Source organism: Myripristis murdjan, chromosome 15 (assembly GCF_902150065.1).
Source record: "Myripristis murdjan chromosome 15, fMyrMur1.1, whole genome shotgun sequence".
Taxonomy (NCBI): domain Eukaryota; kingdom Metazoa; phylum Chordata; class Actinopteri; order Holocentriformes; family Holocentridae; genus Myripristis; species Myripristis murdjan.
This window is the reverse complement of record NC_043994.1, coordinates 20,930,370-20,988,693: the sequence shown is the minus strand read 5'-3', so window position 1 is coordinate 20,988,693 and position 58,324 is coordinate 20,930,370. Positions and strand designations below refer to the sequence as shown.

General features: G+C 39.7%; 1 protein-coding gene and 1 long non-coding RNA gene across 2 annotated transcripts; both read right to left on the bottom strand.

Annotated features, from left to right (window-relative positions):
* Positions 1-18,274: 18,274 nt before the first annotated feature.
* On the bottom strand, positions 18,275-19,075 carry LOC115372201 (uncharacterized). Its single transcript, XR_003929432.1, has 3 exons — positions 19,053-19,075; positions 18,922-18,948; positions 18,275-18,329 (listed from the first exon to the last, which is right to left on the bottom strand). It is a non-coding gene; the product is annotated as an uncharacterized LOC115372201 (long non-coding RNA).
* Positions 19,076-20,388: 1,313 nt separating this feature from the next.
* col19a1 (collagen, type XIX, alpha 1) lies at positions 20,389-55,635 on the bottom strand. Its single transcript, XM_030071114.1, has 13 exons — positions 55,548-55,635; positions 52,748-52,822; positions 52,566-52,665; positions 47,324-47,447; positions 46,820-47,095; positions 46,007-46,087; positions 45,372-45,497; positions 43,157-43,219; positions 30,440-30,493; positions 25,140-25,311; positions 22,894-22,903; positions 20,534-20,719; positions 20,389-20,413 (listed from the first exon to the last, which is right to left on the bottom strand). The coding sequence occupies exons 1-13, from the start codon at positions 55,633-55,635 to the stop codon at positions 20,389-20,391; spliced, it is 1,380 nt and encodes a 459-aa protein (XP_029926974.1).
* Between the last annotated feature and the right edge of the window lie 2,689 nt (positions 55,636-58,324).

Here is a 58,324-nt window from a genome sequence, read left to right as displayed (position 1 = left end):
AGCCAAAGTACAGCAAATATTAACCTTAATAATGACACAATGGGACCTGTGTGTGTCTCAGCCACTGTGTGTGTCCCTCTGTTCAGTCCCATGCTGTTTGATGTTCCACACACAGCGTTGGCCAGCTTCTTTTGATCATCTGTGTTAATGAAGCTCTGAGGCTCTCCGGCACTCAGTTTGCACTTGAACGAGCGCTTCCTCGAGTGGAGCCGCGAGAGGAAAATGTCAGATTGCACCGACGTGCAAGACAAGCAGCTTTAAACCGCAAAAAAAAACAACCTTAACTTCAGATAACTGACATATTTCATAGGACTAACCTCATTGAAATATAATTGAGGTCAGTTACCTTTTTGTGGCAGTAGAGGAGCTCTCCCGCAGATGCAAAAGTGTTCACTTGAGCACTTGTGCAAGAGTGTGCTACATGCGCACTCAAAAACAAATCATTTCTGTGTAAAAAGTCCATTTCTTACTAACAAAGATGGCTTTTCAGAGAGGGTGAATGGAGTTTGTTTGCTTTTTTCCCCAATGATAATGAATATGTTGACAATGAATCAGTGCTACATCTGCAAAAAAGATCAGACTGTTTGTTCTAGCCTTAGCCCCTGCTGCCCTTTCTCCCCTGAACTCGATAACAAAAGCAGATTACACAGATAAGTAATTTAGCTAATGAATATTTCATATGCTATTATTCCAAACAGGTGATGAATTATGCAATTTTCTAAATTATTTCTCCACATCTGCCCTTAAAACTCTTTTAACTCTTGAGTGCAAGCTAATTTATGCCCATGTATTTGCATTTTATCATGAAGATAAACACGTGGTAGATCAACCAAGTCAGACCACATGATGATGATTTAAGGTTAACTCCACAGGATCTAACTCAGCCTAAAGTATATGAACACGCTAAACCTACAAGTTAAAAAAAAAAAAAAAAAAAAAAAAAAAAATGTTCATAAGGTGGCATGACTTTGCTTTGAACTTTTTTTTTTTCACATCTGGCAAACTCTTTTGGAAAAGAAGTACTAGAATTTCAAATACACTTACTTCTGTCTTATCTTCTGCTCAATGAGAAACTTTAATTAAAAGAGGGAAAGACTGTAATCATTCAATCTTGGTTTACTGCCTTAATTACTTATACAGCAGTCACTCTGGATTTATATGAACTTAGTTTTGGGTATGAATATATCATGACTAGAAAATTGAGTTTTTTTTTTTTTTTTTTTGCTTTTTTTTTTTTTTTGGCATCTTTCAGATACCATATTCTCCCATAGAGATTTACTCCAATGAGCTCTGGTAATAACTTTCACACTAAAGCAATCTATTAAACAAGTATACCAGGTGACCTTGAGGTTAGACAGGCAAATTTCTGTCCAGACGGCCTCTGGTTAGAATGCCATTGCCAACAAATCTGTTCACAGTGACAAGAAAAAATTGGTCCGGAGGACAGCTGTCATCAGTGTTTACACTCAGTTGACTGTCCCCACCGAAACACCTGTCAGTGACACACCAGGATACGGCCTCTGGAGGACGATACTCCCTCTGCTGGGAGACACTGCCTCTGGACCACTGAGATAACTGAAATGTCAACAACCACCGTAGTGCCCATGAGCACCCGAAGGCTCCAGCAGCAGATGCTCTGCTGCTGATGCTGTGCCACCTCCAGCCTTTAATGTGTGTGTGTGTGTGTGTGTGTTTGTGTATGTGTGTGTGTGTGTGTGTGTGTGTGTGTGTGTGTGTGTGTGTGTGTGTGTGTGTGTGTTTGTGTGTGTGTGTGTGTGTCAAGTGTAAGAGTGTAATAGCTCAGGGTTGCAAGTTGGCTTAAGCTCTGAATTCCATGCTAATGCCCTTTCAAAGATCTGATCAATTCCAAATGCCATGTTTGGACCTTCTAGCCTTTTTGTAAGTATAACTAAAGGGACACTTTGACATTTTGAATGGAACTTTTAATTCATTATTATTCTTTTTTTTTTTTTTTTTATCAAGTAGACATGTTAAAGTATTTTTTTTTTTCTTTTTGGCCATGCTAAACACAGCTTATTAAAAGTCAACACAGGAAGCAACAAGTACATATAATGTAGGCGCAAGCATGAATCAGGAAAGCTTTCTTACAGGAAACATTTGGCGTTTAATTAGTTCATTAATGCAAAAGACTTTCTGTGCTCAAATAATGGGTCACAGGTCCTGCCTGATAGATCAGTTCAAAAAAGTATGTGATCATTAATATTGTGGACTTCATTCATTTAAATGGGAAAAAAAAAACCACAAAAACAATGTAGAATCCATTTCAGAGATTTGAGGGCTATGATTTGAACTAATGCTGTTTAAATCAAATGCTTTTTTTTTTTTTTTTTTTTTTTTACATGTTTGACAATGAACCTGTGTAGGAAAACCAAAGGCAGGATGTTTCAAAAAGTGAAGAAACACATGTGAACTCAGTGCCAGCTGCTTGACTCATGTTACAAAAGGTTTTATAGACTAATAATTGCTCACTGAATGCTATCAGATGACGTCTTCAGAAAGAAAACACTTAACTTATATGGTGGTAAATTATTTTTCAAGCACAACAGCCTTCCCTGATGGATCTATTAGAGTAGCACCTCTAACCCATTGTTTGAGCACAACAAATCTTTTTGCATTCATGAACTAATTAAACACCATATTTTCCCATAACTAAGTTTTTCTGATAAGTAATCTCTGACACAGCACTAATACTTCCTACGAATAATTCTCAACACCCTGAGCCACAGTTGGATGACTTCCCAAACATTATTAGAGATTTTATGCCAGTGAGCACGTAAAAAAGATTTGCACTCAACAGGAATTTTCAGTGTCTGTTGTTGACACCTGCTTTGTTGACAAATTGGTGTTGTGATAGTCAACACAGCGAGCATTCCAATAAAGAGCGTTTTATGGATTAATATTTTCTCAATTCATTGCCAAAACTACTGATTTTCCAAATCACCCTCCCCTCTACTGAAGCCTGCAAGTTTATACAAGGGTTTATTGTGTTTGTGATCTATTTTTTACTGTATTTTTTTCTTTTTCTTTCTTTCTTTCTTTCTTTTTTTTTTTTTTTTTTTTTTTTTTTTTTGGGTGAGGGCAGACACAGAGCCAGAAGAAACAAAAGAGTCAAAGGTGAACTGCAGTCCAAAGCAGTCTCTAGGCAACATGGATGAGCAGAAAAACTTAAAGTGAAGATTTCAACTTCAGCAACCACCACATCAAACAAACAAACAACAGACATTTACTTTCCTTGAAGCACTAAGACCAGAAGACTTGATTTGGTCTTGACTTGGTTTTACTCAAAAGACTGTGGTTTTGGTCTCAGGACCAAAAGAGCAGCATTCAGCAGGACGCACCAGTTGCATGGTTAAATGACTATTATGTGGTGCTATATACAAGCTACCTTTGAACTCAGCAGCCTGCCAAAAAAAAAAAAAAGCCGTTTTAAAGTCATGGCAACGTGATGCTGGGCATAATATGAAAGATCCCAGAATGGCAAACACACACCATTGCTGATGAATCTTTTCTTTTCACTAAGCCAACCTTCACTTTCTCATTTCCTCTTCTGTTTCACAATCTCTTACATTCATCTCTCCCTTTCTTTGTCATTTCTTAATTCTATTACTCCCATCTCATCCCTCTTGCCTCTGTCGCTTTTTTCCCTGTCATCTCTCCTCCTTTCTCCTGTCTCCTGTCACTCGCCCTGTTTCTCTTTCACCCAACTACCAGTGCCTGTTGGATCGCTCTGGCAATCTCTGTTGCTACGCAACGCTCAGTGTCCTATAAATTTGACAACATCCGAGTGCTTGATTATTATTTGAGCGCTGCAGTGTGAAGCCCTCCTTCAGGTCATTGCAGTAGATTAGAGGGAAGAAGAGATAGAGGGAGGCAAGGAAAGAAAGAGGGAAGGATGAGAGGGAAGGAAGGAGGTGAAGAATGATGAAGGGATAGTGGCATGAGAGAGAATGGAAAGAGAGTTTGAGATGGAGACAGGGTGAAAAAAGATCTGGATTCCTGGCTAAAGGAGAGATTGGCTGACAAGGCAAAACACATGTTCACATGTAATTGTCTTTGCCAATGTAACTTTAAAAACCTGCTAATATATAAACAATAGGCAAGGCACTGCATTTACAAGTGATTCAGTAATAGTGACAACAACACTAACACAAGTTGATTACAGCTGAGCAAGGAAGAGGTCGAAAGAGGCTGACGGTGTATTTTAAACTTCTGACTTAATCCACATGGATCTCAGCCTCCTCTGGCTTCAACTCTGGCACGGGCTGTGAAATGCAAAAGGAAAGCACAGACGAGGGACCTGGCTCAGTCCTGCAACACAAGCCCTGCTCTGAGAGCAAAGTCAACAACTACAGTGAAGCACAGCGGAGGCACACGTTTATGATGACTCCATAATCCTTATCCCAAATGTCAACATGTTTTCTGAGAGACATTCCATGTCCGACTCCCCATACCGGCATATCAGTGTGGCATAAAGTGGCAAAGGCAGAACAGGTCGCATTACTAACAATAAAGAAGATAAACCATTTAAAAAAAAAAAAAAAAAAAAAAAAAAACATAATCCACCTGACAAATGCCCCTGTCAAGAGGGGTCAGTAGATAAGCTAGAGAGGAACCAACTGAAATGAACACCACAGGACCCATCTCCTACCTAACACACACACACACACACACACACACGCACACACACATACATGCTCACACACACACATAATATGATGGGAAAAATTCCCCTTCAACAAGCAGCAATACACATTAGTGACTAAATCAATGTTAACTGGTTTTAACATTTTCGGATGCATACACAGTTTTGTCGTATATGAGAGATAAACATCTGTGATCTACGCTCATTCGTCACTATGAAGGCTGGAGGAGCTCTGCAAAGTTACTGTCCCCCTGTTACCTTTTTACAGTGATTCTCTCTTTAGTCACTGTTTCATTCTGAGTTTGCTGTTATTTCTAAAAAAAAAAAAAATCTAACCATGAGATAGTTACAGGAGCTATAGCATGACCACACAGTCACATGTTGGTGGGGTACCGTCCTTGATGTTTATGAGGACACTGTCACCAAGTACACATAACACCACACTCATGTCTTCTCAGTGTCTTTAAAGATTATTTTAACTAACACATGAATTTATAAATTTTAATATTTCCACATACAGTACATATGCCCAATTCCAATGTGCACAACACCAATTAACAACACTGAACAAGTTGATTACAGGCTGGGCGATATCGTTGAATTCATTATTAGCATAATCATAAGGCTTTCTGTATCATGTAATATATGTCAAGACATGGCTCAGATATGCAAAAAACACATGTCAAATAATCAAATTTACATTCATCCCTAATGTTAGGTATGATGTCAAGCAAACCTAAAATTTAACATCATTTTCCCATAATAGCTCATTTTGCCAGTTGTTCAGTGAAGTTAGATAGTTATAACCAATTTAGCCAGCTGAATTGTGTGTCACGATATCCCGAAATCATCAGCTCATCATGGCACGAATCCACTGAAAGACAGTAAATGAGGATGTTGAATTGTTGCCCAGCCCAAGTTGATTACACATTGTTGCACAGAGGCAATCCAGTACATGTGCAAGTGAGAGTGACCAGAATATTTTGGGTTTTTTTGAAAGTACTCTTCAATAACTGGTACGTGTGCCATGTATCCGGGTTACTCTATCATTAATCGTAGACTCGACTGAGGTGACTAATAATTGGCGATGGCGTGAGGTATCGTTGGTCTACGGCGTTTTCTTTCTATGATGGATTTCTTGGCTTATCTTGGGTCTGATGAGGAAGTTGAATGTCTCCAAGGGGAAACCATCTGACATTACCAGTCCAAGTTGGTTGGTGACAATGTTACGTAGATCATGTGAGAGATGACCTTTTCTTGACTGAGGCACTCACATGCCACTCCCACTCTTTCCGCCTGAGCAGAGGCTTGTCTCCCTCAGGGGACATGTGCCCAGGCCACCTGAGCCTTTTGTTTAACTGCAGGATGAGATTTAACTGGAACTGACTGACCGGCTTATGAGCAGCAGCTGTATTTGCATGGTAAACAAATGTGCACAAAACAGTGAAAGTGAGAAGCCGCCGTAATATCCTTATTATGCCAATTAACAATTGACAGAGAGTTTTCTATAGCAAAGAAAAGCCTACATGGTCACTCCCAATGTGTAACATCTACGGTAGCAGGATGCCAGTTCTTCCTCACTCCCCTTGTAACAGCAGACACTGACCATCCAAAATAGTGTACACTCATGAGTGAAGCTACAGCTGGGCAATACAGGCAATAAAATATATTGATGTATTTGACCCAACACCTCAACACTGATACTATGTAGAGATGATTATTGGTGCACTTCAATAAACAATCAGTAGTAATTGTGGATGTGATGACCAAGACGTCTGGACTGTCTAATAAATTCAGAAAATTGCATCATTTTATTGTAATGCAGCCTTTAAAAACAGGAAAAGACAACACTTGCAGTAGCCAAATGATGATATTATGATATCCGAAATTCCATATGTCTAGTCTCATATCACACTATCCGTACAATATCACTTATTCCCCAGTCCTAATATGACTACATAGGCAGAGAAATGCAAACACAAAAAAATATGAAGCCAAAAACATCTCTGCATACTGTATGTGTGCACACAAAAACACATAGGCAGGGAAGAGAGTTTGCCATAGCACAGCCTGCCTGTCACAATATTTATTCTCCAGTGGAAGTGCTTCTGTGTACCCACCCTTGTCCTTCGAGGAATTATAAAAAAAAAGAGGGAGCAGGAGTGACACATTACAATGATCTCCTCAGCCTTCTGGTCAAACTTGGAGTCAAGAAGCTGACCTTTCCTTTAGGAGCACTTTTTAAAACCAAATATAGACAATTATTCAATCTGCCATCAAGAGCTAATTTATTCTGTAATTAATTCTGAAATGTCATCCTTTCCCCATGCAGATGTTTTCTAATTTCTCACTTATGAAATTTGATTTACCTCAAATTTCATTCTGGATTACCTCAAAGACTAGGAAAAAAACTAAGCATATCCACAGGACCTCTAAACACAGTGTTGATTCCTTCAGTGAAAGCTTGTAAACTTTTATTCATGTTTGGCTCAGTTATGTGCGTATATATAAAGTAATGTGAGTGAATATGACCATTAAATATAATCTGGTGTCACCCTTTTCTTAAAAGAGCATTTTTCTTCACAAAATAAGAACCCACAAAACACCATAAATCCATCCTTACATGGTGTGAGGGACTATTTTATCAGAGGAGAAACACTAAAAGGGCAGATTCTCAGCTTCACGTACATTAATAATACTTTCTCACACATATATCAGCCTAGCTGTCTCTGCCCATGAGCTACACAATTCAGAAATATCAGCTTGTGAGAGGAACAAATATTCAATGAATTCACACCAACTATGCAGCCTGAAATGCTGCAGTTGTCAGAATGCTCAGCAAAACCTATTTATATTCCTGTGTCAAATCAGCAATCACATAACTCTCCTGAGGTAAATATCACTTATAAAGCTTTCTTGAGATGTCAAAACTCACACCGCAGAGACCACGACCTCACCTGCTTCTGATTAAAGATCCAATTAAAGACAGACAGTGCAAGCTCCCTACTTCTGACTGTCCTAGCTGGATGCCATCTTAGGACACTGCACAAGCACAGAAAATGCCTGGGCACTGGAGCTTGCAGAGATCCCTTGCACTTGGTAAAAGCCTCAATAAAATAGGATTTGTTCCAGTTGTTTACCGAGGGTTAAGAGGAGCGGCCGGGGCAGGAAGAGAACGGCAAAGCCGACAGCTGCCTGGCAGGGGCTCAAATGCAGCTTAGCATTTTTCACCATTCTGACTGGCACACAATGCTCTCTTTAACTCCCAGCCATCTAAATATTCAGGGACGTATAAAGAGATGGCTGACACTGCAGCCGACTTAAGACACAGCTCAGCTGGCCAAGATTGCACCTATAGTGTCTTGGCTAAAGCTTTCCATGAAGGCTTTCCTCACAGAGACTCAATCATAGACCTCAGTGTGACCAAATAGAGGATCCTCCAAGCGCCACTAGATGGCAAACTAGCTTCATCAAAAATCTTGTGCATGGCAGCAGACAGAGCCAATAAGAAGACTGTAAGCTCTCTCTCAGAGAGGATGGATGTCCTCAATGCATGAATGTATGATGTGTGTTGGGTAACATCCCTAATTAGGCAGTCTGGCAATTAGGCACTGAATACCGTAAAGGAGATTTTTCTGTAGAGGGCTCACGATGCTGAGAGAAAAAGGGAACAGAGGAGAGCAAAAGGCAGTAAGAGAGAGGGAAAGAAAAAATAATTTTCATACTGCATTTATACCTTTCTTCAGCTGCCACACAATACAAAGGGACACAGGTGGCATTACAAGGTTACGCCGTCATAGAATGCACCATATCATTGAGTAAAATAACTATTGTGGAGCTATTTCAGCAAACATCCAAGTCCTCACCACCATAGTCTGCAAGCACTAGAACTGAGGGCAAACACAGGAAACACACAGACACCGACGGTCTGTGGAAACTAAGCCAAAGCAGTCCCATGGGAGGCTCTGAACAGCTCTTTAGCATAGCCACATCTCTACAACGTCTTCAGTCATGAGTTTTAAGAGCTCATTGACTTTAACAACTCTAAGGAGAAGAAATAGGTCTGACGACATTATGTGAATTTGCATTTTTATGTGGGTAAGATAATAAATCTATATTAAACTATGAGCTCAATTCCCACTGATCAGCTAGGTGTCTGTGCTGTGTTTCCATTTGAGCTGGGTGCCGAGTGCGCGTTGGCTCCTTGCTAGGCCAGCCTTGCCTCTAGAATTTTCTCATCTCTTAATGGATGCTGTTATTAGTCTTGGCTCTTAGAAATTTCACAGCCTCATCTGGACTTTTGGTCGCATTACTCATTCAATGCAGATTGCCCACATCCTATGTTTACAGATACTGAGTGTTTCATTAATGCATTATCCAACAAGCGAATGGAGGAGGCTGAAAAAAAAAGCCTACTTTGAATAAACCCTGGTTCATTTTACAGACCAAATATTTGAGGTCAGAGAGAATACACTGTGCAAAGATCCACAGGGCACTCACTCTGTGTAGCCCTCGGCAAGTCTTATGCTTCATATCACTCACCACGCATAACAGATTACACTAAGGTCCCACACAACCATCTGTACAATATCAGGCCACTGTCAATGCACTGCTTGCTGGCATGCCATTAAAGTGGACACAGATGAATGTATCTAAATTGGTTGCGGGCAGGCTGAGAGTGTGGAGAATGAGAATATGGATGGCAAGCTCTAACAGCGTGCTGTAAGTGCTGCAGCCTCCCACTACCACGCCTCTGTGTTCTGCAGTGTTCAGGGCTATGTCTCCTTCCCCACCAGCTTCCTTCCCCCTGCATTCTGAGCTCCCCATGTCCTCCTACCTCCCCCCTGGCTGGTAAAACAGCAGACACAGACACGGCTCACCCAGGGCATGCTTCAAGCCAAGTATCCTGGCTCCAAAATATCCTTTTAGCATGAAGATATTACACACATTCACAAGTATTGTGTCAGACTCTCCCCCCCCCACACTTAAAATTACCCCAAAATGCCACGAGTGCATGTTTGGATATTTCAAGACCATTTGGAGCCAGAGAAATTTCATTCTTTGGACGACTGCGGCTGCTGTCTGGACCCATGTTACCTAGAACAGCATCCCCAAGTCACAGGGTCCGGTCACCTCCTCTCAAGTGACATACCTCAATGAGCCTGGTGAATTCAGTTCAGCTGACCCTATCTGACACATGACATTCTATTAGTGTTGCTGTGACCTGGCGCACACCGATACAACGTTTGAAAATGTTGGAGGGGTATTAGACACAGGCCTGGGGATGCCAAGCCCTGATGAATTCTGACACTGGAGCGGTAGGGCCACATATATTGCTTGCAGTGTCCCTGCTGTGTGGCACAGCCCTGTCCCCTGAGTAAGTGGTGAGGTTATGGATGTGTGAATGAGGGCCGTGGTCTGGCCAACTATAGCACGCCTATCTTATGCTCAGAGGATGTGTTGACCCACATTACCCCTTGTTGAACATCACTGAGCGAGTCAAAAACAGCTTTTCACACAAACACATACACTCATGAGCTTATGCAACCGTGAGTATACACACACACATATGTACACACACACATACACACACCACACACAACAGACACAAATGAGCGAGAATGCAACCATTGAACAGTGTGCAATCAAAACCACGGCTCTCACAATGTCTTGCCCCCTGTATGCATCTCTGTAATTAACAGGCCAATTAATGTGTGTTTATTCTGGACACCCATGGATGTAGCTGTACTGGGGCTCCTTGGGAAAAAACCAGAGTCAGGCAGATAAATCAAAGCTCTGTGCATCTGTCCGCACATGTGCCAAACACTTCCCCCTGTAACCCTCCTCTTTCCCAACTGGGCCCAAATGTGAGACCTTTCCATAGCCAATCAGGTCAAATCTTTGTTTCATCCTTCCTCCCAATGCACTTGACATTGACAAGATTAATTGCCCTGTGCAATGGGCAAATGTGCTACTTCCTGGTAATACAGGTGTCACAAGCACGCCTCTCATGACTTCTTCCATATGAATTTGGACTAGACATAGATATAGGAGTAGCCCATGCCGTTTTGTTGAACAAAGGGTTAACAAATCCTCCCCGTGCTTGTAAAATGGCACAGGGTGTAAATCTTGCCATAAAATCTCAGCTGTGAGCCCTGGTGACCTGTAAATTCTTCTCTTGGTGTTACACTGCCATTGAGCTTCATCGGGTCGGGCTAAAACTGTAACTACAAATCTACATCACGCCACTGTATTTAAACACTGCTTTAAAGACATGGACCATCAATACAGTCACCAACAGTGTTTTACTGGTTGGGCCAGGAAACATACCATTGCAGTTGTTTTACAGCTGCTTTGTGTGTGTGTGTGTGTGTGTGTGTGTGTGTGTGGTGTTATAGGTTATATGGATTCAGACTTTAGAATATAGAGATGTCTACTTTAACATATCATACTGTGCAACCACACAGTATGTGAAAATACCTATACTTCAATCCAATCTGTAATTTGTTTAAATATGACTATTTAAAATTAATCATTCATACATTCATCTTAGTCATGTTGTCATGACTAAGATGACTGATGTTACGGTTTATATTTCTCCAACAGTATAATGCCATTTAAATGGTTGTGATGACACATCCTTGCTAAATCTTGTTAAAAATGGAAGCCTGGGCTGGCAAATTTCTGCTTTCATTTGGTCAGAATTTGTCAATTCTTCAGCTTTAGTATATGCCAGTAGACTGGTGAGTCACACATCAAAGAGGAGGCAAAATCTGACTGAAAGCAGCTCACAAGCACTTTTGAACATTGCAGTGATTACTGCTATCTCAACTGATGCATAATGTTAAAAATATATACCACCAACAGAAATGTAAATCGTATATAGGCCACCTTTACCATAAATTTCGACCTTGCAGGGAAACACACCTATTGTATATTTACTGTCAGTAATGCTGGATTGTCCTTATGCTATATATTGAGCAGGCCAGCAGAGAGCTTTGCTCCAATCAAATAACTGTTATAATTCTATACATGCACTGTATCACCCAAATCAGCTGCAGCCTCCCATGGAGAACTTCTGGCAGGAAGGCTGGTATTCTCACTGGGGACTCGTTACTTAATAATCTCGCCCTGCAGGTGCTCTGGTAGAGGTCAACAGTCTGTTACAGCCGCATCGCTGTTCATGTCTGCTTGCACCTATGGAGCGCAGAAACCACTGCCAAATGTTCCACTCCCGACAAACCAAGCCATAACTCCTTCCCTGTCAATGTCACTGCCTGCTTCGGTCTCTCTGCAGACACACTGTCTGATCCAAATGAACCCGAGCCAAGTCCATTAGCTATAATATGAATATTATATATACTGTGTTGGCTTGATTATCCCAAAACAACATTTGTTCAGTCCTGTGGAGGAGGAGCATCTAAATTCCAGTAACAGCATGCATTTGGTTTTCAGAGCATGGCATATTTTTTAAGCCAAATTAGGTTAAATGACAAAAGCTATTAACTCTGCAATGCGAAAACATAGATTTTGTTTTAAAGTAGATGAATGCTATTGTACCTAATATGACACTAATGCTTTGACCTTACTGCACCTGCATAATGACATACGTTAGAGGGTATCAGTAGGATATTATTGGCGCACTGTTCAAAGGATTCCTCCCTCCACAGTGACACACAAGCATACACATTTGCACATGGTCATGCACACAGAAACAAAGAAACACACACACACACACACACACACACACACATATACCAAAAAACATGTGTCTTGTGCTGAGAGAAAATAACTACCAATTTGGCAAAGAGAGGGACATGAGTGTAATGATCGGATACTTGTTTCCTGGGCTGGGAAGGAAAGATCTGACCAACAGTTTAGGATCCATTGTGCAACCTTTTAGGCATTTGTCAGCAGAGGGGTGAGGGAGGGAGATACTGAAAATAAAAATCATTGTTCTTTTGGTCAAGGGCTTATAGGCAGCTGTCTCGGTCATTCAGCACAGGGTACGCATGGAAAAATGTAAACATTACTATCACTACCCAAAGACAGCAATTACGTCTCTCTTCTTTGGTAATTGGGACCAGTCCATTTGCCAAACAGGCAAGAGAGATGATCTTCTCTGCTGTTTTGTTTTGACAGATTATATCCATGCTGCTGTGTGATGGCCATGCAGCTGCTGTAGACATCAGTTATATTGTTTCAAAATCTGAAAAACTGAAAGGGGTTTCTGTCCTTTAGTGTCTGGACTGGAATTACTGACATGCAGCGCTGTGTAAAGAGAAGGCATCGGTCTCAGACTACATGGTATCACATGATCTGAAGTGCTGACGGTTGATGGACATGATATGACAGCAAGATTTGAGATACGGGCTCATATTCTTCAACAAATAAACATCACTCCTAAGCAGCTGGAGAAGATTGCCTTTACTGAGAAAATGACTTGACAACGAGCACAACTGGACATTTGCACAGTAGTTGTACTCTGGTTTCATCTGGCTTCCTGCATGAGGATCGCATGTCAGAGCGCCCTCATGCCTACACACTGATATCTCCTTATGGTGAAATAAAGGAGGCACCAATATAAGGCTCCATGCGTTCTTGCTCACTATACCCAGCGCCAGAGGTCTCATACATTCATGCCACTTATAAAGGAGCAATTTGTGATTGACATTATATTAAAATAGGTTAACTCCTACAATCAAAAGATCTTTGTGGAAAATCTTACAAGTTTAACAATTTCTCAACTTTTATAATTACTATAATAAGAAATTGAACAATAGTCAGCGGAGCACATAGTTGGGAGTATATAATTAATGTTCTTAGCACATGTACACTGTAATTAGCCACCATGGTGGGTCTAATGCATAATAGGCTGAGAGGGGAACAGGTTCAATATAGGATAAATGACTTGTCAGTAAAATATAAGCCCTACTGTGGCCTAGAGCTCCACTCTACGATGTTTTATCAATAGCCATCCATAATACGGATGGATTCTTTTACCAATACTATTGATGTGGCACATACATTTATTTAGTAAAAAAAAAAAAAAAAAAAAAAAAAAAAAAGGATTCTTCTTGGGTTAAAATCCTACCTCCCAGTGGCTTTTCCCCACCACCAAGTCATGCTGGTGGGCTGCCTAATGCGACTGACGAGCAACAGTCTCCAGGCCTTTTGACCTTTATTGTAACTTTTGTCCTCTGTTATCTGCTTGACATATGAGGCAGGCATCTCATGTGACATAGTGTCATCCACCCACATCCCCTGTTAAGGCACAAGGACAAATATTTCTATGAGAAACAGGAGACATTATAGAAGGGGAGAGATACTGAAGGCAAATGGAAGGCAGTCAATCAAGAGCCGGGATGTCACCTCTTACCTCGTGATATATGCTTTGTGGCATCAACGATTATAGAAAACTATTCAAATTATGTGCAATAAATGAGGAATGCATGTACATCACTGTGCCACAACTGAACACACACCAATCCACAAGATCTGTCAACTGTAGTAACTAGTTCAATCTCATGACCAGAATGAAAGTAATCAGTGAGAGGGTCTATGCTGCATAATTCATTTGCAGAACACATCCGTAGACAGAGCAGTTGCACTGTTGTGCTTCCTCTAGGGCTTGCTGGAGTTTCATCATCTCTTTACTAGCACAGCTATATCTCATAATAACAAACACTATACAGTGCATTTGTCAAAGGTATGCATTTTTCCAAAGCAGCAGAAGACAAAAGGAAGCAGAGTCCTTGACATAGCAGCAGCCATCAGCTTATTAAAATGCATTTCAATTGCTTTGCATTAACATTATTTACATCCTGCAAAATGCATCAAAGACTCAGATGAATTATTTATCAATGGAAAAAAATCAAATCTATGTATGGAGATAATCTATTTATTATGCGACTGTAATGGTCTCAAAACATTTAATTAGAACAAATGCCCAAAATGTAATATAACTTCCATAGCAGACCCTGGGAATCAACATGCTATTTGCCGGTGACTTAAATTTAGCAAGGACTTATTTTTCAATACAGGTACATTTATACAGCTAATAAGGCTTAATATGGTGTTAGGCATGGATTAAAACTCCAAGACCCACCTTGTAATGGGGGATTTCTTAAGGTGATTATTTATTAATCCACGACAACCTACTGACTTGCCCAGGGATGAACCCATGTCTGAACTGCGCCCACTCACAACCCTGTGCCAACTACCAAAGCAGAGTATGCTGGGAAGACTTGGCACAACATGAATAAACCAAGCTTGCCGTGGCGTTCCTGTGTATTTTGGCTTTAAGCGAGCAGCACGCATCAACCAAGCGTAGGTTTTCACTCCTATTTTGAGCTTACATAATGATGTCAATTGGTGCTTTTGCTATGCTTTCTGTCACCAAACCCCACATCACTTTCATGTGCATACAAGATTTTAGCATACCTCATATTCATGGATGGGTATCAGACAGTCATTCCTCTGTGCCACATGTAGTCCCAGTACAGACTTAATAAAAGAATTAATAAAAATAACTCTGCGCTCAAAATCTCAAATTCCCAGGCTGTTCCCTTCGATATGCATGCCTTTCTCCTCCTTGCCCTGTGTAGGGCAACGAGGAGACAAGGCCAGCCTACAATGACAACATAGAGCTTAGCACATAATTACAGGGCCTGATGAATATTTCACTACACCACTGTCAGCAAGGGGGACATATCTTTTTTACTGGTACTACCCATCTTTCTTCCTGATCTCCTGTAGTGTGCTACTGAGTCCCAAAGTCCTACTCTTTGCCTGTGTAAATGCCATCCATAATGGATAAAAGCAAGCAATTCACATTACTATTAATGGCAACGTGTAATGTGGGGGCAATACATTCATATAATTCCAAGTTATGGTTAGACTGGCCGTTACCTCTACTTTGACAAACTGAACCAGTCATCCATCAGGTTAATAAGATAAAATCAAGATTCTATGACACGGGGTCACAGGAGAGGTAGGCTGACTGTCCCTGATATCTTCTTGCATATGTGGCTTTAAGCTTTCAAGATGAATCCCTGCAAATGTCATCCTTTACTTTCTGCCTCTGCTGTCTTCTCCCCAGTACAAAGCCCTCCACATCTCCTTGTAGGTAAATCTGAGTGGCTTACACTGGCTGCATTTTCATCAACAAAAAATTGAAGCAGATCGTGTTCAGTTGGCTGGAATCTGCTGGAAGGCTTGAATGGCTTCCAACACCTGGCTGTGGCATGAAGGTTGTGTCGTGGTCTGCCTGTGCCGGGATATTCTGCATCATTTCCATGGCAGCTTAGGCTCTTAGTGTAACCAGTGAGTTGTAAGCGTGGACAAGAGTTGCTAATTGGGTGAGATTCTCTTGCTGTATCAGCTGGCCAGTAGCAAGCCCCTGATAATGATACATGTCCACCTTCCAAAAATAGGCTGTGAAACTGCATAAACACAGGATGGTCAACAACTTCGGGGCCACATGTGACTGCTAGAGCTAAGAATAAGCAGAAACCTTAGCGCATTAACAGTCACCAGGAAGTCAGCCAGCCATCAAAGACAGGGTATTAATAGAGCAGGACTGTGTCTTCAGCAACCGCTACAGCAGAAAGCTCAAAATGGCCAGTTTAACAAACCTTCCAACACATTCCTAAATGTTTTTTACCCAACATTTCATTCTGTTTCATAGAGCGAACTAGTGTGAGGAACACTATATATGAAATCAAGAAACCACAACAAAAAATGGATAACACGCACTGACTCTTTGCATTTCCTCAAGCCAATTTCGCAGGAAGTAAGAGTTGTCAAGAAAAAAAGTGAGTTCTGGCAAGAAAATGCGCACAATAATTGACATCTTTGACACTCGATTGCTAAGTTCCTCTCCACTTAAGACAGGTTAGGTAAAATGTGACACCTCACTAATGAGGTGGGATGACTATCTGCTCCAGCCTCTGAGCTAACTATTTCTGACCGTGAATACTTGTAATGAAAATGTGTTGTTGGCTGTTGATGCAATCCGTGAAATGCTTCTTTAGAAGCAATATAACAGATGATAGGTCATAAATTGTTAATGCTATTGGAACTAGTTTTGAGTTTAAAATATATTCACACGCAGAAGGGTAGAATGCTTGAGATTCTTGTGTCCAGATGTCTCGGGTATTGTGCATCATCCCAGTTCTTGCTTAATCTGAAAAGAACATTTGCTTGACCTACTTACGGATGCTCGACAGCTCAACTCACTATATATTTTATATTTTGCTACAGCAGAACCAAATGTTTTCATGCTGTTTTGTAACCACACTCTGCAAGAAAAACAGGTATATTCATTCATTTGAGGAGCTTATTCTTGACCGCTGTGACAGAGGCGTAGAGCATGCACAACAAGTCTATCAAGGCCCACCAGGAAGGGAAAGGACACACTCTCCACCTGTCCTTGGAGACTGCCTTTCAGCTGTGTTGTCAGGAAACAACAACATTTTTGCAGTGAGTCACCTTTCAGCTCACCCTAATCTTCAGCAATTACAAACAGCAAAACACTTTTCCAATGTGAATTAAAAGTCAACCTCTTAGCAATGGCCATTAAGAAGTGTCAAACTAAAAGGGGCCATATTACAAAAATCACAACCAATTTGAGGGCCACACAGGCCCTATCTTACGCTAGGCTTTTGACCCAAAGTAGTCATTCTTTTGATCAAATTATGTCCTGAGTATAAATAATTATTCATATACAAGTAGCTTTACAAAATGCAAAAACAAACTGATCAGAGTGGTAAATGACATGAAAAATCCACTGCATCATTCATTTTTTCTCACATATTGTATCTGCAAGCCTACCCTGAATCCTTTTGAATGTCTGAGTTTTATCACATGGAATAATAATTAACCAGATAACTGATATTTTGCTGAAGAGAAATCTACAGTCATGCATGTTCTTACTCAGTCATGCACATCACTGTCGCACAAATCCAACTAGAACTAAAACAAATGTTTACGTGTTAAATCACACGAGTCATTTGGTAAAAACTATGCCAAGTACTGCAAAAGTCAGTCATCGAAATAAGATTATGATGTTTTTTTTTCCTAATGTAGCTTTGTAGTGAAGCTGCGCTGCATGTTAAATATCAGGCACAGTTGCAGTAAAAGCCTGACACTTGAATTCCAATCCCTGAGTTGTTACAGTCAGAGGTGACAAATTTAAAATGTGGTGTAATGTTTCAGTTGATTCAGTCATGGACATTGTTTATGCTGCAGTGTGGCTGGCATTTAAGGTACAGTATAGTCACCCAGTGGGAATTACCATGTGTGCTGCCAGTCATTTTGTGCCTGTGTGTATGTGTGTGTGTGTGTGTGTGTGTGTATGTGTGTGTGTGTGTGTGTGTGTGGGAATGTGTGATCCCTTGACCATGCAGCCCATTTATTAATTGCCATACACCCAGCCTCCCTTTTTCCAAAGACCGCAGTGATCCCTTTGCCATAAAGCGTCATGCTCCCCCACTAACACCGTCCCTCAGCTGCTGTTTGGCTTTCCACCAGACCAGGTCCTCTCAGTCACTACAAGCCTCACAAGCCCTCGCCAGGCCACACAGCTAGTGGACTGCATCTGTTTACTCACCCTTTTGCCCTCTTTGCCTGGTTCCCCTGGTTGACCTGGTATCCCAGCCGATCCCTAGGGAGGCAGACATGCACCACAGTGAATGAGACGCTCGATTCACGGGCATTTGGCAATGTAGAACGAGTTTACAGCTTGCTTTGTGTTACAGTTGATGCAGACAGATGTTTATGCCACATGTTCTCAGTATACCAGAGGATAACTAGTGGGCTTATTTGTAGAGATGGGAAACAACATGTCTACTCACTTAAATTTACACAAATAGGTTTTGTGCTGCACTCTGTGTGGCTGTGGTTTGCAGCCTCGGTCATGAACAGGTTTTAGGTGAAAAATTGATTAAACTGAAATTCACAAGGACTTCTCTACCATCCTCTTAATAGGCAATTAGCAACTTTAGATGATCAGAACTTCATTCCATTATTCTATAAAGTGTCTTGATAATGACCTATTAGCAAGTTGTTTAATCAGGCTGTGTACTGAGTCATGACTTTGGTTTGGTTTGTGTAAGGATACGTTTATGGTATTTCACTAATGCCTTGTTCAGCTCACATTGGCTGTACTTGAGGACACAGACAACTATAAAAAAAAAAAAAAAAAAAAATTCTACTGATCTATTATAGTTTGATTAAACAACTGTTTAATTGGTTACCTTTTCTCCTCTGTCACCAGGGATACCCTGAATGTGGAAAAAAAAACACATATTTACATGAATATTTATGAAAGAAAAGCATAAACTCAAGTATAAGGTATGATCATTTTTAAGGTAATTAAATGAAGAACCTTATCTCCTTTGAGACAGTCTTTCTCAACCTAAAAAACAAAGAAAAAAAAATAAATTCATATATAATAAACCAAACCATATTGGATAGTTATAAGACAAGACAAGAAAACATGGGCATGAGGTAATTATCCTTGGCTCTGATGACCTTTGGGCATGGTTATTACAACTCCCCGAGACACCATGCTGGCTGCCGTCAAGACAGGGCAGACAGAGTCAGCCATCCACCGAGCCACAGAATGGACATAAGGCCACAGCCAACCTCTCAGATTTCAGATACGGACCAAATAATTGGTGTCCTCTTTCTATTGGCATCCAAAAGTCAAACGCTGTTGACTTTTCTTGGAAGCAGCCGCAGAAATAGACATTCATAACATATGTGGTTAATGCGAGTCAGAGATCTCATGCAAAGTTAAAAAACAAACAAAAAAAAAAGTCAGATATTTAACAAGAAGGCCGGTAGCCTTGAGATATTTGCAGCAGTATCTATAAAAAAATGACTGACAGCTCTGACCTGCGACACCCTAAATAAAATAGGCCTCAATCTCTCAGTGGTGTTTTAGCTAATAAATCAATTCTTCATGTACAGTGCTGTACCATCCTGCTGGCTTGTAAGCACAGAGTTTTGACCTTGGGTTACATGCATAACAATGCAGTTCCACTTGCAGTAAATCCACACTACTTAAGCAATTGCTTCCACACTTTCTACTGTATGTTCACAGTCAAAGTTGACTGGCGTTATGTGAAAACATTTGTGGAAACAAAAATCATGTTTCGCCAGTCAGGAAAAGATGTCTGGTATTTTGCTTGTCCTTATAAATGTAAAATTAGCATGAGTGAATGGCTAATGGATGGTGGCAGTGTTCCATGGGTATAGTAAGCACTTCAGTGACATAAAAGGGGCAGGCCAGAAGCGGTGGGACACTCTTTGTATCACTCCACTGCTGATGAAAACAGGCAGGCTATCCCCTCATGATGCGCAGATAATTAGCTAACCACCCACAGTATACTTTTAATCTCCACTACCTGTCAACTCCCCTGCTACAGTGCAATCAAAATACAGCACATGTAGGTGTCATTGTGTGTATGCGTGCATTCATTATATGTGTTGAATGAGCATGCAAGTGTCTTTGTATGCATGTATCTGTTCAGGCTGGCATATGTACCTCCAATTTGTGTTGTGTGCAAGTGTGTGCATGGGAATGTGTAGAGTACCTGTCTAAGTTCTCCCTTGCCTGGATTTATGTTGACATGACCACAGGAAAAGCAACAACTACAGCTAGCCCAATTATAAGATCGAACTGCATAAACCCTGGTGTATTTCTAAATGCAAGAAGTCTACTGGGACATAAACCTGGACTCTCTGGAAGTGCGAAAAGGGAGACAGGGGGAAGAGGGAATTGGGAGACGGAAACTGAGCTGTCTTTTCTGAGTAACCCACAAACTGTGTGTTTCACCCAAGTAGGATACAGCCCGCCACTACCTGTCAACCTCCACCCCATCCCAGGACTTGAAGCCCCATTCTTCTCTGCCTGGCTGCTCATCCTCATCCTTCTTGGCCCAAGTGGGGCTGCCTATTGAGCCCTGTCTATCTGCTCTCTGCTTGACCCATTCCCAAGTGATGGTAATGTGACACAAAGACTGTTCACCTGAGTGCTTCACTTTCCATCTGTATGGGCCAGATGTTTTCACACTGTATATAGCACCCACAAAGCCAAAAGGCTGTGATATTTACAAAGTCCATTCCAGCCATTTCAGGTTGCACCCACATCAGTACATCTCAACCTTTCCACTCTTTTTGAATGCTCTTTCCTGTAGGCACAGTATGTAAATACAATGTGCTGACATTAATTCAACAGTGTGTACTTACGGTCAGACCTGGGGCACCAGGCAGACCCATATCACCCTGTGAAGGAATAAGTTATAAATAGTGAGAACTTCCAAAACTAAACAATCACATCGTAAGCGCAGTGTATGAAGCAGAGTTTAGCTGAAGCTAATCCATGCAATGTATTTTAGACGGTTGAGCATCTCGACCAAAGGGCATTCGGCGTGACTTAAGGTGATAAAAAATTAGATTCAACATGCACTACATTAATATTTCAATATACACACTGTTCTACCCCAAGCCCATAAAGCTTAAAGCTTATAGTAGGCCATTAGATGATGTTTATGTCATGAAAGGAAGCTTGTATGATGACTTTGAATGTGTCAGACAACAGGCAGGTGGGCTAGTGCTATTAAGTGTGACAGGCCTTAAAATAAACACAGCCGTGCAATAGCATGTAAAAGCTTTGTAGCATTAACAATGGACAGGTATGATAACACTGTCTGGTGACTGTGACATACAGTCAGTCATGAAACGTCATATATGGAAAGAAGCAGATGTCTTCTGACACCGGCATCACCAAGTATAAACAACGATCTCACATGAGTTTTATTGCCTCACTTGTCTTTTGTCTTTTCTGATAAAACTCATACGAACTCATATAGCACTCTCTGACTTTTTCAAGATCTTTCCGCTGTTTCACTGCATTCACAACAGCACTTTATAGAGGACTAAATGAGTTGAGAATCACTGGACTTTACAATTGGCAATACCCTGCTATCTGATGTAGATGAAAGAAAAGAGAGATGCTTGTAGTTCATATCCATTTTGTTGTCTAAATGAATGTCACAGCTAAAATATGCCTGCTATGGGATATTCAGGGACTCATTACTTTATGCCTCCAAATCTGCCTCCCTCTGTCAGTTTCAATACAAACAAACGTTCTCTCCACCCCCACCCCCACCTCCCATCCGGAAAATAGGATGAAATACCCTGTGATTCTCTGTTGTCTTCACAGAAACACACAGACCTCATTATAACTTCAAGGCTGGCAGACAGTGCATTGCACCTACAATTATGCAGTGAGTTCTACCAAAAGACAACAACAAAAAAGCCCAATAACGGAGGAAAAATAAAAGAGAGCAGGAGATATGGCAACTAATTACAGGAAAACATTTCATCTCATACATGGCAAATAATCCCACTGTGGGATGAAAAGGAAAGAAAACTTAAAAAAGACCAATATTTCCTGCATTGCAAGAAGAGTTAATCTAATTCATTTCAGTGAACAGACTATAAAGGGACTGCAGATAAGAACAAGGTTTTGCATCAAACTTCCTTTGAAGTGCTGGCTTTTTTTTTTTTAGGATGTCTTAAAAATCCCAGGCTTATCAAACCAGTCTAGCCTAACAGACATAGCCACGTAACCTCTGGATTCCAAATTTTAACAAATCTTAATCTTCGTACAATTATAAATATTACACTCTAAGTGAAACGTCCCTGTCAGCAGTTCCAACACCAGAATGTGTTTAGCATGCCATCCACACTCTTAGTCGTGGCTTTAATCCGATAAAAATTGTTTGGAGAGACCTTAAGCAAGATAAAAGGATTTTGTCGGGTGTGTCCGTTACAAGTAACAGTCATCTCAATGAAAATACAAATAATCTGCAGATAGCAAATGGCATGAGGATGGAAACTTAATGTGACAGCACTGTCATCGCCAGTGGTCAGTGAGTAAGATCTTGCTTATCGCTTAAAAGTTAATGACAGCAGTAACAGTCTTCTTTAGTTGACCATGTTTGGAGCAGCAATTAGACCAACACTTCAAACAGATGGGCAAACAGGTTACTGAGTCTGGGATCACAGCTCATGCAAGTCAGGTAGATTCCCTGTAGTGAGGTTATCTATTCCCATAAAAAAAGGAAAACAACGTGATCTTGTGCACTCAATATGTTAGGGAGTGTCACTCACTTTGTCTCCTTTGGGGCCAAGTGGACCAATAGGCCCTGGATCACCTTTCAAACCCTGAGAATGACAATTATACAACACATTACCTCCTGAAGTTTTATTTATTTTCAGTCCAAATTATGTGGATTTGTAAACTGCTGAAATGATATAATCTCCCAATGTGTATAATGTCATTCAGTTGTCACCAGACGGTGTCCAATGCAGTCAGTAGACCAGCATCTAATGCAGGCGTCAGATTCTCATACCTGTCACTACCAGTCGATGTGGATAAAACAAACACCGGTGATTGCCAGACAAGATAAATCATGACACAATACTCTGCTGGAGCTAGATAGACAATCAGCTGATTACACTGTGTCTACCTAAAACTACCATGCCTCTCCATTCCCCCTCATCATACTCAGTTTCAGCAAGGACTGTGATTGTCATTGCCTCCGAGCCGGGAGAGGTGTACTTCGGGGTGGGATTGAACTGTGCATGCTTGGGGCAAAGTCAAGCCTCTCGGTGGTGAAATGTGAAAGAGGAGGGACAGCTGAGATAAAGACTGGGGATAAATGACTACACCACTGATAGCTGATGAATGAGGCTTGACACATATTGACAGGCTAAATTTGCAGCATGCCTTGTTGCGAGTGACACATTTGGGCCAGCAGCAACAACTCTTTGAAATAGGTTAGGGGGGGGAAAAAGGAAAGATGGGGAGTGTGGACGGTCGCAAAATGGCTCCGAAATACAATAATTTGTCATGGTTATATATAGAGTTAAAAAGGCTATTAATAGTGAATTATCTGCAGAGGATGATTACCTACCCTTATCACATTAAGACTGGCTGCACCAGAGGCGTGACTAATTCATTCCCTATTCTCTGCAAGACTCCTCTGCAACATTACCATTGAGAAAACACACTGGCCATGGCAACGCTGCTGCTGAACAAATACTGTATGGCCACATGCTAATGCAGCGCATGTAGTTTGTCTTTTGAGTTGCAGCGCTCGGTGTCACACGACTTTATCAGGTTGTATCACATTAGGTGGACCTTGTTCCCTTGAACTCTGTCAATAATAGGGCTGCAGAGTCACTGCTGCACATGAGAGCCAAATTCTTTATTTAAATCGACAGCCAAACCACTTTGCTGGGGCAATCTGACACATGGGGTTTCAAAGGGAAATTTCCTTCTGAGTTATATTCCCAGAGCAATGCCAAAAATGAAGGAGCATCAGATGCATCAGAGGACCTCATCAGAGAAGTTTCATCGAATAACAAGGACACAAACAACTTCAGGTTCTGACTACTATAGCAGCCTATTACATTCGTCTTGAAAAAAAAAAAAAAAAAATTCCAGGGTTTCTTGCAGTAATGGGATTTTTTTTTTAAGAAAAAGGAGAAAAGGGTCTTGCAATATCAACATGTTTTCTTGTTATTGTGATGTTTTCTAGTCATTATGTGATCTGTCTTTGCTATTTTGAGAAAATATCACTGGGTTGAAGTTGGTTTTTGATTCATAGCTTCTTATTTGTGAGGCAAGAGAAAATTAAAGGGTACATTTATATCCCTTTCCAACCTTAGGATTCAAGGATTCAAGGAACTTTATTGTCATACCAGTTCACACTTACATGCTAGTGGTACGAAATTAGCACTCAGGTCCCGGTATAAGCCAAAAAAACCCCCCCCCAAAAAAAGACCAGAAAAGAAGTGTAAATATAAGTGTAAATATAAAATATAAGATATATAACAGTATATAAATATATATGTATAGGTATAAACAGTATATATAAACAGTATGTGTGGGTATAAACAGTATGTAAACTATAAACAGTATATGTAAGTAAAGGTAAACAGCATATGTAAATGTAAATAAAAATATAAATAGTATATCTATAAGTATAAACAGCCTATATATAAGTAAGTAGTATATATATAATAAATAATAAATATAATATATATAAGCAGTAAATATAAAAATATAGAGAAAAATATAAACAGCCTATGTAAATATAGACAGTATATGTATATATATATAAATATGTATATATAATATAGACAGTGTAATATAGAATGGACCAAGCCACAGAACCTGATGCCCGGGACTGGGATTCATGGAACTGTTGGACTTGGTCAGTGCAGAATTAGCTTAGTGCTAAACACGCATGTTAGTAATATTGCACTTATGGTGGAAAGTGATTTGTGCAGGAGAGGGAGAGAGAGAGAGAGATGGGAGACTACAGAGCATGGCTCGAGTTCAACAGTCTGACAGCTGCAGGGAAGAAGCTGTTTCTGAGCCTGGTGGTCTTACTCTGTATGCTCCTCAGCCGCCTGCCTGAGGGGAGGGGCTGAAACAGACTGTGAGCGGGATGGGAGGAGTCCTTCAAGATGCGGAGGGCCCTCCCCCTGCATCGTGAGGTGTAGAGGTCCGAGGTGGTAGGAAGGCTGCTCCCCACAGTCCTCTGTGCAGCCTTCACCACCCTCTGCAGTATATGTCCATACAAGCATTTTCACTTAAGCTATGTGGAATGACAAATGTGAACATAATCCAGTCAGCCTGCTACATATCAATAACTACGATATGAAGTCACCATAATCTTACCAGTGTTTTCAGTCCACACTTCTGTAATTACTTGGGCTATTGTTATACAGATTTATAACAGGACATCTGTCAAGTTTGTGGCCAAAAAAAAAAAAAAAAAAAAAGATTTAACCATGGATTTGATGTCACAAATCTGCAATTACAAGCACAGCAATGTGGCATCACTGTGACAGTGTTGATGGACATAAGTGTTAATGGGTAAGTAAGTACCCAGGTTTTCAGCTCTCCAGAATAGTCTGAAATCTGTTTTGGGCCCAGCCCAAGTTTATTTCTGTGGAGAGTAGACGTCTCCTTTGACACAATGTGTTGGTAAGAGCTGCCGTTTGCCAGGCTCAAATATATTTAACTTTTGAAAAGCCTCCATCAGTATGCCAAGAGGAACTGTTTTTTTTCCCTGATTTGAGATAGAAAACCTTCGCGGGCCAGGCTGGAACAAATTCTCTCTAGCAGTGCTTGAGACTCCCTTTATGGGACATCTGTCATATTGGTGGTCCAAAATGATTTAGGCCTCAATGTGATGTCACAAACCTGCAACCAAGGGCACAACAGATTGGTATTATTTCAACATGACACAGTGCTGGAAATTTTTCACATATTAGACCACTATTTTTGTGTCAATGTCCTTTAGGCCAGGCTATAAACATTTTTTTTTTTTTTTTTTTTTTTTTAATATGAGCTTGTAGTGGTAAATCAGTTGTATCAGCTGCCCAAAATAATTTAACCCACAGAATTCTGACCTGAAAACACCAATAATGTCATGGTGACAAACATCACCCATGTCAGTAATTGATATATAACGGAATTATATTGAAATGTTATACTGTAGCTTCCATGAAAAATACTTGTATCAACATGTTTTCCCTTCTAACGTTTCTCTTAATTCACGCACAAGAGGCTGTAAATTGGACACCAACATCCACTTTGTGATGATTTTCTCTCAACAAGAAAAGATCACATAAATATGAGAAAATATCTAATAACAATTAGGAGACAATCATGTTGTTATTGTGAGAAAGCCTGGTAAATTTGTTTCCCAGATAAAGACAGAGAGGTAGACTGTTGAGGAGAGTATTGTTTGCTTTCTGAAGGCTTAATTCGTAATTGCAGTGTGGTACCCCACTGAAACAATCTTGCTCTACTACTGGCTTTGTTTATATGGGATTTATTGGTGAAAACTGTTTTTTTTTTGGTTTTTTTTTCACTCCTAAATTTACTGCCAGAATTATGATTGGCTAAACCTAAGAAGAAAAAGTCACGTAATTTGCTATATTGGTTCCAAATGTGCAAATGCAGCTCACAGCAAGTATCAAGAAACAAGAGAAAGCAACAAATTTATGAAGTGACAACGCTCAAGGGAGAAAACTGAGTGCAATGATTTCTAAATGCACTTTTTTTTTGCAAGTGTTTATCCTTAAACAGAGCGTAACAAGTCACTGCATGTTGTTAGGCACCAGTATAACAACCTGTAGTGCTTCCACATATGTTTGGCTTTTATTCACCGGAATGTGGTGATTACATTTCACACTTTATAACAAAGGGTTCAAGGCCAGGAAATAAACAGAAAACACACATAAATGACTACATTTGGTAAACTCATAAAATAAATAAATAAATAAATAACTGCATAAAAACATGAGTGACAGTCAAGTATCATAAGGCTGTAGGGAAGACGTGATCTCTTAATGAGTTATATGTTTTTGATAGAAAAAAGGGCAAAGCAATTATACCCCAGTTTCCAAAGTGCTAAAAGTAGAATCAACTTTTTATGCAGCTAAAGCTTTACACACTATTGTTTTTATACATACAAACTAATACTAGTGTTTATTTCTAGTTTACTATATCACTATGGCAGTGACTGCTTTAATTCTTTAATTTAGGATATTTTAACTTACATGATTGCAATTTACCTTCAGTAGAACTTGACCCCCAGACTCCCCAGACTAGTGGTTTGGATTTAAGTCTTACAAAAAAAAAAAAAAAAAAAAAAAAAAAAAAAAAACGCAAGTAGCCTAGGAAATTCTCCAATGACCAAGGCTGATTCTAAATGACGTTGCTTCTTTCCAGTAAAGTGACGCTATTTGTCCTGAAGATTAAACATCACATACTCTTAACTGTACTCTGTCTAGGCCTACTGCATAGTAAAGCTGGTACTTTGGAAATGATCAGTGTTACTTTTTTTTAACTTGTCAAAAAGGGCCTCAGCATGAGTTTGCATTCTGTAAAAAAAAAAAAAAAAAAAGCCTTATTTTTGCCTTATTATTTTGAAAGACTTAAACAAATATTTATTAGTAAAACCAAGATATTGCAGGGTTTGTACAAGGGCCACATGCTGTAAAACAAACAAACAAACAAACAAAAAAAACTGTTTCTCTTTCCTGGTGTTACCTGCCCCGTCCATGCATCTTGTCAGCGGGTGATGTTGTGCCAGAGCAGCTTTTCAACCTCTATTCCTCTCCTCTCTCCTGGTCTCCACTTACAGTATGTACAATAGACTTTGAGGACAGTACATCCGGTGGACAGATCAATAATATTGACTTTTCCAATCAACAAAGGTTTGAGTATATAGTCGCAAAAATAAATGTTTGCATCAGTCACAGTGTGGTAATGCAGGAACGCAATTATTGATATTTACTTCAAATGAAACATGTATTCATTACTATGCCATCAGAAAACAATGATGCAAACCACTTGGCCGCGGCAGAGAGGAGATCTAAAGTGTGCTGGTAGCATGCCAACATTCACACATGCCGTAACTACGAACAACTTCAGAGCTCACTGTCTACAGCGGGATGCTTACAAAGACTTGTCCACTAATGCAAGAGAGGTGTTTTCAAAATGTAAACAGATCGATGGCACCAGCGCAATCATCCGATACAGCAATGACCACTGGGAGTTTATGCTGACGCCTGGTAAATTAAGTGTTGCTGTGGTTGTAAATATTTCTTCAATCTCTGAAATTACTTATAAGTGAAACAGTTTAACTGGTTTCCATTAAACCAGCTAGCCTCGAAATATCAAATAGAATAACCATCCAAACATATATAATACAAATCCAACTCTGACTACAGCTGTAGTCTTATGTGGGAGGATTCTTTGTACAATGAGGGAAAAAATTTTTACAGCAAATACTGATCCTTCCCTCATTATTGCTCATGCAATTGTTCTCTGCTAATGTTTTGTAGCATTAACAATACATGTGTTTCTAAATGTATTTAAAGGGGTGAAGTCATCTACTTCCTATAAAGTATTAATGAAGTATTTAAAAAACTATTTAAAAAAAACTCAACAAACTGACCAACAAATAGTATAAAGCATAGCGGCCGTTTAAAATCCGAGCAGAATGGAGCTGTATGAATGAAAGTTTTAAAACTGCAGCAATTACCACAAATGTAAAGTCCACTGGAACTACAAAAGAGGTTCATAAAACCTTAACGGTTGAATATAGTTCTTCCCAAACTAGGCTTTGGTGAGTTATTCTGCGCGCAAGTCGATATGTGAAATGGCCTGAAAATTGCCTTTGTATCAACTGAGATTTTGATCTAAACATTCAACTGACCAACGCTAAAATATTCTGTTGTGATGTATGTTGATGATCTTCGGGAAGGTCCCCTCCCCTCTCGAGCTGGAGGCGTCTAATGACCCCTTTAGGGAGAGAGTGAAATTTTTCTTTTTTACCACCCTACTGTCTACAGCATAGCCTAGTTAAGATGCTGCACTTCTGTCTCCTACTAATGTGCTCAGCCTCAGCCCACAGGCCCTATCCAGTGCACAGTGACACGCAGGGGCTGGATATATTGTTAGGCTTTGTTGCATTTATGGGGTGGGATGGGGGGGGGGGGGGGGGGGGGGATGGGGGGGGGGGGGGGGGGGGGGGGGGGGGGGGCTGGGAATAGGCTTGTGCCGGCTATGTGGCTGTCACTCCTGCAGCATGAGGTCAGAACGCTGTGGGGAGCTGTGTACCCTCGCCTGCTAATTACACACACCACTGTGTCTCGTCACTCCTATAGTGGCGGGGCCACAAGACAATCTGGCAACTCCCCAGTACAAGACAACCAAAACAAGCAAATAAACAAAGCCAGAGAGGCAGGGATGTACAAATGCAGCCTAATTATGTTTACTTATGCCTTTTACTATCCGGAACAGCTGCTGGGCAATGCCCTTGTCTGACAAGAGGCAGCGTGAATGCAAGGAGGAGGTTTTGGCTGCACCATAAACTGGGTTTACCCATACAAGAGTGGCTAAATTAAATGTTTAAAAAAGTTACAGTTATGTATTCAGAAAATTCTGCTAGGAAAATGTTGATACACTGAATGGCAGGTTGTTAAAGCTCCGTGGAACAGGATCTCCAAGTAACACAGATATCTTGAGTGCCGGCCTACAAATGCCGGGGAGGTTACAGCGGGAAATGCCTTTTGTGACTTTCCATTTGCTCAGCGATAAACTGCCGTACAGTATACAGTGTGGTGCATGACTGATTGCACTGACAGATCATTGGAAAATATGGGTTTTAAACACATTTTTTAACTCTACATAAATATATATCATATAGACTTAACTGATAAAAACAGGGAGATTCTTGGAGGATATCAAGATGGGCTGTCACAGACCCTCTTATACAGAAGATATCATGTTCTTTCAGCACAGCCTGATCCTTTTTATATGACACTTTCCTCTGCTGCTGAACATCATGTAACCACATGTGTAACTTGGATTACCCTCAAGATAACATGTTGTACACTCCTACTGTCCCATAGGACTTATATCTGCAAATTGATACCACCTCACATGTTCATACATAGAATTCTGTCTTCTCAGGTGTCTACTCGAGCTTTAAATAACACGCAGGCTTTAAAAAAAGATTATGAGCTAATAGCAGGAACGGGAGAGGTCAGGAAAAAAAAACATCTTGCAGTCAAATAAGCCAATAAATAGGCCAGCTGAAATCAGCATGCAAAAATGCATATGCTACTTAACCTTCACTTTGTTTACAATCAAAGATAGTAACCTACGTCTTTTCCTGGTGCTCCATCTTTACCAGGCTCTCCTGGTGCTCCCTTTTCACCCTATGAGGAAACACAAGAGGCATTACAACAGGAATTTACTAATGATTCATTTTAAAGACGTGTTTTGATGGAGAATTACGAGAAACAGGGCAATGTTTAATTTGCAGGCTGAGCACTTTCCCCAAATTGAAACAACTGAGTTGAAATGGAACTGAACCAACTCTGATGTGAAACGCTTGCTGACACACATGATCATATTTCAGGACATAATGAAACAAACAAACAACCAAACAAAAATTGTAAAACAATGCAATTACTTTGCATGCACTGCAGTGTCATCCACCTATATAACCCTGAAAAATCAAACTCTGGCCTAGAATAAGATTCTTGCAGTTCCTTTCAAACCATAGCCAAAAATCTATCTGACAGCTACATTACAGGTCTTGAATATCTGCTGTCTTGGCCTTTTAAATGATTCACCTTTCACTATGATCCAGTACCACTGCACCGTACCATCCCACTTTTCTCAAAAACCCATCAACTAAAACTGCCTTGCAAGTGAATAATTGAGAAACCGGTTAATTGGTTAAGAGCAGTGTTATTCAGTCAGCTGGTTGGATGCAACCCTATGTCAGTAAGTCTGAATGTTATGGGGCATTTGGACAATTGTGGGTAGGTTATATGTTTCACCCAAAATGTTAGTTCATACATTTCCTCCTAAGCCTAATATTAATCTAAATCAACTGCAAGGGTTGCATCAACGGGCCCAATAAAACAGTAGAGAACAGAGTGGAACACAATGATTTATGAACACTCCATTATTGTTTGATCCACACTGTGATTTATAGGCAGGCAGATTGTGTCGGATCTTAGGTTTTCTTGTTTTCACACAGCATTTCAGAAGGATGGGCCTTTGCACAACAAAATATACTGCATCAAATGGAATATAAAGCTAAGAATGAAATATCTAAGAAACCATAGCAATCACCAGGCGTGGGAGTGATGAATTACATTTATTCTAACATTAAATTAATTAAATTAATCAACATTTCATTCTCAGATTTATTTATGATTATAACTTGTTATTAACCAAAAAGTCATCCAGGTACAGCTCTAGTCACTGTTGCTGCCAGTTAGTCTGCTAATCGTATACACACACACACACACACACACACACACACACATATATATATATATATACACACATCAAAAAAAGCCATCAACATATAAATGCGGTTTAACACTGAGTAATGAGCATTTTCTCTATTTATTATCACTGATCATATATTGATGTGAATGTGAGAAATGTAGCCGAGTTTGCAACACAGATCAGTAGCAACACAGCGTGGCCCCTCGCTCCACTGAGGGCAGAGGAAAGCAGGAAGCCCGTCAACAGATCCTCACTCCACTGCTGCCAAGTTGGCAACTTTGCCACCACATTTAGCAGCTTTTAAGGCCCGTCCCTGCAACTTTATTTTTCAAAAGTGACAAGACTAGTGACAAGTCGAGGTATTTTGGGCCATGGAAAAAATGTTAAGGTGTTGATTTCAAATCTGTTTGGAAACACATTAGAACAGACAACACCGATTTGAACTGCAGGCTTGTCTGAGGATCGTGTTGCTTTCCATATGCAGTGTAGTCCCCGTCCCTGCAAAAAGCAGGGTACTGAAACAAATATATTGATATGCAAACTAGTATACAAAGTCATCTGGCGACTTTAAGTGATTTTTTTTTTTGAGCAGACAATAGATTCTCTCTCTGGCAAAGAGTTGCCTCAGTATTTCTAAAGCTAGAACATGGGCTTCCAACTTTCTAGACAGCCAATATTCACTAAATCAATAGAGAAGAAAGAAGAACCACTGACAAGCTCTCTCCCTCTTTCCTCTTGACTGCTGAAGCACCAGCACCAACACAAGAACTCAAATATTAAGGGGCCTTATGAAGACTTATTTAGACTTGTGTTCATTCATGTTCTCCCTTTGTAGTTTGTGTTGATACGGCCACAAATTTGTCAGTCATGTCTCCAGTCAGTTGGTCCAGCTGGTGGTCTGCATCTCTGTCAGATTGCTATGTAAATATACTTGATGGCGTCATTCATATGCAAATTAGCACCTGACATCATCTGGTGACTTTTGGCAACTTTTTGAGCTGCCAATAGCTGCTTTCCTCAGAGAGGAGAGTTGGCACCAGCGTTGTTGGGGGAGATATTTATGCTTCAGCTAATGGTGCTCTGCATGGACCAGGGCAGAAACTGCCAGGTCCACCACATGTTTTCACAAGGTTTCTTTATCTCTGTTTTTCTGTGGCCAACCTGCATTTCACTTGGGGTTTGCTGCCCACTCACAATTAGTTTTGTCCACGGCAACCTTTTGGGAGGGGGTGGAAGAAAATACTGAGGAGGCTTGTGAGAGAAGAAAAGTGAATGGGTATGTAGCAAGAACAGCTTCTGTGCAGTCTCACAGCACATTCACCCATTAATTATCTGCTCTGTGGCTCCCCAGCTGATCAGATCCTTTAATCTCCTCAGTGGTGATGACCATAAATTTCTGCTACCTGGATTGATAGTAAACAATTATCAACTATATATAACCGTACCATACAGAATATTAGAAACATACACAGGAGCACTGCTTATATGTATTCACATTATTAATTACAAATACATGTGTTGTCTTATGATCATCAAAAGATGTAGCACTATATTGCATGTACTATATGTATGATAAAATACATCACTGTATGACAGTCTGTGTAAGGTAGTAGCCTACACAAAGAACCCACAAGGTTGTTTTTTCCACTGGGTGAGGTCACTGAAATTCATTTGTATAAAGCTTTCATGTCCTTTTAGGTTCATTGCCATTTCTTCTTCTTCTTCTTCTTCTTCTTCTTCTTCTTCTTCTTCTTCTTCTTCTTTGCTTTCTTCATTCTATTTTCAACTAACGGATTCTGCTTGAAACTTTCACTCCTAATTTTTTTAAATTTAAAAGATATATGTAACTACCTGGCACTTGCCACTTTTCATGATCCCACAATTAAAGAGAGGCATGATTTAATGATATAATTATTCTTTTCTGTCCTCGCAAGAAAAAACAGGGATGAAAAGTCTGTAAATAATTTACATTGCAGTCCTCGAAGGGGCACACAAATATATATATATATATATATTTTTTATGATTTATGTAAGCAGTTAAAAGAAAAAGTGAAAACTCACCAAATACAACTTTGAACATTGCCTGTATAGGCTAAACCAGGCCCTGTGTCATGGAGAAGCTGTGTGTGTGGCTGGCTGATTACAAAACAGTGTGAACATAGCTATCCAATGAGGATTATTCTTCATCACAAGTACGGATTCTGACACATTTTACTCTGCTGATACTCATGCTCATAAAAAGTACATTATCTGTACCCGATACATGTATTTGGCCCAACCCTAGTTTCGATGATGTCTTGCTTCCGTAATTTGACGCATTTCTGGCTGAAACAGGACACTGTGGCAGGACGTACTGCAATGCTTGAGTTGCCACAAGCTCCTGACTCTTCACAGGGAATACACACGGCCACCGGGACTCAACCACAGTGTTACAGGAAAAGGAGACAAGGTCGTTGTGGGTGAAAAACAAAAAATGCACAGCCCTATTGTGTTGCCCCATGTGTATTACTGGTTTAATGTTTAAGCAGAACTACTGGTGCACCGTGACATGCAGTAACCAGGAGGTAAATAATAAAATTTTTATAAAACGTGAAAAGAAAATGTTTTTTTATAAATGTGTTGGCATGTAATCTTAAATTGGCATATAAGATGAAGAATCACCTAACAATGTAAAAAATGCAATTTTTCCATTTCATTGTGACTTGAACAGATAATTGTGTCATATTAATTAGACATGGAGAAGCTCAACATAGTCTAGGTTTGTTTTGTTTTTTGTTTTTTTGTTTTTTTTTACTGTGAGCATTCAGAATTACCATCGGAGCATAGTGCAGGTCCATAACCTCTGCTGGGAAAGCATATTTATCTGGCAGCTATTTGTCTATTCAGGGGAAAGATGGTAATGTAAAGAGGTTCTTGTATTGAACCACTTTAAACTGATCATATGCTCAACCTACCATCCAGTGGAGTCATGCCACTGAGCAAACAAACACATAAAATAGTGGTTGATTCATCTAACACTTACGATGAATGCATGCTTATTTGCCGCTGGCTACAACAGAGCAAGTAAAACGCTTTGTTCACTTAAACCCAAGCACGATTCACTTCAAATTTAACGTTAAAAATCACTTCTAGCAGTATATATATACATTAGTTTCATCGCTGCATGCAAGCTGTTAGAGCATGCAATATTGCTGGATTGGAAATGGCATAGAAGAGGCTTAAGGTTATAAAATGACTGTGGTTCATCAGTATTCCATGCCTGTGGTACATATAAATTAATTTAACTGCAGAAGGACGTTGCAGGCTAGAACACACTTAGATCCACTTCTGATATGACAGCCACCTGAAAACAGCCACATAGAAAAATCTGCCTCACTCCTCCCCCCCAGGGGATCACACAGATGAACAGAAAATGAATAGCCTATAAGAATTGATTCCCTGACGAAACCAGATCTGGCTGATGTGCAATGTATGGAATATATGTCTGCTGGAGATAGAAGTACTTACCCTCTCCCCATCGATTCCCTTTTGCCCTTCTGATCCAAGTTCCCCCTGCAATGACATGACTGAAAGTTAGGAAGGAGAGACCCTTGAAAAGTTCATACTTATAATTTTTCCCACTTTTACATAAGCCAAACTCGATAAAACAATTCAACACAGCTCTGAAAACACCTTTGCTCTCAGGCACGAGTATTGTAATGAACTCAATGGAAATTGTCTATATTACAAAACATTATCCAGAGAGAAATATCCAACAGGTACTAAAGAGACAAGCAGACGCACAGACACCATTGTGACAACAGAGTGTCCCGCATACCATGTACCGTGGTGGCAGAGCATAAAAAGGAATCCTTTCTAAATGTTAAAATGAAACTGTGCTAAATGTGGTGCAAGAAAGACCTCATAGGAAGAGCTCTTTGTATCAGTCCTTTGTATTGGAGTTATGGTGCAATAAAGTTCCTTCCTGTAAATCCCTAACTTCACAACTCACTCAGCTCCTTTGAACTAAGCTTAGCAAGGAACAATGTACTTGCACAAATACAAAAAAACACATTTGGGAACCAGATACCAAAGTCCCAGCAATATTGCTTGCTTTGCTGGTCTCGCTCCTTCATTTTAAACTCAGCACAGTCCTATAGCATTCAAAAGATTATATGTAGTCAGGGAATAAGCTGTTAGAGGCTTATTTCTACAAATATCTCATCTTAGGGGCTTATTTCCACAAATATCTTACTGATCACTGATTCCTCGCAAGCTTCCCACCCCCTACTTTCCACACACTCTGCCAGAAGTGTGTGAGATATCTTGGAACTTGTTGGCTCAGTTATTACAGTGCTGCAGTAGTGTAACCTATACAGTTTCATGACCTCAGCTGGCCAATAACGCTCCAGCAACCTGCCATATTGTAGGGTACAAGGGCAACCATTTCATTGCTCTTATGATATCGACAGCTGCGGGAAATGGTTGTTCTTACAATGGATACCAAATGAGCCTGAAAAAATAATTGAGACAGATTGTGAAGAAACACATCGCAACTGTGTCTTCTTAACATTACATATATTAGGGTCATAGGTTTGTGCACTGCCCGAGACAGAAATACCTTGTTTCTCACCTACAGAAACATGAATGGCTACAGTAGCACAAACACACACACACACACACACACACACACACACAGACACACACATTACAATACAGTAAACAGATACCAAGAAACATCCTTGAAAAAGCTAAGGAATTGCTGGCGAGAAGGATTGAGATTAGATGTAAAATGGCCAGACATGGAAACAGTGGCATCAATCTCAATACTAATGCTGTTGCTCTTGATATCAACTTTTCATGCGCAGCGTTGTGTAACAAAAAAGTTTCAGCTGGATCCTGAATCCCATCTTGGAGCGCAAAAGTGGACAGAGCTGTGCCATTAAATGTCATGCTATATTCCATGTATCAAGTTTCATAGGCAAATATGTCACCAGGCAGTGATCTTAACATCCTCTCTAGACACAGGCCCAGGATTAGCCCAACCTCCATACCTAGGAATAAAATTATTTGTTGGTGAAGCATAAACTGGAAATGATCTAACACTAATCGCCTGAGTGGAAATGAAATATCTGGTCTCATTAGCCATTTGAATATGTTTTTTTTTTTTTTTTTATCCTAATATTACAAAATATGGAATTATAGTCCCACAGCCACTTATTGCGATTAAATTGCAATTAAATTTTCAGCAGGACACCCTCATTTCAACACTGCATTTTTAGCTGAAATGAAACAAATGTAAAACTTGCCCATGCCTAGTGTCCGTCAGGGTGTTGAACTGCACCTACAGCTTTAAGAGCTTAAAAGAGAACTAAGACCTTCTAATTGCATCGCTTTCAAGCTGTCTGAGTGGCTGACAAGTGGCCTTGGATGTGGCTAGCTGATAGGCAATTTTGTTCTTTCCAAAGAGATGCAAGAGCAAAGATATGATTTCAGCAGTAAGCAGCCCACCTTGTGACCTGGATTTCCTGGAAGCCCGCTCTGCCCTGTGTCTCCCTGTCGAGGACATGACACACAGAACGGTTAGTGAAAGCTCTCTCGTTCACACATTAGTGAATGGCTTTACTGTATGAAGTCCTGTCATTTCAGCCGCCATCTTGGTTCTACAGCTGTTCCGCTGTTTTTCCTGACACAGTGGCCCAGCAGCTGCAGGGCTGGATACTATTTCCCAACAGCTGGAAGGCACAACATTTGATATAAAAAGAAATCTTTTAAATGGCGGGCCGAGACGGGACGGGGCGGGATGGGACAGGACAAGAAAGGAAAAGAAAGCAAAGGTATTGTCAACAGTGTTGCTGACATAACAAGAGAGCAATAATAGATACACTATTCCACAAAATAAACTAATGGACTAGATTTTCCACATTTTCCACTTTTGAACTGGTGCCCTCTTCTGTAGTGGGAATGCCTAATATTTATACAGGGTTTATTTGCACAGCTTCAGTAAGAGGGAAACAGTATGTATCAAACACATGATGTGATAAAAGCACTGGAAAACAATTTTACAGTGGTGTAAAATAATAAGGGAAAATGAGAAGAACTCCGGCTGGAATTATCCATCTGGCTGCTTCCTTTCAGGAGAAAAAGAAACTGTTTCAAGCCGAAGACTGCGCAGTGAATATATTAACAGCATGTCCAGTCTTCCTTTTGTTAACATCGCAGCATTTGATCTGTATAAAATATAAACAGTTCTTCAAAAGGCTGAGTAATTGCTTCCCAAATGACGGGATAATGAGAAAGAGATAAAATGTACTGCTATCATGTGCCCTCAAATTACACTGCATTGATCCATTTGGTGCTATAACTTCACAACTGCAGATGTCAGTCATAAAGAAAAGATAAACCTCACAGAGACCACACTACTATAATCCATATGAGAATGTATATTTTATAGCACCAACACCAATTCAGTCCTCCTCAATTGGAATTTTCTATTCAACCATTTACACAAAAACCTGTTTGAAAAAAGCTAATCATAATTTACCACCACTGAATGTAATGGGAACAATGAAAAGTTTTGACAGCTAATCCAAATTTGGTGTCTGTGAGATAATAAACCACCATGAATAAAATTTATGGAATTGTTCATTTTGGAGCTACAATGGGAGCAAATTGAATTAGAGACAACTAATTGAAAACACAAGCCATAAGTGCAGGAGACAGCTGTAATAGGTGCAAAACAAATTAAGGGTATTGTAAAAGAGAAAGAAGTTTTAATTTCACCATTATGCCTGTTTTTTTTTTTCTTTTTTCTTTCTTTCTTTTTTTTTTTTTTTGCATGTACATGCAGGAGCTGTAAATCTAGTAATACTAGGGTTTATGTGCAAGGCCGTAGAAAATGGATTTCCTTTCAAGTAAGCTGCATTCTTATAACCCACTACTTATCTGTTTAATTTCCTGAGGGACTCTGGATTAATCATAGCAGTTTAATCCCTTTGCAGTGAATTAGAATCCTCCATCCAACTCGCACTGTATTGCGGAATAGTACTTTCTGTTGGAGTAACACACCCAAAGTAATCCCCACACACTTTCCCATGAAGCTTTCTGTGTAGGTCATGATGATTGGCCAACATTTCTCATTATGAGTGTGTTTAAATGCTCTAAATTGCATAGATGCCTTTGATTAATCTCTACAAAGTCAAGTTAAATTGTTAATAAGGAAAGTGTACTGAGCCCTAGTCTGACTAATTTTTTAATCTTATACAGAATAGATTCACGTTAGTAATTGAAAGTCTCATGAGCTCACCTTATTAATAACATTTGCTTTGACTTTGTTACCCCATTTAATGTAATGCAAATCTAGAAGAGTGCACTAGTGTTTGATAGTCACAGGAAGTCCCTTGAGACTTAAGGGATCTATATGAATTTAATATGCTGTTATAGAAGAACAGCATTACCATAATGTACCAGCCAGATTCTTGTGCAACTAGACAGTAAATGAGAAAAAAAGGAATTACGATACATGGTTGTCTGAGAGCATGCCACATGTTTGATGCACTGTACAGATGGCTCAATATCACTTGATTTTCTACAGTGGTTCTTCTTACAAGTAGTGGCACATGAACATCTGCAAAATCCCATAAGACGTGAAAAATATTTTCGCTTAGCAGTTACTGTCAGTTTACTGTCTAAAAAAAAAAAAAACAACAACAAAAAAAACAACATCTTAAAGTACAGGCTGTTCCAGCTTTAAAGTGGAGATGATTCTGTTCCAATTAGTCCTCAAAACTTTTTTTTTAAAGTTTAGATACTGTCAGCGAGTGGTGCACTGCCAGTGTTGACCAAATTTGAAGCATGACATCATATAACTCAGCCCACTCAGCCCACTAAACATGGTGACTTCCTAAATCAGATACATAAATATTACAAAACACTTCAGCCAGTATAGTTGGAGTGACTCTAATGCTGTTGTGCCTGTATGAAGTATTGATTAACCTGTCATTGATTAAAACACTGAATGCTAATTTTTCCACAGATTGTGTATGGTATTTAATGCATTGAGAATCCAAATCATAACCTCTCACATGTCAAATTACTGTCATGTTCTCCAAGCTCCACAATATTGCATTTCATTACACATGCAATGTTTGTTTTAACTGACTCTTTTATCCTGATAATAACCTGAAATTAGAGAATATGCAAACAAAAATTTGGATTTCTTTCCTTTAAGTACCCCATGCCAGGAAGCCAACAGTACTAAAGCCCCAATTCGGAGCTGAGTTTGCTCGCTGAGCACAGCGGTCGTGTGGTGTATTGCAACATCACCAGAGTGAGTTTGTTTACATGTGCCTGGTTGTAAACTGGAGGACAGAAGGGCAGGAGAGCTGTTTCATTGTGATGTCAGGATTGTTACGAGACGGCAAAAGAAAGCCTCGGGAGGGGCGGGAGAGCGCAAAATGCAATCAGCGTAATCATGGAGCTACAGTCAGTGTTACTGTAATCTCCGCCTCCTAATCAATTACAGCAAGCTTTCCTTCATAAATGCCAGATGTGAAAGGAAAAGGTCAGGCAAGTCTAATAAACTGCCTAGAGAAGGTTAACAAATAAAATTAAAACAAACAAATAAACAAATAGACAAACACACAAACAAACAAATAAATAAACAATAGCTGTCTTAGTGGTACTTAAAATGTTGTCTTACTTGTTTCCTTCCTTGCCTCTTCCATTTGAACAAACAAGGCCTGGTGCTGTGTGGAGTGTGTATGGCCACCAAAAGCTTGAGGTTTAGCCTTGAATGTCTACTCCTACATTGCACTTTTTCCTTCAACTTCACTGATTCTGTGCTGAAGCCCATAATAAGATTTGATATGAATTCGTCCGTTCACTAAGTAAACAAAACTGTGCCAAGTATTGATTTGTTGAAGACCTGAAATTAGATTTCAGGCATCAGTGGTGAGCCACTCACTCATAGCACAAGACATGGCTTGATGAAATAATAGAATATTAAAAAATAAATAAATCAAGAATGGCCTATGTGCTTGATAAGGCATGTTCGAATCACCGTCGAGGGGTTAAAGTTGAGTATCATAACACAATAAGAGCCTTGTAGTTTACCATATCAATGCACATTATGCACTTGGTGAACATGCTTGTGTTGTGCACTGGTGAACTTCGCAGATAATAAAATATCTCTTCAGGATGGCTCCTTAGGGCTGCTCTTGGGCTCCAGTTCAGCTCTTAGAGGAGGATTATGTAACCATTTGCAAAAGAATAAAGACACCAAGAGGTTGTCACAGTGTTTGCATTGTGCGTGACCCCCTTTTGTGATGAGCAGCATTGTCTAATGCATTCTTACCCACTGACTACAGTCATATCAATTATGAGAAAGTAATTAATCACCACTACCACGCTCTTCACAAGCGCACACACACACATTATAGCTCGAGAGTTGATCCCTGCTAGGTCAATTAAGAATCATTAGAGTCTAATTACAAAACATTTGGCAATCTGATTAGCGCAATCCGGAGCTGTACACAAGAGTTTTATATTCTTTATTCCTAATTATATTCACTACCTCTTATTGAAAGCAACTTTGAGCTGGCTTCACACATGGGACATTAATTATACAGACAACTATGACTGTTCTAACGAGTAAAGAGTTTGTCACCTCCCTGCTGCAAAAACAACTATAAAGACAACTAAAAGGATAAATATAAGTATATCTATATCAATAGAGATAAAGTACAAGATCAAACTATTGCTTCATACCGTAAAATGTTTTAAGGGTGTTGATTTGGAAATGTGCCGATTCCTGTTGTGGCAGCAATTAGATGTGCAAGCTGCGATTCTGTTGATGTTGTTTAGAAACTTTTAAGATGTTTTGAAGCATTTGTATAATTGATTTTATACTGGAGCTCGATTTGTCATATTCCTAGCTATAACGTCAGACAGCAACCCTAAAATGCCAAGTACGAAAGAACCATAAGGCACAGTTAACCTTGCCGTGAAAAAAAAAAATCAGTATCTGAAGTCTAAATAAATAATGCAGACATATTAGACTTGCTTTGCTCTGTTTATAGGATTAATGGAAAACTGGGAAGCAAGCTCAGTCTGAACATCTAAATTAGGACTTGTATGGCCCTGGTGGAAACAGTATCAAACATAACGCCACTTGGACATTAAGAATAAACTCATTATGTGGACAGTTACAGAAATAGCCCAATTCCCAGCGCCAGTGCCGCTTGGCCCTACCGGTACAATGATTGAATGTTCAGACACAATACATGTAGCTGTTGTGTCTTCCAGGAATTCCAGGGTGATTTTCCAAAAACAAAAACCTAACAGTAGCTCTGAAAATCTTAATCCCAGGGCCACATCACGGTAAATAGGACATTGACCCCGAAAGCCATCTGGTCCTATCAAGCATACATTAACACCACCTGTTCATCCCTATGAATTCCATTCATAACCCACCACGCTCTCCTGGGTGTTTTGGGAATTTTATTTTTTATTTTTTTTCCCAGACAGACTGCTTAAAGGGGGATTCATACCTCAAACATGATTTGTCTGGGGAAAAAGGTAGTTCTCTTTCGAGGCATTTTGATTTTTCTTCTCCTTCTTCTTCTTCTTGTGTGTGTGAGTGTGTGTGCGTGTGTGTGTGTGTGTGTGTGTGTGTGTGTGTGTGTGTGTGTGTGTGTGTGTGTGTGTGTGTGTGTGTGTGTGTGTGTGTGTGTGTGCGTGTGCGTGCGTGTGTGTGTCTTCCTCCAGCAATCCAACACAACACCAACTGTTTTCAGTGACTGGGCAGTTAGCCTGCCTTTCACATCTATTTGAGCCTGTCTATTCAGCTGTCATGGAGAATTGATCCTTTTATTCTTGAACCACACCTACCTCTCTAGTGACTGCAAATGTGTTATTTCTCAATTTACACACCTTGTGGGACTTCAATTCACCTCGTGAAGAAAATAAGGTTGTAACATCCCTGGAGAACCTGCTACTTACTCTGCCATACGGGATAGCCTGTTGGCACAGTGGTAGCATCCTTTTTTCAGGTAACATGATACTCTGCAGGATGCCACAGTATGAACAGCTGTCAGAAAAAATGTACTCCTTTTCTTCTGACAAATGACTTCATGGCAAGGTATGTATTTTGCCTCAAAACTACATGCACCATTTACCCAGAGCAACAAGTCTCCTACTGCGGTCCAGAGAAATGTTTCAAGCACAAAGGAATGGAGACTGCTGCTCACTTCCTGTATCCAGACTGAGCCTGGTGGGCGAGGGACCATAACAATGACTTGATCAGAAATTCCCCTGTGTAATTATAATATTTTTTGGCATAATCGGTGCCTTTTTGGATCCATGATCCATGTTAGTATGACAACCACTGAATACAATTTCTGGACTGGTGGACCAATCTAGGTCAACCAGACAGTGAATCCTCATGAACTTATAGCCTGGTCACAATTTTGTATCTCTAGCTTTCTCTAGAGTCTTGTGAAGTTCCTTTTCACAAAGCACCAACACAAAATGAGTTCACATAGAGTATGTTTAAGAAATAAGAAAAAAAAAAAAAAAGTAAATTTTGCACATACCTTGTCTCCTTTATCCCCCTTTTGTCCTGGCAGTCCAATCACACCCGGAAGACCAGCATCTCCCTACATAGAATCAAACAGTGCAATTGAAATGGAAATTAAATATTTCTTACAAATAGAAAAGAAAATGCATCTTTCCTCTTCAAAAATTCGATCAGAAACACAATCCTCATTGATCTCTTAACTCTTCCTCCGACGGCCCACTTGAATTGCCTGACTGTTACTATTTATTGCGTTATTACCATTTATTGTTATCCGAGTGCACTGTGCAGAATATTGCACTGCGTACAATGTCTGTGCAACCCTGTGTAATTTTATCCTCACAAACACCGTATGTTATTCAGTGACTCACAGTATATCATATGTAATGTATATGTAATTTGACCTTGTCTTAATACACTCAATGTGGTCACTCACTACACTTCCCTTGTAGCTGTGGCATAAGTGTATGATTTAAAGAAAAAAAAAAAAAAAAAAAAAAAAAAAACAGAATGATACTGGCAGTGATAGTCCACTGCGTGTCTTTCACTGCCAGTTTTTTCTCTATATGTGAAGCCCTGTCATCCCTGCCACTTGTCTTTATTTACTGTGAACCTCAGGTGAATGCACCTCTGCACACAAGTCACTAAGATGAAATCTGAGATATTTATTAGATTTGGAAGTTGGATTTTGATCCTATTTCTAGCCTCCAAAGGAAGTGCAAACTTCAATCCTCCAGATTTGGTTTCTACAAAGGTTTGAAAAAATTACTTAGTCCAAACCAAGACTGTATCTTTTTGAGCAGCATCTAACCAAGGAAACTACACTTAGAACCTCTGATTTTACACCACTGGCCTACAAGTCTGTCAGAAGACAGGGAACTAATTTCTAGGTGCATCAACTATTATTTCCCATATACTGCTGTGATGTATGGCAACATCATTCATCTTATGATGGTTGTAATACACACTCTGCATTTTGCAATAAAGCACATTGTTATGTAAGTAGTGCATGCATATAGTGCATAGTAGTTTAAGCTAAGTTTGCCAACTGTTTTAAAATTAACCATCAAGCCAAGACATCTAACATTCTCCATAAAAGAGGTGAAGACAGCTCAGCAGCTCGGGAGCCTGACGGCAGTAATCACTTTTAATGAACTGCTTATTAATGCTGTCTACATGTCATAGCCACAAATGCATCATGGGGCTGTATCCAAACTGTACTTGTTTTTTAACCAAAGGGCAAACTGAAGTTCTGTCTGGAAGATCATTTTCAGTTTCATAAGCTAACAACACAAACTAATATTAATTGCTCAAAATACACTGCAAATGCTGAAATATTATTTGTTTTCACAACAGAAAACAGCACATGACATGAGAACTCTGGTGTTTTCACATGAAAAGAAACTTAAATATCGGTAAAGCATAGCTACTGATTATCAAAGTGATTTACATCAGTTCACAAGGCAAGACAGGGCAAAGAAATAGAGTAAAGCAATATTGTGCCTATTACAGAGACAAAGTGTTACTTAGAATAGGTACAGTTCTTAAATCTCATGCATTTCTTATATTTCAAAGTAATGTCTGCTAATGGAAATTATTATTATGGCTGCATGGTGACGAGAAGATCATTCTAATCTGTAGCTACACACACAGGTTTTTACCATTCCCACAACCTCGGGCTGTGAAGTGGGATCAATCTCCCAAAAATTTGATGTGACTGTTAGAGGCCATGGGAAATGTATTTTGTTTATAAAATGAAGGCAGAACGGAAGGGAAAAAAAAAAAAAAAAAACAACATTATGGGCTGAATGTGGGGGTGGACTTCACCTTGGGGCTGTACCATCTGCTCTCTTTACAAGGAGCTGATCAATGCACAGACAGCAATCTAAGCTGAGGCCATATTTTGGCTTTTTCTTCTGTAAATTATTCGACACATTTTATTATCATTATTTGCAATTGCAAGAGTCTTCTTTATTTTCAAAATGCATTGCTGGGTACAGAGCTACCATGCCTACATCCTGAAAGAATTAAACCCACGCCAACCCATAGATTAGACCTATAGTGCCTTTGGTTGCCTTCCAAGAAAAGGAAATTCTCGCATAAATGGGCTGTAACTACACGTTCTAGGGGCTATGCAGAGATGGTTACATTCAAGGTAAATCAGTGCTGGCTCAGTTACAATATACATTACACTTACTCAATTAGGTGCCATTATTGGGTGGAATTGATTGTACCTTTTCAGCTGAACACTGACATATGTCAAGTGATTGTGATTGTGCGGCCGGCTGAGACAGCATCCGGGGGAGCTGGGCTGTAACCAGAGGAGGGGGAGTCCCACTAGATGTCTGCTGGGCTTCACACTGGATCAATAAAGAGATTTTGTTGATTTAAACATGTTCTTATGCCATGTCTGCTGCAGGCAAAAACAACTATAATGTGACACACACAACACCCCCCTCCCAAAAACTAAATAAATGGATAAAATGCATGCATCATAGTACAGCTCAAGAGCTATACTCAGTGGACAATTAGCAAGTCCCACTGAAGTCTGTAATGAGTCCCTTGGAGTAACCTAATACTCACATGACAGGTCACTTATGGAGACATAAAATTATGAAGGGTCAGAGGTCATTTCTCCTGTTGGAATCACTGTAACTTTACCACTGAAAGATGAAATGCTGATAGAAGACCCTTATCTTTAGGTAATTTTGCATCTGGAGACGGATGCTCTCATGGAAGAGCCAAACTCTTTTTTTAAATCATCCTAGTGGTACACATGCACATTGGGCCTGATTTGCCAGTGTACTAAATTCTTTGCCAGTTATTTTATTACTGATAAAAGCTGTGGTGAAACGTGAAAACATTTTACCTTGGTCTCAAGTAGCTCACAGCAATTTTCCATCTCTGCCAAATATGGGTCACAGTAGATAAGAATTTGTTGAAGTTCAATCTGTAGAAAAGAACTGTTATTAAAGGACCATTCCAGCATAATAAACTTATTCCCTCATCTCATCACAGTCCCTTATTAAATTACATAAAGGCTCTCTGTTCAGAGTTCAACTGACAGTGATTTAGTATCAGATTGTGCTTACCTTGCTGCTCCAATTGCCTGAATTACAGTTCAAAAGCACATCTAAAATCTCTCTAAATTGTCATCAAAAGCCTTTAGATTGGCATGAATTGTTCACCACTTCAAACTAGAGCTTAAATTGTAGAACATTTGAATGTGAAGTGTAATTCACAGTCAGCTGTTAATGTTACTTTGGATCAGCTTCTACTCAGATGCACTGCTTTAGCAAACACTTTAGCAAAATTGTCCTCATGTCAACATTTTGGGGTGTTTACATATACATGACCAGTGCGTGCCACAATAAAAGAGGATTCACAGAGATTAGAAATCATATCTCTGAAGCATTTTTGATGTCTTTCAGGGGTACAGGGAGTTATAAAGTAAGTAGATTTCAATTTAAGATTTCTGTTTCATGAAGATAGAAAGTTAATAACAGAAACTGGAGATAGGCAATAAACTCCTCAACACTAGTGCCGGTACTATACTTTAAAGGAAAATGGATTTAGCTTAAGGAAATACATATATTGTCAGACAGAGATAGATTTTAAGTCTACTGCTAAATTCTGTGTAGTAAAAACAAAGTTACTTTGACAAAGTCAGCCTCTGACATACATCTACAGGCCGTCCATCCTCCATCCGTGTGGTGATGAGAGTGCGCCCACTTGGGTCAATGCTGTCCTTCTCATCAGTCAGCCTCCTTTCGATCAGCTTGCAGTCCATGTAGATGGAGACTATGTTGCTCTGCACAGAAATGCCCAGCTTGTGCCACTGGCGATCAAACAGGGCATACAGGTCACGGCTTTTAAATGTGTAGTGGAGAGTGTTCTTAAGCAGACCTTGACAAGAAAACTCCACCACCCTCTTGGCACCATCGACAACAACGGAGACCTAAGGGGTAAAGAGGAATTTCATTACAAACACAGAGCCATCAAAGCGTTTTCTAACATGTGTGAGAAAGATCATGCAAAAAAGACACATTCTGCTCAGCCATACAAAAAAAATGCTTTTCACTGAGGCACTGGAAAAATGTCTTTTTCACTGTAGCCATCCATGATGCACTTGTGAAATGCACCAAATGACATTAACCATGACATTAAAACATACAATGGGGCTCACCTGTGTGCCTCCTGACTGGTCGAATATCTGCCAAAGAAACCAACGGTCTTTTTTTGTAGTTTTTCTTAGCCGGAAGATGGAAACGAGAGAGTATTCACCTGACAGTCCATTTGGAAATATTAATCTAGAAAGAAAATAATATAACATTGTCTGAGCATCACTGAACTGAATTATTGGCTATGATAACAACTCAGGTGAAAAGTTCCAAGTCTCCAAGTATGTCACAAGTTCTCTTGCAATCTTTCTCAACCATGCAGCGCTCTGCAGAAAGTCTTTTAAAACTTTCACTGCCCAAACAATAAACAATTCAATCAACTTTAATGAATCAATATAGAACTTCAGTATCTCCCTCTCTGCTGCAGAATGATATCCACATAAATAAACCTGACAAAATATATTCCATTTAATTTAATGAATTTGATACAGGCTTGGCTTCCTTGTTATTCATAAAATGAAGAGATATAATAATTGATCCAACGTCAATAAAAACAAACTCATACGTCACAGAGACAGCAAGGGTACAGTTATAGATTGTGTTAGTGTAGTGCACTAACATGCATGACCTCAAGAAATTTTAAATGTGATCATATTTCATATCATCCCCAGACCTTCACTTTATTCAGTAACTCGTCTTTTACTCCTCAACCCTGACCCATGTCTAATTTTATACCTGGCTGAAAAAAAATAATAAAAATTACCCTTCAAAATGTTCTAACCCTAAAACCAGATCCAGATGAGATTGCATTAACAGTCAAAAGTGAAAGAGCATAAACATAATAAATCAAGATCAGCAAAAATAACTATAATGCAGTGATAAGGTCATTGAGAAGGCAGAGCACAGCCTGGGGGAGGGAGGGAGGCAGAGAGAGACTTCCTTCAGACAGGTTGAAAATTAGTTTTCTCCCCAATAGATCATCTCCTATTCTTTCAGAGCTTGATACCCTCCTCTGTTGTGTGCCCCTTGAATTCTTTGAGACCGGTGTAAACGGTACATGACCAAAATGATAAATACACCAAGTTAAAGCTCCTGAAAAATCAAATGCTTCTGTGAGGGGCTGAGGGCTGGGAAGGCTATTTGTGTTGCCCAAGGGCTAGGGGACTATTTCAGCTGCAATTCAGTGGGGAAAGTGGCAAGGCAATTTATAAAAATGAGAACTTATGAAATAAATTTAACATATAATATTTCCGTGCTGGCCATGCATATAACTGCTTGTAGGGAATGTATAACACAAATATTATGACAAGAGACAGGACATAACATGGGCAAAATGTAAAAGATAAATCTCCAAAGGGCTGATGCAGTACATTGTAATTTGTGGAGCATGATAAATTTGAATAGATGTAATAAAATGGAGATACTCTGCAGAATACTGTGCATTGCAATGATCTTACGGAGCGCTGTATATCGCACCATGGTTCAAAGAGTTCCCACCTAAGTCTGCAGTTTTCCCACCTAAGCTCTCATTTCAAAACAGAAACTACAGTGCGGCACACCTGATCTCTGAGGCCACAAAGGGTTAAAGTTCTTGACCTTGTGTTGACTGCAATCAGTGGCTCAACGCCATGCTGTTCCCAGGCTGATTTTGCTTTAATTACTGTTTTTCTGACTCCTTTTTACAGAGAGCGAGAGAGAGAAAGAGAGAAATAAAACACTTTTGAGAATGCTTTAGTAAATGATAATGAATGAGGGGCTGGGTGGATCTGGGTTAATTTTCCATGCTCTACTTCTCCTCTTCTAAACTGCTTCTCCCAGCTCACCAATGACTATATATAATTTTGATGGATTATATTATGATATTTATGACACTATCAATAATAATTTTAGCAAATATGTTTTTTCCCCATTTTATTATCTGTTTCCTACTCCATTGTCCACAGTAACAATGGATGATCAGATTTAAATGAAAACACTTCCAACATGTAACATCTGTTGCATTGGAAGGGCTTATTAGTGAACTCCAAATTACAACTTAACCATGGGGTATTTTTTATGAAACCTTTTTCAGTCCTCCAACAAATATCATCTTTTTCATTTCCACAAACAATACAGAACTAAAAAAAAAAAAAAAAATCTACAACAAACTGGAGCAAAACTAATGCTATGCTACCAAGCCTTGAATGCAGACACTAATTTACCTTATGAATGACAATTCAGTAATAATACACAAGAGGGTGTTCTTCGCCGTGATTATGGAGGAGACAGTGGCTTACGTCAAGTTGTGTCGCTGAAAAACCCATAATCACAGCAACAAAGAGCCTCTTGTGTGATATGTTTATCAGAACATGTGTTCTCTTTGAAAAGAGGCAATCAAAATAGTGGGCATCACTACGATAAAAAGCAAGCAAAAATGATAAAAAAAAACAAAAAAAAAAAAACAAGCAAAGGTAGAAAGATCACTGACTACCTCCCTGGCTGCCACTAAAGTTTGTATCACAACTAATTCCATTTTTCAAGAAGCAAGGCTGACCATGCTGTCTGGGAACTATCACCACTGTCACTATGTGCTATTGCTTGGCCGAAACTACCCCTTATATAATCAGTGACAATGGTTTGACAGACTGTCAGAGCAACACACCGGTCTGGCAGAAACTCTCCCGGAAGCCGCTTTAGTCTCCTGGCTTGCAAGATATATACTTTCCAGGAGATTTTTCTAAAAAAATGAGTCAATAAAATCCCAGTGCAGTACGACGGATCATCATGGAACTCCTAAAGCAATGTCTCATGAAACACCTCAAATTACCGCTGACACTGTCTCCCAACAGATCAGAATAGGACCGTTTGCAGAAGCCGTGTCAGTTTATACATGACACGCATCATTCTCGCTAGCAAGGACTATAGCTTCCTCTTGGCACAAGTCCCCTTTCCTGTTTAAAAGTGCAAGTCCCATGGTTGCCAGCATGATAGATGACTATGCTAGCAATAGGAGCCAAAAAATCAAATGCATGCCCACGAAGGATACAATTTCTACCAGCGGGGAGACTTTAGCCAACTTATCCCGCTCTGTTACGTGTGTGTGTGTAGCTGGAGTGTGTGAGTAAGACCACTATATTGTCACTGTGCCAGCACAGATAAATGCTGTTCTGCATCTTTATACCAATGTTTGTGTGGCTTCTGCCATTTCTGCATTCCTCAGTAAAGTTTTATGTGGATAGTTAAGATTTATTTCTCATTCCAGTTGTAAATGCAATGCATATAAACATTATCTGGTCTGGATCAGGGCATGACTCTCAAGTTAATACAAGGTGTCAAGAGAGCCAAGCATAACTACGTTTGTGAGGACAGAGAGTAACTGCAACTTTGCACCGTTTAATGGAAGGAAATGCTACTTATGGCAATTTGTCATCTCAAACAAACATTCCAGTATTGCGCCGACCCCAATCTGTGTGTCATGATGTGGATTGTGCAAAAGATTTGGCAGGACATTAACCAGATATTGAGAGTTTAGCATCAATCGCTGCATATCCCGGGCACAAAATGAGAGGTGTTTCAGAGGCTGCAGCAGGGGCAGAGGGGCCCCTCACTTGCCCTCGCTCTCCTCCCCCAGCTGACACGCAGTATCGCCTGTCAAAGTACTCGGATAATTGAATATGAGAGGGATCGCACTCTCTCCACTATAATCGTCTAACCGTCAGCAGTGTCATTGAGAACCAGCAGCTCCTTGCACCGCGGGCCAGACTGGGGTAAAGGCTCAAGTGAAGTAGAAGTACTTGGGGCTACTTGAAAGACTGAATAGGGAATTGGATTACAAATCACCTGGGTCACAGATTCCTTTGCTAACTAGAGAGAGTGGCAGTTAGTGTTTACAGCTGCATGTCATGTAAAAACACTAAAAATATCCGCCACACCTTAGAAGAACGACAGAGTGTTATTTCACACCATTAGGGCAGCAAACTTTTTTTTTTTTTTTTTTTTTTTTTTTTTTTTTAAATCCAAAGCATTGTTATTACGCAAAGTTTGGGCAAACATACATTTATGGATGCCACTGGTCATTCTGGATACAAGTAATATGCCCTGTGTTAAAACTTACATTGGCCTTCATGCAAATGACACCAAATTTCATTCTCTATTACATCATGCATCAAGGTGAAGTCATGTAGCAGCAATTAAGGTCTTCAATAAATAGTACCTTTGTGTGTAATTTATGTAGTAGTTTTAATATTCCTGCCTCATAATATCTGCTCAGGGTTTTTTTTTTTCTTTCATTCCTTTATGTCCCCTCTTTTTACCCCTAGGAGACTTCTAGAATCAGTGTAATGTATATTAATTCTGTTAAAATGATTCCCTGTCTAACAGCTCACCTCACAATTTGCCCTTATTAACCAAAGCAAATGGAACTACTGCTCTGAGCAGGGTATATCTGGGCTACCTCAATTCCACCTATCATAAAACCACCATTATGGCTTCACTGCTATTTCCTCAGAATATCTGCTGATGTGGAGGGAGGTGAGCCTAAACCCTGAGAATACCACGGTCTGCAGAAATCAGACAGAAATCGAGTGATTATATTACTTTTTTTTTCCCGATGTCAAATAGCCTCTGTGGACTTTGATTTTGTGCTAGAGTGCAATGCTTGAATTGTAATTAATAACCAGGGCTCTGCTCTCAGCACCTGTACACAGACACAGCCTGCCTGTTAATCTAATTGTACCCTAGGCTTCACAATTTTTTTCACCACACACGAGAAACTGTATCTAATCCAGCATGTCTGGATCAGACAGAGCAGCATGCTGAAACTGGATACAGAGAAAACACATATAGATCTTCTATCTAAATTATCTGCAAACGTGATATAGAGCCAGACCACAGCATCTGAACCAAAATGAACCAAGAGGTGTCAGCACACAATAAATAGTGGCAGTACACACACACACACACACACACACACACACACACGCATACACACATTTAAATTATTTATTTACATCCACATACAATGCAGCTGTACAGGGCATAAATACTAAAGCTGCAAAAGAAACAGATGCATTGACATATTGTGGGCCAGTGACACCAAAAGTCCATAAAATTTGCCACTGCATCCTCATTTTGCATGCACTACATTAATAATGATAGTTATGAGAGGCATGGGTTGTTTAAAAAGCAAAACAACAACAAAACATCATTCACCTGCAACCAGACACCATGACACACACGCATACACAGAGAGAGAGAGAGAGAGAGAGAGAGAGAGAGAGAGAGAGAGAGAGAGAGAGAGACACACACACACACACACAGGCTACTCACTCTGTTGGCTTAATAAGTGGGCTGCTTCCCAACCGAAATGACGGCCTGTCTTCTGTGATTGTTCCCTTTCGGAGAAGAAACTTTTCTGTCAGATCAAATCCTGTGAACAAGATCACAAGGTGTCAAAAGATTTCCACGAGTACACATTATGATATGTGCACTGCAACTGTTACCGTACGTACCTGTAATTTGTAAAGGGCGATCTAAACTATCGGAAAAACGCCGTCCCTCTACTTTCAGTGGGGGACATGAGTTATCTAGAGGAAAGAAATATCATCATGTAATTCTCATGTGAAGTGGCTGAGGTTATAAGTCATGGTTATAACAGGTTAAGCAGGTATAGGTGAGCTGTTACAGAAAACTAATAGTTTTACTTTGGGAGAAAATTGGGCATTAAGGCAAAACCTAAGCTCAACAACATTGTTGAGAAGATGACCATCAAGCAAAACATGCACTTCCTGTGATAATTATTCTTGACTGACCACTTGTAACATCCTCGCTGACATATACAATTAAAAGTATCTAAACCAAAAACTGTAAAGCCATTTGTGTGGGTGTAGATGTTTGTTTTGTATTTTGAACAAGCTTTGGTCGAGGTTTATGGAAATGAAAGATTTGATTTGATTTCCACAGAGCCTTCACTTTAAGTTCCTCTTGGATGGAAATCTATGCTAATAAACATAATCACGCCATTTTATTTCAGCAATCTCAACAAGTCGGATTCAGAAGCACAACCGGCAGAGCCCAGACTCTAATCTGCGATATAATTAAGAGAAAAGCCTGGAGCTGCTCACTGAAAATGAATGGGAGACCGACTTTGTGGATATTGATGGAATCCAGAATTATTTTTCAGAACTATGGGCATATATCTGGTTCGAAACTGTCAGCACTTGTATGAAACAGTCCTCAGCTGACTCGATCATCACATATCATAGTCTTGGAGCTCGGCAATGGAATACTATTAATCAAAAAATATCAAAAAAAGATTCGCCCAAAATAATAGGATCTAATATATATTACGTAGGCAGGATATACATTGCAAATATATCTTGAGGCCATAATTTGACATTGCTTGAAGATGTGTGTAGGTTTTCATAGGAAGATAGAATTATGTTTAGCTCATTTAACTGCAGTGCCTGTATAAATCATGGGTTTGGGATTTATTGCAATGACAGTATGCATGATTAATTAATAGACAAAAGACAGTTGCTTGATCTTTAATAGTCAAACTGTTACAAATGCAGCCACAAAAAAAAGCCACAGGTTTGGATTTATTAACCCAACGTGGTATATGACTGACTTGCTTACAACTGGTGATGTTGACAAATAGGCATGATCTGCACAGGTAATCACCGTTGTTGGTCTTGTGGCTGATTGTCCCACTGAGCAGGTAGCTAACTGAACAGCAGCAAATATGAATCAGCTAATGGCTAACATTTTAAGCCACCAAAAAAATGCGACCACAGTAATGTACATTATTCCAGTGCTTACGGTTCCCATTAAACTGACACTGTTACTTGGAACTATTCTGCTAATTGAAGAGTGCCACTGTTGCTTTTACTACACACTGGGGAGCCTGTTTACCTGTCACGCTGCCTATCGGCTCTGCCGCCAGAAGTGATTCCAAGGGAATTCTGGAAAAATCTGCAAAGTAATACACTGCAGCTATTCACTGAACATAATAGTTCCAAGATAGCATCAGTCTAATGGGAGCAATATGCACTGGAACACATTATCACTGCTGCATTTTGTTGTACATTTTTTTATGTATTTATTGATTGATTTTTGCGGTTTAAAATGCTTCCCATTAGCTGACTGAATTGAATGCTGTTCAACTGGCGAACTGCTTGCTAAGACAATTAGCCACAACTCCAGCCACGAGGACTGCCTGAAGAGGTTACATCAGGAGATGTAAACAAACACACAAACGAACTGCACTAAAGGCGTAAGTGATTTTTTTTTTTTTTAATCATTGGATTCTAATCATAAAGAAATATAAAATAACTCAAATTCCTGTTTATTAAAAGCATATAGGCTTAGGAGACCCACTCTAATGACTATGCATCCTGCAAATCAAAAGAAATGCAGCTTTGTTATCATGTGGTCTTTGTGTTGTGTTTAAGGAAGGTTTTACACTATTTGTGTGCTCGGACTGTTACTGTCGATTCTTTTGGTGTACCTCCATCCGATATGCATTTTGTCATATGATGTCCAGGTTTATGCTGCTTCAAAATAAAAACTGAATGTTGAAGACAGCTAAAACAGCGTCAACCCTCACAAGTAAACCCAAATTGCAAAGATATTATATGGATTACATAAAACCAAGCTTTTAGAGAAATGGTCACAAGGGTAATTTACTTGTCAAAAAGCCATTATTTGTTACTTGCCAAATATGAATTCGAATTCAGGTGCTTCCCGACCATCTATCTATCTATCTACAGTATTTCTTGAGTGTGGTGGGGGGGCTTTATAAAGACTAGCAACCCTATTACATGGTATACACTGCATACTGCAACCATATAGGTGAGCCTGGTGGTAAACACGGTCCCCTGATGGGTTTGAATCACAGCCCTGGTGCTCTGTGTTCAGTCTGCATGTTCTCCCTGTGTTTCTGTCAAAGACATGCAGCTCAAGTGACTTTAAGATCCTAAATTTCCCAAAGGTGTTAAAAGCGTGACTGTGTTGGTCTGTGTGTTCGCCCTATGGAGAACTGGTGATCTGTCCGAGGTGTTTCCCTGCCTTATAGGCCGAGTGCATGCTGGGATAGGTTCCAGCCCTCTGTGACCCTGGACAGGAGTAAGCGGGTATGGAAAATAGACTGATGGATGGTGCAATAGTGTTTTAAAGGAGGAATGCAATTACTTTTATAGTAAAAGCAGTATACAAATAAATTTCCAAAAGGCATTCTGATGTAAAAGAAAACATCCATCCTTTAAAAAAAAACAAAAAAAAAACAGAGTTGTGACTCCAATCAATACTTACCTGTTCTTTCATTCACTGCCATCCCAAAAGTGCAAGGAATGTAATTTACAGTCCAAAGGAAAGCAGTCCATCTTAGCAAGTAGCTCATGTTTTTCCTGGCACCAGAAAGCAGTCCACTTGAAAACCTGGATGCAAATAGAATATTTTTTTCACATTTCTGTTGTTGCACACAAATTAACATAATTTATTCATATCATAAATCATAAAAATTAAACACATGCTTCACACCAATCTTAATTAATGTTTTTTCAGCGTTCATGTCTGTAGGCTACAACTGACATTATGAAAGCCAAGTTACCAATTTGAAAAACTGACTAGAGATTAAATAACTTCCACAGACCTACAATGCCCATCAAACCACTAAAATGCCTAACCTGTAATAAAAAGTAGCTGCAATTAACATTATGAAAAATGCAGCCAAAATACAGTAAATTATGATGGTGAGGCTTTTAAAGGAATAGGAATAATGTCATACTGAACTTTATGCACTGAGATTTCAGAACTTTAAAGAACAATGTCTTAATTTTTATTTGCCCCCCTATCTCTCAGTTTTACTCTGGCAGTGTGTAAGATTAGCCTTTATTTGTTTTAACACTCAATTTGGCATGTTCCCCTCTCAGACAGTTTGACACAAGCACGCTCTCTGGTTTACTCAGAGGAAAAAAGTGAAATATCTTGCCACTACTCTTGACTTCATTAAATCCTTGCTGATGCTCAGCACTTGACAGACAGCAGCACAGATTTCACCAGTACCAGCTTCACTGCTGTTCTCCAATTATGAAAACAGTCACCTCTCAGGTCATCCTGCGTTTGCACAGGAACTTTGACACTGGTTGAGTTTGCTCTTTTGCAAACAGTCATGATTCAGTTTTTAGCGAGTATAAAATGGGTAGACCTTTGCAAAAGTAATCCTCAGGGAAGATTTTTCTGTCAGGTTTTTGTGGTTCTTAAAATGAGGTGGGTACACTTTAGTTTTCAAGGCCAAACATCAGATCAGCTGTTCAATATGACAAACTTCACAGATGCTATCAACCTTCATGGTCAAAGTTAAATAAATAAAACAAAAAAATTCAAACCACATCTACTCTTTATTGAGCAGCATATGAGAGGATTTACAGGCTGCATCAAAAATTCAGTCATCTCACTAAAGCCAATTCTTTTATGCAAATAAGACTTGATAATGACTTTATGTAACAGGGAGAACATACTTCCTGTTTCTGTATTGATTAGCTCGCAAACACACCTACCACACAGTGATGTATTGAGAAGTATAAAGCTAAATCATTTTAATAGTGAGGCAATGCGTGCTCTGGCATGTTGTAATAAATCACTTTGTATAAGCAAAATGCCTCTGTGTACATTTGCACTGTGTGTAAAATGACAATAGCTATGTTAATATTAAGGTTTCATTCATTAAGTTGCTGATTAATTTGCTTCATATGTCAGCAACTTGTAGGGAAACTGCTGGACCAACTTCTTCCCTTCAAAATGCTACCAGTCACTGTTGTAAGAGACTGAGGAAAAGCACTATAATGTAGGGATATTACTACATCTGATGCTGAGCTGAATTAATAATGCAAGCTGAATGTCTAATAAGATATGCTGAACTCCAAATTTAAGCTGTTTTATCATTATTTTACTTTCTCTCTTATGCAATGCTGGTAATGGATGGCATCCCCCACATTTATTATGACCAGTTGTTGGATTACTCTTCTCCCAAAATGTATTTCTCTACAGCTACTCTTACAAAATGATTTCTGGCTGCCAGGCTACCCATATGTTCAGTCCAGCTCTGTTTGTAGATACTGTGTTAATACTCCATTGTCGTTTCAGCTGTCAGCAGCAGAATAGGAATTCAGTGTCTAACTCAAGGACTTCTGGGCAGACATGCAGGGATCAAACCCAGGACCTTTCACTTACAGGTCATTCTCTCAAACCATTATGCCACATCACCAAGATAACCTTCTGCATCATTACCATACCACTGCAAGGCAAGAATTTCTTAATAGCCATCCTGCATAGAGGGTTCAGAAAAGTTTATTTAAAAATGTCAAAGATTTTCCTCTCCCTGATGATCTGTTCCAAAATACGGTCATTCCCTCCTGGACTACAGGTGAGACACTGAATTACTGGTACATGAAATCCATTTCTGGTGCACCGGAAAATAACATCAATGCAGGTTTGGTTTGTTTTAGCAATCCTCAATCCAAATCTAAACCTAAATTTTCTTTTCCTCTTCCTTTTTTTTTTTTTTTTTTTTTTTACCACAGTACTAACAAATCATTACTCTGCCTCTTTTTTCAGTATTTGTAAGGAACCAGATGTAATCCCGTTACATATAGCCTAATCCCTGTTTCCTAGTGGATTACACCACTAGGGAAGATACAAATCAAGACAGAATTATGCACTGGAGATGACTTCCAAGGACCATAACACAGAAACAACATATTAAGATAATATTATAAGCACTGACTTATAAAATGTGACCAAGGACTGTGTTACATGGACACTGACTAGTCTCAGTGACTGATTCCCATGCTGCAAACCCTGCATTCTCTGCTGGAACTTAAATTTTGTTATGCAGGCCTATAATGGCGCTAAGAAATGAAGTGACCATGCCACTTATAACTACAACCATGCTTGGGCCTGAGACAAGTAGCACTACTGAGGGATCACATTCCCGGACTGTCAGAAGACGATATGTTGTTTCCTTCATTTTAACAGTGCGCTGTGCATGCAATTGCTTGCAACGGACACCCGGACCCCTGGAGCAAGTA

Bases quoted from the DNA above. Each gene is read 5' to 3' on its own strand.
- col19a1 (XM_030071114.1), bottom strand. From the start codon at position 55,635: ATGAGCTACTTGCTAAGATGGACTGCTTTCCTTTGGACTGTAAATTAC. The intron at 43,220-45,371 runs GTACAATCAATT...GATTCTATGTAG, and splicing joins GTCAGTGTTCAGCTGAAAAG to GGAGATGCTGGTCTTCCGGG. The intron at 30,494-43,156 runs GTATGTGCAAAA...GTTTCCTCATAG, and splicing joins AGGGGGATAAAGGAGACAAG to GGTGAAAAGGGAGCACCAGG.